A 53,178-nucleotide genomic window follows, 5' to 3' on the forward strand; every position below is an offset into this window, starting at 1 on the left:
AAATTTAACTGATCAAATGAGCTAAAGTGTGTGTAGTACTTGGGAAATTTCCTCTCTGCGAGTCGGTCCAGGTAAGCTTGCCCGCTTTACCTCTCGCAGGCCGCAGGGGCGGCGCCTCCGGGGGCGCAGGGGAGCGCTCGAGCGGAAGGCGGGGCCTCCTGGGCAGTGGCCCCGCCCCAAGGCGGGGCTATTCCGGGGCGACGAAGGGCGGGGCTCACGGGCGGGGAACTATCCTTCCGAGGCCGAAGCACGTCCGCGTGTGCCGGAGGCGCGGTGGTGGGGTCGTGGGTCCCAGCCGGGTGGCCTAGGTTACTGACCGCGCCGCCGCGGCCGCCATCTTGCCCGCGCCCGGACTCCCGCGGCGGGAGGGGCGGTGACCAAGCCGGAAGTGGCTGTGCGGTGGCCGCGCTGCCTCATCAGGTCAGTGAGCGCGGCTCGGGCCGCGCGTCTCAGCACCTCCGATGGAGGCCCGGGTAGTGGGCTCGGGAGTGCTGGCGGCCGCCGCGAGGGGCCCGGGAAAGCCCGGTTGAAAGGCCCGGGCGGGGGCGGACCCGGGGGCCATCTCGGAGCCGAGGCGCAGGGCGTCGCGTTCCGCGCTGCGGGATAACCGCGCCGGGCGGCCGGCAGGGCCTAGCTGGGAGCCTCGGAGCTGCAGGAGGCCTCGGGGCGCACTCGGACCTCGTCGGGGACGCTGGGGCCGCGCGCTGCACGGCGAGTTCTTGCGGAACCGCGTCCTCGCGTTGGACGGGCGGCTCAGCCAGGTGTCTAGAGCGTGGGAGTGGCCCTCAGATTCCTGATTTACCCGGAATAGCAAGAGCCTCGCTTTGGTTGTACTTTATTAAATACTTCCTAAAGGGCCTGTCACCCGGTTGGTTAGCTGTGTTCTGTGCTTGTATCAGTAGTGAAAATTCCGTAAGAGGATGAATAAAGCCTTTCACGTGTGCCACGAGCAGTGCTAAAATGATTTGCAGATGCCTGCATTACAGGCCCTTTGTATAACTATATTTTAAGGGAAATTTGTGTAGTGCATCTCCTTGAAGATGGTGAGGGTGAAAACTTCCTGAAACTGCTGCTGTTGTTATTTGTTACGGTAAGAAAAGTAGAAGACAACAAAAGGATGTGAGAGGGTAGTTGGATACTTTGTACACTTAGTATTGTGGATCCTCACTGTCCAGTAGCCACACAGAGTTGAGATGTGCTCTAAGTGTAAGATAAAATACCCATCGGATTTGCAGGACTTGACACCCCCCTCCCAAACAGACAAAAAAAGAATTGAATAGTTTTTTACTTTGATTGCATGTTGGAAAGGGATTTTTTTTTATATGTTGGGGAGAATAAAATATATTAATTTCATCTCTTTATACTTTTTCAGTGTGGCTACTAGAAACTTAAATCCTGTGGCTAACACTGTATTTCTGTCGGATAGTGCTGTTGCAGATGTTATGGTGAAGAATACAGGATCGGCATGGCTTTCCTGTGCTCAAAACCATTGAGGGGAAGTGAACGCTTGTAAAACTTGAAGGTGAAGATGTTAACATAAGCTGTAATTATTGCAGATTTCACCCCTTCCACTCCCACTTTTCAGTGTTTCCAACACTTGAAAACATTAACTTCAGGGTTGTGGAAGAAAATCATAGTGATACTAACAGCTGTGTGATATGAAGAACTCAGTTTGTCACAACTTTGTGACATGAAGGTAGGGTGTGTTCTATCTCTTACAGTCTTGGTGTATTAACAGACTTGTTAGTGTTTAGCCAGTGCGTTGCTGGAGGTCCCCTGACTCCAGGTTCAGTTCTCTTTGCTCTTCACCTTATTCCTAGTCATCTACGTTCATGAGCCAGGATCCATCTATACCATGTGTTGGATTGTAAAAAAAAAAAACATATTTCTTAAAAGGGTGCTTATGGATATATCTCTAGGTTGTTAATGCAACCTATGCAGTCACATATGACCCGTTGTTTAGAAGGGCTGGCACTTGGTTTAATGTTCTTTGTCACCACCTTGAAATTCTTAATAATTTTTCAGTTCGAGGGCCTTGTTATTTTCATTTTGCACTAGGCCCTGCAAATGATGTAGTTGATTTTTTTCTCATACAGTAATCTGGGATGGGAGTTGGGAGGTTTTGGACAAGAACCAAAACGCCTGGTCTTCACTTTACTCCAGTGTGAAATGAAAGGGGTTTGCCAGTCTAACTCTCAAGTTTTGTACAAAAATTACTGTAATCAGATTTTATGGATATGAAACATTTTATGGGTATAAACGTTGTACATGCATACTTACATCAGAAGAAATGCTGATGGTCCTCCCTTGAGAGTCATGCAAATCAGAGTTTTTTAAATTATAGTAACGCTTTCTATTTTGTGTGTTTCTTTTAATTTTTTTTTTTAATGTTTACTTATTTTTGAGAGAGACAGAGTGCGAGTGGGGGAGGGGCAGAGAGAGAGGGAGACACAGAATCCAAAGCAGGCTTCAGGCTCTGAGCTGTCAACATGGAGTCTGATGTGGGGCTGGAACTCATAAACTGCTAGTTCATGAACTGAGCCAAAGTTGGATGCTTAAGTAACTGAGCCACCCAGGCACCCTCTGTGTTTTTTAAGGTGGATTTTTCAGTTTGCCACCAAGTTTTCTTACAGATCATCCATGTAAAGAATATGATTATGGGATGGAAGCCCAGATTGAAAGTGTGCTTAATAGAAGCACACTTTGAAAGTCCTATTGATAAGATAGGAAGATAGGCTAGATCCCCAGATACCTCCAGTTAAGAGGTTTCCTCTGTCCGTACAGGCATGAGTGTGAACCCTTACTTGGTAGTATCTGTTCCTGCTTTCTGTTGTCTTACCTACGTCCTACTGCAGCTACGTCCTACTACATCCTAACTTCAGCTCTAGAACGCAGGCTTTATTAGACCTTTATTAGTCTGCTTGGGCTGCCGTAACAAAAGCCCCTAGACTAGATGGCTTAAACAACAGAAATTTATTTTCTTACAGTGCTCACAGGTTGGAGTCTGAAATCAGGGTGCCAGGTCTAGTTTTGGTGAGAGTTCTTTTCTTGGCTCACAGATAGCTGCCTTCTCACTGTGTCCTTCTTACTGTGTCCTCACTGTGTCTTCACATGGTAGGGAGAGAGCTCTATAGCTCTCTCTCTCTTCTTGTAAGGGCACCAGTTCTATCAGTTTAGCACTCTACCCTTATGACCTCATTTCACTCTGATCACCCCCCTTAAAGGCTCTCTCTAATACTATCATATTGGGGATTAGGGCTTCAGTATGAATTTGGGGGAGAGGGCACAATTTAGTCCATAGCAAGCAGAGAGTTTATCTGTCCCTGTTTACTACCATGTTAGCATTTAAAACAGTGTCTAGCACATACACTATGCCCAATAAATATTTATAGAATAAATGAAAGGTATTAGAATGCTCCTTTCTTAGGATCATTGTGGCTCACTGTGGGCTCTTGCCCATCATTGGAACCAGTTATGACAGTGGGCACTTTGCTCTTGCCTGGAGCCAGTCTCTACTAGGAAGAGTATAGGTAGAAACATGAGGAGATTGGTAAAACTTGGATATAACAGTGTGGGAAATGTCAGATGGAGCATTTAACAAATGCATTCATTTAACAGATAATTGTTAAGTATCTACTAAGTGCCTGGCACTGGTCTGGGTATCAGAGGTACAAATAGAAAGCAAAAGGTACTTTTCCTGCTCTTATGGAGCTTATAATTTAGTAGGAGAGACAGGGTGATTTAAAGGGAAGGAATACTATTCACTGAGAGTACATAACTAAGTAACCTGACAGACTAGGGAGGGGATAGAGGATGTTTGATGTCAACCATGATGGTTGAGAGATGCTCAAGCAGGTGTTAACTTGACCAAGAAGGGAGGAAAGAATGTTCTAACAAGAGGGAACGGCATTTGCAAGAGTGGTGATGGGGGGGTGATGAGGGGAGGGGACAAAGGGAGGTTATAATCTAGGAACTGAAAAGAAGACCGTGTCGCCAGAACACAGCAAGGAGGAAAATGGTGTGCCTTGAGGCCAAAGCAGTAGGTAGAGGCCAAAAGACTTAGGACTTTATAGGTTATATTGAAGATTTTGGAACTCTGTACTGAGAATAATTGGAAACCATTAGAGGGTTTTAAGCAGAGATTGTATAACCTGGTTAAGTTTGCATTTTAGAAAGGTCCCTGTGATATTACATAAAGATGAATTTCATAAAGGCCTGAGTATACAGATAAGTGAAAGAATTGCAGAATCAGCACCATAGGCCAGACATGTTGTATACCTTAATTTCTGTGGAAACTGTCCTTAAGCTGTGAAACTTGGCAGCCTGAGTGGAGGAGAGAAGAATAAGGGTTGATCAAGGTTAGGGGAAAACAAGCCTAAAGTGGCAAGGAAATGAAGAAATTGAGGGTCTGTCTAGTAAGAATATAATTGAAATGATTGATATTGAGCTTCAGAACCCGAAGAAAGGAAATAAGCCAGTATAAGTATTCTTAATGGATTTTCCATTTAAATTGTATGAGTCTGTTGAATTCTGGACTAATAGTTCCTGACTAAAAGTTTTACAAGATGAAAAAGTAAAGCAAGTATGTTTGAGCTGAATTTATTTAGTTTATCTATATTAGGAGTCTGTGCCAGGTTCTCTATCTGGTATAGGGGATGAATGAACGAACCATAGCTTTACCTTTTAAGAACTGACACTATAGGGGCACCTGGGTGGCTCAGTTGGTTAAGCATTGGACTCTTGGTTTCAGCTCAGGTCATGATCTCATGGTTTGTGAGTTGGAACCCCAGAGCTCTGCGCTAACAGCACGAAGCTTGCTTGGGATTCTCTGTCTCCCTCTCTCTGCTCCTCCCCCTCCAAGAATAAGTAAAAGTTAAAAACAAAACAAAACAAAACAAAACCTATTAAAAAAAAAACTGAGAACATGGTTGTGCAGATACCATTTGCCATAAAGTTACTAAATGTCTTTGTTCCTTTTTTTTTTAAATTTTTTTTAATGTTTATTCATTTTTGAAAGAGACAGAGCACAAGCAGGGGTGGGGTGGACCCAGAATCTGAAGGGGGACACAGAATCTGAAGCAGGCTCCAGGCTCTGAGCTGTCAGCACAGAGCCCGATGCGGGGCTCGAACTCATGAACCGGGAGATCATGACCTGAGCCAAAGTAAGATGCTCATCCGACTGAGCCACCCAGGCGCCCCATGTTCCTTTTTAATCCACACTATAGTCTCTAGCGAGAATTGGTTAAAAACAGACATTTACATTTTTGTTAAGTAGCTTTTGTTTTTAAAATAACATTTTAACATAGTTATTTTTAGTTTGTGCTTAAATGACTGTCATATTTATCTTTTCAAAATCCCAAGTCAATATTAATCAAAATGTATAGAATTGAAATCTGAAAGAGCCTTTAATGATCACTTAATTCAGTTTTTCTCAAATGCAGTGTGTACTGCTGGTTGTAAACAGGATGATTTTAGGTAAAACATAAGCATTTTTAAAAAATTCCAGTATAGTTAACATATTAAGCATTTTAATAGTTATACATTTCAATGTATATTAGAAAAATACATTTAGCATACCATGCCCATGATCCATGGATTTTATGATAGGTTAAAATAGATTTTCTGATTTTAAAAATAGTCAATGTAAATAAAAATATTAAATAAAAATAGATGGTATGTGAATGAAATTTGGCAACCAACTCTTTGGTTGTATAGACAAAAAAACAAAAGGACCCCCAGTCACAAAGGCCTTTCCCAGGCGTATAGCTAATATACGTCAGGGGTGGGAATAAAAGTCAGCTCTGCTCAATACATGCTGCTATTTATTCTGCCATATAGAGCTGCTTGTTATTGTTGAACCTTGAGAAGGAGACCTCTGTCTTTGTAGTGGCATTGTATTTTAAATCTTCATTGTCTATTATGCTGGCAACCTGTGGCTATTTATTAAAAATTAGTTAAAAGTAAATAAGATTTAAAAATTGTACTAGTCACATTTTTAGTGCTTGGTAGCCACATGTTGCTAGTAGCTACCCTATTGGACAGCAGTATAGCTAGAGAACATTTCTGTCACTGCGGAAAGTTCTGTTGGATAGTGTTGCTCTAAACTGTTGCTTAAGAACATGATTCATAATTCTTTAAAGTTTTACCCCCTTCAAAGGGATGATGCTTATTAATTTGCTCACCATGCTGAAGTTATATTAATTCTGAGGTTAATGACGTTAGTAGTCACAATGCAATTAAAATACTTGATCATGGGAAAAAAGGCCAAAATGTAGTTCTCAGAATCTTAGCACCTCATTTTATTGGGAGAAGTTCTTTTTCCTTATTTCTTCCTTCCTTCTTTCCTCCCCTTCCCCTTCCCTTCAAGCAGGGGAGAAGGGCAGGGGGACAGAGAGAATCCCAAGCAGGCTCCACACCCAGCACGGAGCCCAACATGGGGCTCAAGCCCACGATCCTGGGATCATGACCTGAGCCTAGATTAAGAGTCAGACACTCAACTGACTGAGTCACCCAGGCACCCTTCTTTTTCCCTCTTTAATTAATAAATATGGTCATGAATTCCTAGCAGTTGGAAGAAATATATTGAGAAACAGAGTACCTATATAGAGAATTTCCTGACTTTCCAAATAGCTTATTCATCTTAGATTTGTATTTTGTTAACATTTTAAAACTTTTTATTTTTAAACAGATTTTCAGTGAATGGACCTGACTGGACTACTTGAGCACATCACTAAACATGAGCGGTACCAAACCTGATATATTGTGGGCACCACACCAAGTTGATAGATTTGTTGTGTGTGACTCAGAACTGAGCCTATATCACGTGGAATCTACTGTGAATTCAGAACTCAAAGCTGGATCTTTACGTTTATCTGAAGACTCTGCAGCTACATTACTATCAATAAATTCAGATACACCATATATGAAATGTGTTGCCTGGTATCTCAATTATGATCCTGAATGCCTCCTAGCAGTTGGACAAGCAAATGGTCGAGTTGTACTTACAAGTCTTGGTCAGGATCATAACTCAAAATTCAAAGATTTGATAGGAAAAGAATTTGTCCCAAAACATGCCCGACAATGCAATACCCTTGCATGGAATCCATTGGATAGTAACTGGCTTGCTGCTGGGCTAGATAAACATAGAGCTGATTTTTCGGTGCTGATTTGGGATATTTGCAGCAAATATACACCTGACATAGTTCCCATGGAGAAAGTGAGACTTTCAGCAGGTGAAACTGAAACAACATTATTGGTAACAAAACCTCTTTATGAATTGGGACAGAATGATGCTTGTCTGTCTCTTTGTTGGCTTCCACGAGACCAGAAACTTCTCCTTGCTGGTATGCATCGTAACCTAGCCATATTTGATCTTCGGAATACGAGCCAAAAGATGTTTGTAAATACAAAAGCTGTTCAGGGGGTGACAGTAGACCCATACTTCCACGATCGTGTTGCTTCCTTCTATGAAGGTCAGGTTGCAATATGGGATCTAAGGAAATTTGAGAAGCCAGTTTTGACTTTGACTGAGCAGCCAAAGCCCTTAACAAAAGTAGCATGGTGTCCAACTAGGACTGGTCTGCTTGCCACTTTGACAAGGGATAGTAATATTATTAGATTATATGATATGCAGCACACACCCACTCCCATTGGAGATGAAACTGAGCCCACAATAATTGAAAGAAGTGTGCAACCTTGTGACAATTACATTGCTTCCTTTGCTTGGCATCCAACGAGTCAAAATCGAATGATAGTTGTAACTCCCAACCGAACAATGTCTGATTTCACTGTTTTTGAAAGGATATCTCTTGCCTGGAGCCCAATAACATCTTTAATGTGGGCTTGTGGCCGTCATTTGTATGAATGTGCAGAAGAAGAAAATGATAATTCTTTAGAAAAAGATATAGCAACGAAGATGCGCCTTCGGGCTTTATCCAGGTATGGACTTGATACAGAACAGGTGTGGAGAAACCATATTTTAGCTGGAAATGAAGATCCACAGCTCAAGTCACTCTGGTATACTCTGCACTATATCCTTTTCATTGTGAATTTCATGAGCTGAATCAGGTAGAAATGTTCTGAAAGTTTGCTGAAAAGTCAGCCTTTAAATTTTATTCCGAATGTTTTATATGCAAATACGAGTTACATAATGCTAAAATTACAGAGTAAAATTATTTAAAACTTGAGCTTGAAATACTGCTTTATAGATTGTAGAGAAAGAAGAAAAGTATATCTACGATAAAGTAGAACTATCACTGATGCCTATTATGAATTGGCTCCGTATCAAAATAAATTCAGCTCTGACATATTTTATTATACATCATCATTAGTATTTCCTATGCGTTTAAATACTTATGAAGCAGTATACAGAAGATATGGATCAGAAATCTCCAGGAAACAAAGGATCATTGGTTTATGCAGGAATTAAATCAATTGTAAAATCCTCTTTGGGTAAGAAAATTCAATTTTATTTTTTAAAGTTTTATAATTTTTGTACTCTATTTTCTACTTTTTCCTCATTAGTTACTTCAGAATAGTATGCATACATACTTTGTTTTTTATTTTTTGTTGGGGGGGGTTCTGATTAGATATTTTAGTTGAGTTAAATGCATAATTGTTTTTATATCCAGAATTCTTTTTGGAGGGAGTCTTGTTTCTTTGAAGTGATACTGTCTTTCTAAATCTATTCATTTATCCCATGTTATTTTTTGAAGATCCTGAGAGGTATTACATCCGATGACTTACAGGGTCATGGTGGTTGGTTTGGATTTTATCACAGTATTTTGCTTCTATAAAAACTAAATAAAAAGATGTATAGTTGAAGGAGTTCCCTTTTAATTCCGCTGTCCAAACACTTTGTCTTAGCTATCTATGGCAAGATCTAAGTAACTATGTCAGGAAGTGTGGCCTTGCCTGAAGGAGCCTTACCTGAAAGAATCCTTGATAATTAAATTAATGTATGAATTAATACAGGGTTGAAATTGATCAACTATTTAAGAATAAGATAAAGATGACAAAAGAGCCAAACTTATCTTTTCATTGAACCGTTGTTCTTACTGTTTTTATTGGAATTGAATTGTGCATTTTACTATGATACTTCCCCCGACCTAGTATTCAGTATCTAGCTTTTGATGGCAGTCAAATTTGGGCCACAAAGTCAGGCTGCTCGAAAAGTAGTTTATATTATTAGTCAAAGAGTGGCAGTTCAAATAATAAGTTCAACTTGGTCTTTAATAGGGTTTTCATAAATACTGTACAAATAATACCAAATAAAATATTATTTTTTAGTAAGAATAGGTTAAGCATTTCTGTTATATTATTAAAAAGAAGCTTAAAGGACTTTCACGTTACTTTGTTCCACATTGCTGAACATGCAATAGACTATTATCTGATCAGTTCCGTTTTGGTATTTTCTCACTAGCTTTCCACCAAAAAACTAACTTTAAATTTCTTTTTTTATTAAAAAAAATTTTTTTTAAATGTTTATTTTTTGAGAGGGAGATTGACAGAGTGTGAGCAGGGGAGGGGCAAAGAGAGAAGGAGACACAGAATCAGAAGGAGGCTGCAGGCTCTGAGCTGTCAGCACAGAGCCTGACATAGGACTTGAATCCACAAAATGTGAGATCATGACCTGAGCCCAAGTTGGACGTTCAACCGACTGAGCCACCCATGCACCCCAAAAGTAACTTTTATTATAAATAAATTTATTACCAGGTGCCCCAAAAGTAACTTTTATTATAAATAAATTTATTATTGGGGTGCTGGGGTGGCTCAGTCAGTTGGGCATCTGACTTCGGCTCAGGTCATGATCTCACAGTTAGTGGATTCGAGCCCTGCGTCAGGCTCTGTGCTGACAGCTCAGAGCCTGGAGCCTGCTTTCGATTCTGTGTCTGCTTCTCTCTCTGCCCCTCCCCACTTGTGCTCTGTCTCTCAAAAATAAATGTAAACAAATAAGTAAATTTATTATAAATAAAATGAGTCTACTTAGAAACTTCCATTTTTATTAATATAAATAAAAGGGCAGATAATACTATCATATCCCTGTAGATGAACCTGTGTACCATGGTTCATGACTTTAGAACTGCTGCTGCAAAGACTTAAACACCGAGTTTATAGAATTTTTAGTATTTTTGCCATATGGTAGGTGAGGGCACATTGCATTCTTAGTTATTCTGAGATTTATTGTTGTTGTTGTATTTTGACATATTTTAGGGAAAAAACTTACAAACTACCTCTGAGGAAAAGCAAGGGGAAAAATAGACCATCATTATATATTTCTGGTGAAGTAGAAACCGAATGTCTTGAATCAAAAATAGTCTTTACCCACATTAAAAAACTATATGGGAGAGAGTTCCTCATTGTTAGACTTTTAGCTTTTTCTTTGTTTTGGTTTTGATATTTTTGTTTTTACAGCCCCAAAGTAAAAAGTAGAGAAATAACTGTCAAAGATGGCACTCGTGGACTTCAGTTTTTTATCTGGCCGTACTCCTTTCTCTAATTGTATCCCTAATGATTCAACACATAGTAAGTCAACACACTGAACCTTCTTGCTCACAGTAATCTCATATACAAGTTTATTAGACCACACAGTGAAATTTTAACTTTGGTCACAAATAATAGATACTGAGTGCTCTATGAATTAGGCATCATGCTAACTGCTTTCCCCATGTTACTTTATGTCATTCTTAGAATTACAGTATGAGGTAAATTTGTTTATTCAGCAAATGCTTATTATTTGCTTGTTATATGCCAAGAATTGTCCTTGGAATAATAAAGGCATAACTGTCAACAAGATAAGTCTCTTCCTTTGTAGAGACTGAACGAAGTAGATATTACCCCTATTCCTGGGAAGTTTACATTCTAATTCAGAATATGGACAAGTACATAGGCAATTTAACATAAGGAAGAACAAACAGTTATGTATAGAAGAATGCTAGCCTGGCTGTTAAGGATTGGAGAGGGTTCCCTGGAGGAGGTAACAGCGAAGACAAGGTCTAGACATGGAGCAGCATATGCAGTTAACCCAGAGGAGAGGGACTGTAGCACATTTTAGTATTGCTGGAACAGAGTGTGAGAGAAAAAAAATGAGGAAAGAGTGCTGACTAGAAAGGTAAGCAGTGGGGCAGCTCAGGACTTAGAAATCATGGTAAGAATTTAGGGAGACTTACCCTGTAACAAGGGGAAGCAAGGAAAGATTTCAGAGTATTGACAAAATTAAATTTGTGTTTTAGAGCTGTTGCTATGTGTGGAATGAATTGGAAAGGATCAAACAGGAACCTCAGATAAAAGCTACAGTTATTAGGCAAGATATGAGGGTGTTCCTACCAAAGTTAGTGGCAGAGGAGTGAGAGAAATGTGGGTAAATTAGAGAGTGTGACAAAATTTAATGATTGAGTAAAGGAGACGGACGGGAAGGAAAAGTGAAAGCACACATATTTACCTTAGGAAACTAAGATAATACTGGTACTAGTTGATTAGATAGGAATAACCTAAGAGTGCATTTGAGAAGAAAAAGTTCATTTTAGAGAAAGTTGAATTTGAGATAGCTAGGTGGAGCTGTGCAGTGGGCAAGAAATTTAGGGTAGGTTGAAGAAGTAAAGTCATCCATTTTAAATAATTCTTCCAAGGAATTTGACCACATGAAGGAGGATAAAAAGGGATACAATAAAAGCAGCACAGCAGGTGAATCCAGAGTCATAGGAAGGTTTTTGTGTTGCTTTGTTTTTAACGTGGGATTGATTTAAGCAAGTTTAAATGCTAATGTGAGGAAACCCATGCAAAGAAGTGATGATGCAGAGAGAAGGGAGTGAAGAGCAAAATTCCTAGGAATATGAAGGAATAGGATCCAGAGCACAGGTGAAAGATTAGCTTTAGACAGGATGTACACTTTCTCCATACTGCCAGAGGGAAAGGGAAAGGTATGTAGGTTGTATAAGGTTGAATGACTGGAGGCTGATGAGTTTACCACGCAATGGCTCTCTTTTCTCAGTGTGGTAGGTTTGCTTGTTGAAAAGGAGCAGGAAGGTGGTAGAAGACCTGGAGAAAAGGAGCCAGGGTTGTTTTGAGAAACATGAGAGGATTGTGGGGCAATTGTTTTAATCAGAAGATAAAATAAAGGACAGTATGGTGAGAGAATTAAGGGTACTGGCAAGAGAATGATTCATTTGTTGGTTTTGGGGAGGGAAATGACTGGAGACTGGTAAGTAAAAATAAGAGGGGCCAAGAGATTGTAAGGTTGAAAAATTTAGAAGAGAGATTTCTGAAAGGCGATGAGGTTGTGGTAAGAAAGTGGCTCTTTTTTTTTTTTTTTTTTTTTTTTTCGTAACTTTCCTTTTAATGTTTATGAGAGAGAGAGAGAAAAAAAATGTGAGTCGGGGGGGGGGGGCAGAGAGAGAGGGAGACACAGAATCTGAAGCAGGTTCTGGGCTCTGAGCTGTCAGCATAGAGCCTGATGTGGAGCTTAAACTCACAAACTATGAGATCATGACCTGAGCTGAAGTCAGACACTTAACTGACTGAGCCACCCTGGCGCCCAAGAAAGTGGCTCTTTTGAAGGAGGATCATTTTGGATGTGTTCATTAAAGGAGTGGGTAAAATCTTGGAGGCGTGAACCACTGGATATGAGGAAGCAAAGAGACAGACTGATTTATTGGACAGACTGAGTGTTGAAGTCAACCAGGATGAGAAGGCATGCTCTAAGGGAATGTCTTGTAAGTCTTGTGGAGCAGTGTTCATAATGTTAATTATAATTTCTTCCTTTTAAGATGGCAGAAAATTGTGTAATAAATACTGGTCAGCCTTCTATCCAATATGATGAAAATATTTTTCATACTTAAAGGGTAAATTCTGATCTATAGAACTTGTCTATTCAGAATTATTTTAACAGACAGAATAGCTAGGACTTAATGTTTTTAACAAAATGTTCTTATAAACACTTGATACTTTTACTGCTTTGTTATACAGATGTATAAATGCAACAAATTACTATCTGCAAATAGCATAGTGTCTGATTGCTTGGTGTAGTATTTGAAACCAATTTTTTAAAAGTGTTTTTTTTTTCTTCCAAGATTTTATTTAAATTCAAGTTAGTTAACATATAGTGTAATATTGGCTTCAGGAGTACAGTTTAGTGATTCATCACTTACATATAGCACCAAGTGACCTCCTTAATGCCTATCACCCATTTAGCCCATCCCCCCCACTCATCTCCCCTCTAGCAATCCCTAATTGTTTTCTATAGTTAAGAGTCTCTTACAGTTTGCTTCCCTCTTGTTTTTTTGTTTGCATTTTTTTGAGAGCAAGAGAGAGCATACGTGTGAGCAGTGTAAGGGCAAAAGGAGAGAGAGAGAGAGAGAGAGAGAGAGAGAGAGAGAGAGAGAGAGAGAGAGAGAGAAAGAGAAAGAGAAAGAGAGAGAGAAAGAGAGAGAGAGAGAATATCTCAAGCAGGCTCCACAGCCAGCATGGACCTCAATGCAAGGTTGTATCTCATGACCCTGAGACCATGACCTGAGCCAAAATTAACAGTCAGATGCTCAACTGACTGAGCTGTCCAAGTGCCCTCTCCCTCTCTGTGTTTATCTTATTTTATTCTCCCTTCTCTTCCCCATGTTGATCTGTTTTGTTTCTTAAATTCCACATATGAGTGGAATCATACAGTATGTGTGTGTGTGTGTGTGTGTGTGTGTGTGTGTTTTCCATGTCTTCTTTACCCATTCATCAGTCGAAGGACTTTGGGTTCTTTCTATAATTTGGCTTGCTGTTGATGGTACTGCTATAAACATTGGGGTGCTTGTGCCTCTTCAGATCAGTATTTTTGTATCCTTTGGATAAATACCTACTAGTGCAATTGCTGAGTTGTAGGGTAGCTCTATCTTTAACTTTCTGAGGAACCTTCACACTGTTTTTTAGAGTGGCCGCACCAGTTTGCATTCCCACCAACAGTGTAAGGTGAATCCTTGCCAACATCTCTTGTTTCCTGGGTTTTTATTTTAGCCATTCTGACAGGTGTGAGGTGGTATCTCATTGTGGTTTTGATATGTATTTCTCTGATGGTGAGTGATGGTGAGCATCTTTTCATGTGTCTGTTAGCCATTTGTATGTCGTCTTTAGAGAAACATCTCTTCGTGTCTTCTGCCCATTTCTGGTTTTTTTCTTAAATTTTTTTTTAATGTTTATTTTTGAGAGAGAGAGAGAGAGACAGAGCATGAATGGGAGAAGGGCAGAGAGAGACGGAGACATAGAATCTGAACCAGGTTCCAGGCTCTGAGCTATTAGCACGGAGCCTGATGCGAGATCATGACCTGAGCTGAAGTCAGATGCTTACCCAACTGAGCCACCCAGGTGCCCCATCTTCTGCCTGTTTCTTAACTGTATTATTTATTTTTTGGATGTTGAGTTTGATAAGTTCTTTATAGAGTTTGGATACTAACCCTTAATCAGATATGTTAGTTCCATATATCTTCTCCCATTCCATAGGCTGCCTTTCAGTTTTGTTGAATGTTTCCTTCACTGTGCAGGTTTTTTTCTTGATGAAATTCACATAAGTCATGTTTGCTTTTGTTAACCTTGCCTCCAGAGATGTGTCTAGTAAGAAGTGCTATGGCTGAGGTCAAAGAGGTTGCTGCCTGTGTTCTTCTCTAGGATTTTGATGGTTTCCTGTCTCACATTTAGGTCTTTCATACATTTTGAGTTTATTTTTGTATATGGTGTAAGAAAGTGGTCCAGGTTCATTCTTCTGCGTGTTGCTGTCTAGTTTTCCCAACACCATTTCTTGAAGAGACTGTCTTTTCTCGATTGGGTATTCTTTCTACTTTGTTGAAGATGAATTGACTATATAGTTGTGGGTCCATTTCTGAGTGCTCTATTTTCTCCCATTGACCTTTGTGTCTGTTTTTGTGCCAGTACCATACTGTCTTGATGATTACAGCTTTGTAATATAGCTTGAAGTCTGGAATTGTGAGGCGTCTCGCTTTGCTTTTCTTTTTCTACATTACTTTGGCTATTTGGGGTCTTTTCTGGTTCCATACAAATTTTAGAATTGTTTGTTCTAGCTCTGTGAAGAATGCTGGCATTGTTTTGATAGGGATTGCATTGAATGTATAGATTGCTTTGGGTAGTATAAACATGTTAACAATATGTATGTATTTTATGTATAATTTATTGTCAAATTGTCTAATATACAGTGTGTAAAGTGTGCTCTTGGTTTTTGGGGTAGATTCCCATGGTTCATACAACACCCAGTGCTCATCCCAACAAGTGTCCTCCTCAATGCCCATCACCTATTTTCCCCTCTCCCCCACTCCCCTACGCCCCCACTCCCCTACTCCCCCATCAACTCTCAGATTGTTCTCTGTGTTTAAGAGTCTCTTATGGTTTGCCTCCCTTCCTATCTGTTTGTGACTATTTTTTTCCCCTTCCCTTCCCCCATGGTCTTCTGTTAAGTTTCTCAAGATCCACATATGAGTGAAAACATATGATAACTGTCTTTCTCTGACTTATTTCACTCAACATAACACCTTCCAGCTCTATCCACATTGCTGAAAGTGGCATGATTTCATTCTTTCTCGTTGCCAAGTAATAAACCACATCTTCTTTATCCATTCATCAGTTGATGGACATTAGGCTCTTTCTGTAATTTGACTGTTGTTGAAAGCACTGCTATAAACATTGGGGTACTTGTGCCCCTATCAGTGTGCACTCCTGTATCCTTTGGATAAATTCCTAGTATTGCTATTGCTGAGTTGTAGGGTAGTTCTGTTTTTAATTTTTGAGGAACCTCACACTGTTTTCCAGAGCGACTGCACTAGTTCTCATTCCCACCAACAGTGCAAGAGGGTTCCCATTTCTCCACATCCTCACCAACATCTGTTGTTTCCTGAGTTGTTAATTTTAGCCACTCTGACAGGTATGAGGTGGTTGTCAGTGTGGTTTTGATTTGTATTTCCCTGATGATGAGTGATATTGAGCATCTTTTCATGTGTCTGTTGGCCATCTGGATGTCTTTGGAAAAATGTCTGTTCATGTCTTCTGCCTATTTCTTCACTGGATTGTTTGTTTTTTGGGTGTTAAGTTCTTTATAGATTTTGGATACTAACCATTTATCCGATATGTCATTTGCAAATATCTGTTCTTCTAACCCATGAGCGTGTTTTTCTATTTCTTTGTATCATCTTCAATTTTTAAAAATATTGTTCTATAGTTTTTGGAGTACACATTTTTTACCTCTTTGATTAGGTTTGTTCCTAGGTATCTTGTGGGTTTTAGTGCAATTATAAATGGGATTGATTCCTTGATTTCTCTTTCTGCTGCTTTATTATTGGTGTATAGAAAGGCAACTGATTTCTGTATGTTGATTTTATATCCTGCGACTTTGCTGAATTCATGGATCAGTTCTAGGAATTTTTTGGTGAAGTCTTTTGAGTTTTCTACATAGAGTATCAGGTTGTCTGTGAAGAGTGAAAGTTTGACTTCTTTCTTGCCAATTTGGATGCCTTTTATTTCTTGTTGCCTGATTGCTGAAGCTAGGACTTTCAGTACCAGTGGTGAGAGCAGACATCCCTGTTGTGTTCCTGACCTGAGGGGAAAAGCTCTCAGTTTTCCTCCATTGAGGATAATATTAGTTATGGGTCTTTCGTTTATGTCCTTTACGATGTTGAGGTATGTTCCTTCTATCCTTACTTTCTTGAGGGTTTTTAACAAAAAAGGATGTGCTTTTTCTGCATCTGTTGAGGGAATCATATGGTTCTTATCCTTTCTTTTATTAATGTGGTATATCATGTTGATTGGTTTGTGGTTATTGAACCAGCCCTGCAGCACAGGAATAAATCCCACTTGATCATAGAAAATAATTCTTTTAATGTACTGTTGGATTTTATTTGCTAGTATCTTGTTGGAAATTTTTGCATCCGTGTTCATCATGGGTATTGGTCTGTAATTCTCGTTTTTAGTGGGGTCTTTGTATGGTTTTTGAATTGAGGTAATGTTGGCTTCATAGAATCAGTTTGGAAGTTTTCCTTCCTTTTTGTTTTTTTTTTGAATAGGCCGAAAAGAATAGGTATTAACTCTTCTTTAAATGTTTGGTAGAATTCCCCTGGAAAGCCATCTAGCCCTGGACCCTGGATTCAGTTTCTTTACTGGTTATGGGTTTGTTCAAATTTTCTATTTCTTCCTGTTTCAATTTTGGTAGTTTATATGTTTCTAGGAATTTATCCGTTTCTTCCATATTGCCCACTTTGTTGGCATATAATTTTTCATAATATTCTCTTATAATTGTTTGTATTTTTGCAGTGTTGTTTGTGATACCTCTTCTTTCATTTGTGATTATATTTATTTGGGTCCTTTTTTTAATTAAAAAAATTTTTTAATGTTTTTATTTATTTTTGAGAGAGAGACAGAGACAGAGTGTGAGCTGGGGAGGGGCAGAGGGAGAAGGAGACACAGAATCTGAAGCAGGCTCCAGGCTCTGAGCTGCCAGCACAGAGCCCGATGCAAGGCTCGAACTTGTGAACCACAAGATCATGACCTGGGCCGAAGTCAGACACTCAACCAACTGAGCCACCCAGGTGCTCTCTTTTTGATAAGTCTGGGTAGAGGGTTATTAGTTTTGTTAATTCTTCCAAAGATCCAGCTCCTAGTTTCATTGATCTATTTTGTTTTTTTTGTTGTTGTTGTTGTTTCTGTATCATGTGTTTTTGCTCTAATCTTTATTATTTCCCTCCTGCTGGTTCTGGGCTTTATTTGCTGTTCTTTTTCCAACTTCTTTAGGTGTAAGGTTAGGTTTGTATTTGAGACCTCCTTCTTGAGGAAGGGCTGTATTGTATTCCCTCTTATGTCACCTTTGCTGCCTCCCAAAGGTTTTGGACTATTGTGTTTTTATTTTCATTGGCTTCCGTGTATTTTTTAATTTCTTCTTTAATTTCCTGCTTAATCCATTCATTCTCTAGTAGGATGTTCTTTAACCTTCATATATTTGTGGTCTTTTCAAATTTCTTCTTGTGGTTGACTTTAAGTTTCATAGTGTTGTGGTCTGAAAATACGCACGGTATGATCTCAGTCTTTTTGTACTGGTTGAGGCCTGATTTATGACCCAGTATGTGATCAATTCTGGAGAACGTTCCATGTGCATTTTGCTGCTTTAGGGTGAAATGCTCCGAACGTATCTGTTAAGCCCATCTGGTCTAGTGTGTCATTCAAAGCCATTGTTTCCTTGTTGATTTTCTGCTTAGATAATCTCTCATTTTGGTAAGAGGAGTATAAAAGTCTCCTACTATTATTGTATTATTATCAATGAGTTTCTTTATGTTTGTTATTAAATGATTTGTATATTTGGCTGTTTCCAGTTTGGGGACATAAATATTTAAAATTTTTAGATCTTCTTGTTGGATAGGCGCCGTTATTATGATATAGTTCTCTTTTTCATCTTTTATTATATAGTCTTTGGTTTAAAATATAGTTTGTCTGATTTTTGTATGGCTACTCCAGCTTACTTTTGATGTCCATTAGCATGATAGATGGTTCTTCACCCCCTCACTTTCAGTCTGGAGGTGTCTTTGGGTCTAAAATGAATCTCTTGTAAGCAGCATATAAATGGGTCTTTTATATGTATGTGTGTATGTGTGTGTGTATACATACATACATACACATTTTGGTACCCTATGTCTTTTGATTGGAGCATTTAGTCCATTTACATTCAGAAGTAATTATTTATAGATATGAATTTAGTGCCATTTGTATTACCTGTAAAGTCACTGTTCCTGTATATTGTTCCTTTATCTTTGTTGTTTTTGGTCTCTCTTTCCCGCTCAAAGGGTCCTCTTTAAAAGTTCTTGCATAGCTGGTTTAGTGTTCACAAACTCTTTTAGTTGTTGCTTGTTTTGGAAACTATTTCTCCTTTCTGACTGACACCCTTGCTGTATATTCTCAGTTGATGGGGTGGCTGAGTGGCTCATTTGGTTAAGCATCTGATTCTTGATTGGTTGAGATCCTGATCTCATGGTTGTGAGATTGAGCCCCATGTTAGGCTCAGTGCTGACAGCATGGAGCCTGCTTGGGATTGTCTCTCTCCATCTCTCTCTCTCTCTCTCTCTCTCTCTCTCTCTCTCTCTGAAAATAAATAAACATTTCTGGAAAATGTGAAGTTAAAAAAAAAAAAATTCTTGGCTGCATTTTTTTCCTGACTAGCATGTTGAACATATGCCACTCTGTTCTGGCCTGCCAAGTTTCTGTGGACAGGTCTCCTGGCACTCTTATGTGTCTACCCTTGTAGGTTAAGGACCTTTTGTCCCTAGTTGCTTTCAGAATTCTCTCTTTTTTTGCAAATTTCACTATGATATGTCTTGGTATTGACCTGTTTTTTTGTTTTGTGTGTGTGTGTGTGTGTGTGTGTGTGTGTGTGTTTGACAGGAATTCAGCATGCCTCTTGGACTTGAAGAGTTTTCCTTCCCCAGATTAGGGAATTTCTCAGCTGTATTTATTCAAATAAATGTTCTGTCTTTTTTCCTACTCTTCTTCTGGGACTCCTATGATATGATATTATTGCACTTTATAGAATTGTTGCATTCCCTAGGTCTGTATTCGTGATCTAATAGTTTTCTTTCCTCCTTTTCAGCTTCATTATTTTCCATAGTTTTATCTTCTATATCACCTATTTGGTCCTCTGTTTCTTCCATCCTCATGATTACATCCAGTCAGTTTTGCATCTCAGTTATAGCATTTTTTATTTCAGCCTGAGTAGTTTTTAGGTCTTTGATTTTTGTAGCAAGTGTTTCTCTGGTGTCTTCTATGCTTTTTTCAAGCTCAGCTAGTATTCTTATGACTCTTGTTCTAAATTCTTGTTCAGATAAATTACTTATATCTGTTTTGAGCAAATCCTGGCTGTGGTTTCTTCTTGATTTTTGTTTGGGGGACAATTCTTCCATCTTGTCATTTTGTCTAGGTTCCTGTCTTTTGCATGTTATGAAAGCTTGTTATATTTCCTGGTCCTGAGAGTAATGGGTATATCAAGAAGGGGTCATACACTGTCCAGGGCCTGGCATTTCAGGAAGTGTTTCAGGTATATGCTGTATGTATGCACTGTGCTGTTGTGATATAGCTGCTTTTTCCCCCTGGTCAGTCCTTGGCAGAGTTCTTCCTTGCTTGTAGTGGGGAGTATTTGACCTTTAATTGGGTGTGCTTTGATCTATTAAAATAAGCCTACTGAAAAAAAAAAAGGCCTGATCAAAAAAAAGAGAAAAGAAATAAAACAAACAAAAAACTATAAGCCTGATTTCAAAGGAATAGAAAACAAAAAAGAAGAAAAAGAAAGAGAAGCCTGATCCAAAAAACAAGAAAAGGAAACAAAAAACGAAAAGCAAACAAATGAACAAAAAACTAAGCCTGATTTAAAAAAAAAAAAAAAAAAAAGTCGGGTCCTGTTTCCACCAGAATTGAAGCTGATGCTTTGGAGCACTCTATGATCAGTGGACTTGTGCACTTGGGGGTGGGGGAGGGGGGAGCTGTGTTGGTCCTTGGGGAAGAGGCCCACTGCACTGGCTCACAATCAGACCTGCCCTTCTAAAGATGTCCCTGCAGGGTGTAGGGGGGTGGGGTTTGGTGTAAACAGCTTCTGCCTTGACTGGGGGAGCTGTGTTATTTGCTGAAGTCAGACCCTGTTGATGGGTGGGGGAAGATGGCGCCACCCTGCTCTCTCCTCTATTCCTGGGTAGGAGAGCTGGCGCCCACCTCTGTTCTGGTAGTCCTCACAGACAAGCGAACAATTTCTCCTCCTGTGTCCCAGGCTTCTGTCAGATCCGTGCCCTCAACCCTTCTGTTCCCTGGGCCATAGACATGCTGGGCACCATAGCTTTCCAGTGTTATCGTTTGTTTGTTTTAATATTTCCCATTTATTTTTATATATTTTTTAAGTTTATTTATTTCTTTTGAGAGAGAAGAGAGAGGGAGAAGAGAGAGAGAGAGAGAGAGAATGTAAGTGAGGAGGGGCCGAGAGAGAGAGAGGGGAGAGAGAGAATCCCAAGCCAGCTCTGCACTGGCAGGCTGGAGCCCAGTGCAAGGCTCAAACCCACAAACCACAAGAGTATGACCTGGGCCAAAATCAAGAGTCAAACACTTAACCAACTGAGCAACCCAGGTGTCCCTTCAGTGTTTTCATCTTTGGTACAGGACTGAGATTCAAAACTCTGAATCTTAAAGGGCTCACCACAATGTGGACCTGCTCCCCTCTGAAGGAGAGGCTCGCCGTGCTGTGCCTTCTGTCCCAGTAAAGCAATTGCAGGGCCGTACAAGTGCCTGGAGTTTATGATGATGCACAGTGAAAAGCTGTGACCACTTTACCCACCACAGTGCACACCTCTGTCTCCTATTGAACATTCAAAGGCGCCAGCCTCAGCTTTTGTCCTTGGAGAAGCAATATGTCCTTGTCCAAATGCACTCCAGGAAAGGAACATTCTCTCCTAGTGCGACCCAGGGGATCCCCACATCGCACTGTCTATTCCGGGGCCTCCCCTCCGTCTCCCTAGGAGCACCACCACCCTCTTGGATCTACTGCAGCAAATGGCACAGACTGTCAAAAACCCAGAATTTCAGCTCCACTGTTTGCAAAAAGTTGGGATAGTCAGTTCCTCAAGATTCCCCCATCAGTGGTTTTGGGGGAGTGCTTTTCTTGTGCGAACCCAACACACTTCTTTCTCTCCCCTTCTCTTTCTCCTCTTCGCGAAAAAGGCTCCCACCCCTGTGCAGCACCATGGCTTTCCTGTCCCCCAGTTTGCCTCCCTGCACCAAGTACCTGCCACGTTCTATCAGATTATGCAGATTGTTCTCTTAATCCCCAGATCGATTTCCTGGGTGTTCATATGATTTGATGTTGATCTGTGTTTAAGGGACGAGATCCCCAAGCCTAGGGTCCCCTTACTACTTACTCCACCATCTTAATTCCTCCCTCACAAACTAAAAATGTTTTTTAATATTTAAGTGAACTTGTTTCTCTTGCGCCTGTCAATAAAACATCGATTCTATTTATATATATAGGTTAGTCTTAAATTTAAGGGATATAGTTTTGTTCTTTTAGTATTGAAAGACATGTGTAAATACATTTTAATTCTTTTTCAGAGATAAATTAAAATCATAAATTTTAAAATTTATATGTGTTAAAAAATGACTATATACTTAAAAATGCACAATAATATCACACTGCTTATTTGATAACCCTAATTACCAGTTGCATAGTTATCAAGCCATAAGAAGGCCAAAAGATCAGGCAAAACACATGACGCGGTATCCATGCACTTGACTTACAGGACATATTTCCACTTTGTAGTACTGAACTCTTTGGAGTTGTACGTATTCATCTTTATTCCATGGCACAATTTCTGTAAAATAAAAACTCTAAGAAACTCAAATATTATTAAACTGTGAGAATTTGTTTGAAAAATAAATTGCTGCTTTTTGTTCACCTGTTTAAAATAATCCTTTTTTGGGGGGTGCCTGGGTGGCTCAGTTCATTAAGCGTCTGACTTCGGCTCAAGGCATGATCTCACAGTTTGTGAGTTCAAGCCCACATTAGGCTCTGTGCTAACAGCTCAGAGCCTAGAGCCTGCCTGCCTCAAATTCTGAGTCTCCCTCTCTGTCTCTCTGCCTTTCCCCTGCTCACACTGTGTCTGTCTGTCTGTCTCTCTTTCTCTTTGTCAAAAATAAATAAACATTAAACAATTTTTAAATAGTCTTTTTTATGTTTGTTTATTTTTGAGAGAGAGAAGAGAGAGTGTGAGTTGGGGAGGGGCAGAGAGAGTGATGGAGACACAGAATCTGAAATAGGCACCTGGCTCTGAGCTGTCAGCACAAAGCCTGACTGGGCTCAAGCTTGGGAATGGTGAGATCATGACCTGAGGCAAAGTCAGATACTTAACCAACTCATGTGGTTGGTTACCCATGTGCCCCTAAAATAGTTTTTATTTATTTATTTTTTTAGAAAAAGTTTATTTTTATTTATTTTGAGAGAGACATAGCAAGCAAGGGAGGGGCAGAGAGAGAGGTAGACAAAATCCCAAGTAGGTTCTGCACTGTCTATGCAGAGCCTGATGCAGGGCTCGAACTCAGGAACCGTGAGATCATGACCTGAGCCGAAGTCAAGAGTTGGGTGCGTAACCGACTGAGCCACCCAGGTGCCCCTGAAATAGTCATTTTTACCTTTTAATATCCTCAGCATTCAATCCAAAATTTATAGGAGAGATACACAAATAAATACCAAATGGTACATCTACAGCTTATTCTTAAAATTTAATAGCTACATTTTATCTAAATGTAAATTTGTTATTCAGAAAAATGTTGTGTTTAGCTTTTTTTAAGTTTTTATTTATTTATTTTGAGAGAGAGCATGGGAAGAGCAGAGGCAGAGGGAGGGAGAGAGAGAATCCCCAAGCAGGCTCCGCACCCATCAGTGCAGAGTCTGACGTGTAGCTCAAATTCATGAACTGAGAGATCATGTCCCAAGCCAAACTCAAGAGTCGGATGCCTAAGTGACTGACCCACCCAGGTGTCCCTGTTGTATTTAATTTTTAACGTGTTTTAACCTTATTATTCAGAATTTTATAACAGTTCTTAAAAGTTCACTTTCATAAGCTAAAAGTGATTTTGTCATGACTAACTTTCTTCATGGTTGCAAATAGAGCAGCATTCTTCCTCTTTTCAATGGGCAGGTGGTTCTCTTAAGGGAAGAAAACTTTTCAGAAGTTTCCTCCTGACCCCTTGACTTAACGGCAACAGTTTTCAGCAGTAAGGTTAAAAATAAATAATTTCACGTGTAGATATTTAACTGTTTTTTTTAATTTCCAGATTTTACAAATAACTCATCTTGAAACTTTTTTATAAAGCAATGATATATAGCTTAAAATATGTCCTACCATGAATAATATTATGAGCTTTTGCCACGGCCTAATATCATATAATGAAGGAAGTTATTTAAAAGTGTGAATCAGGTTTGGAGAGTTTAGACTTTTGCTGTTATACTAATTTTACTCTTTACTCATGTATTTAGACATTCACTATATACTAATTTTACTCTACCCATGTATTTAGATTAAATGGACTTTAAGAAATAATGCTTTGCATTATTTATATATGTATTTGATTTGCAAATGGCAATTGATTCAGTTTTTAATATTTTCCCAATTTTGCTTGTGTTCATTTCTTTAATTCTTTTCTCAGAAGAGTATAAAGTCAACTTTGGACAGTATATTAGTTTTTATATTATGCAAATATCATCATTTCCATGGTCTAAAGTCTTGGCATGGCTTCACTGGGTCCTCTGCTCTTGGTTTCACAAGGCTAAAATGAAGATGTTAGCCAGGCTTTGGTCGTTTCTGGAGGTTGGAGTATTGTTCCAAGCTCATATGGTTATTGACAGAATTGTTTCCTTGAACTTGTAGGGCAGAATTGTCCTTGCTGGCTGTTGCCAGGGGCTGTCCTCAGCTCCTAGAGGCTACCCACGCTTCCTTAGCACACAGCCTTCTCACAACAAAGCAGCTTTTACTTCTAGTATAGCTGGAGAACCTCTCTCATTTTCTCTGGACTCTTTTGAAGGTATTAACGTGGTTAAGTCAGGCCCACACATGATAATTTCCCTTTCATTGACTCAGAGTCAACTAAGTAATGACCTTTTATTACATCTGCAAAATGCTTTCACTTGTACTATATTGTGTAATTGAGAAGCACGTCACAGATTTCACCTGTACACAAGGGGAGGGGATTATACAAGGGTATACTAGGGGGCAAGTATCATGGAGCCCAATTTACAATTCTGCCTACCACAGACAAATGGAATTATTTCTTAAAACCTATTGATCTAGTTATTTACAAAGGTATAATTATGTATTATGTGTAAGTATAAAAGTTATAATAAAAGATGTTTATAATGTTAAACATTCTTGCTGCCTAACTCATAACTGAGTTTATTCTGAAAATCCTTTTTGTTAAAATAACAGATAATTCTATAATGACAATTTTGATGGTACAACTTTCTAGAACATTTAAGGATTTGATATGCAATAGGAGTCAGGTTTTATTTCTATTTGTTTCACCTTTATTTAGTGCCATTAGGATCATCTGCCTTGATTACAATCTAATACTTGAAGATTTAGATTCCTTCTGAAAAGAGAATGAGAATATATAAAATCTTTTGATTTAGTGAAGGGGAAGAAACCTTCAAATAATTCCCATTCTGTTTTAGCTTTAGTATTTACTTCAAACTTTCAGAGTACTTTGGTATTTACAATCTCATTTTTTCATATATATGTATATAATTTTTTAATGTTTATTTTTGAGAGAGAGAGAGAGTCAGAGCATGAGTGGGGAAGAGACAGAGAGAGAGGGAGACACAGAATCTGAAACAGGCTCCAGGCTCTGAGCGGTCAGCACAGAGTCCAACGTGGGGCTCGAACCCACGAACCATGAAAATATGACCTGAGCCGAAGTCAGACACCTAACAACTGAGCCACCCAGGTGCCCCTGTATGTGTGTGTATATATATATATATATATATATATATATATATATATATATATATACCTGAGTGTGTGTGTGTGTATATATATATATATATATATATATACACACACACACACACACACACACACATACATACATACATACATACATACAAAGAGAGAAACTCGGAGAGGGAGTGTCAGTCTATTGGATTCTAAGCACTGGAGATAATCTTTCAAGTAGAAACAAGACACCTGCCCTTTTGAAGCATATATTCTAGTAGGAAAAGAGATAAGACTGAAAACTAATAAAATATGGGAGCTTACATTAGGTCTAAGGGAAATCGAAGAAACAGTGTTACATTAGATAATAGCAGGTGACACTCTTAGATTAGGTGGTCAGGGAAGCTTCTCTGAAGCAGCAGCTCACTCCATCAAGCATTAATTGTTCTTCCAGTAGCTCTTTTGGTATCTCAAGGAACTGTTGTAGGTAACAACATGTAATGTATGTTTTGTTTGTGGCATATTTTACATTTATGCTGTCATGAATTTGTGGTTAAGAAGTCAAATATCCAGGGGCACCTGGGTGGCTCATTTGTTAAGGGTTCCACTCTTGATTTCGGCTCAGGTCATGATTTCATGGTTCATGAGTTTGAGCCCTGTCAGGTTCTGCACTGACAGCACTGGAGCCTGCTTGGGATTCTCTCTCTCCCTCTCTTTCTGCTCCTTTCTGCGTTTGTGCTCTCTCTCTCTTTCTCTCAAAATAAGTTTAAAAAATACACTTAAAAAAGTCAAATATCCAGAGTGTAATATTGAAATATTTCTGTGTAAAATGGACTTACTTCCTAAATATATTTCAAAATATAGTAATAAAGCAACTAATATAAAAATACTTATCTTTTTTAGGAATGGTGGAAAGTAGCAGACATAATTGGAGCGGTTTGGATAAGCAAACTGATACTCAGAATTTAAATGAAGAGAGAATTTTAGCTCTACAGCTTTGCGGGTGGATAAAGAAAGGAACGGATGTAGATGTGGGGCCATTTTTGAACTCCCTTGTACAAGAAGGGGAATGGGAGAGAGCTGCTGCTGTGGCATTGTTCAACTTGGATATTCGACGAGCAATCCAAATCCTGAATGAAGGAGCATCTTCAGAAAAAGGTATTAGGTTATATTCTAAGATGACTGCAGTTCATAGAATCCTTTAAAGTAAAGATGCTTATAACTTTAAAATATTTAATCAGTATTTTTAGATAATTTTTTTGAAAGAGTAATGAGCACAGAACTGTATCTATGAAAGTAGATATCCCATCTCTTGTGTTTATGCTTTGGTTTATGTCTAAAAAAGAAAATGTGTCTTAAGTACCATTTTAATGATGTTACAGTAAATGCTCAAATGTCCCTTTTAATGTTTTTTTTTTTTCTTTTAAAGATGGTTCACATACATTTTTAAAAATGTATTGGAGATTGGGCTACTTCAGTTTGCAGGCATTCTTATGGCAAACATTTGTATTTTATACATCATCTTTGGGATGGTTATTGGTTGACTTTTAGGAAACTAAGTGACACTTTAGTTAGACTAATACAGATTCTTATAAAAATCATACTTTGATCTGCAAAAATGCTTCTACTGGAGTCTGGTGATTTAAACATAGTTTTATAGTAATAGTATAAATTGTATACTATTTATACTATACTATACTATACTATACTATACTATACTATACTATACTATACTATAAATATACTATTTATACTATACTATAGTATAAATAGTATAAATAGTATAGTAAAAAATAGTAATATTTTTTAAAAGGAAGAAACAGTGAAATGTAAAGTTTTTACTCTGACATTTTGCAAGAGAATACGTGGGCAAATAAATTTCAGTCTAGACATGCAGTTTTTTCCTTATCAGGAATATTTTAGTTGAAAGTAACTAAGATTATATATAGCTTTTGATTTTTAAAAAAAAAATTTTTTTTTCAATGTTTATTTATTTTTGGGACAGAGAGAGACAGAGCATGAACGGGGGAGGGGCAGAGAGAGAGGGAGACACAGAATCGGAAACAGGCTCCAGGCTCCGAGCCATCAGCCCAGAGCCCGACGCGGGGCTCGAACCCACGGACTGCGATATCGTGACCTGGCTGAAGTCGGACGCTTAACCAACTGCGCCACCCAGGCGCCCCTAGCTTTTGATTTTTAATACACCTAGCAAATTATTTCTGAATATTCAGAATGTGTAATTCTTATTTGATGGTCCATTTTGAAAACATTACATTTCTATTGTACCACAGAGAAAAACATGCAAATAATTGTAATGTATTTGCTTGCAGTAAAAAAAAAGTTTGAAAAACTAATGTTTTGCCCAGATTGGCCTCTTTTCCTTCACTTTTGCTCCAGTGTAAGTCTTCCCCATTTGGGAGAGCAATAGAAGATAATGTGGAGATGAAAAAAAGAATCGATATTTAAGCCATTTGTAATTATAATTTTCGTATAACCTGAGAGCTTGATGCCTCCCTATCATGTGTGCCTGGAGAATTTGGTGTTAGATTTAAACACCCATACTTTCAGTAGGGAAAGTATATTTCCTGTGATTTTAATAACTTGGTTAAGGACTAAAGAAAAGATTTTCTGAGTCAAATACTCCTTTCCACTTGGAAATAAATTGTTTTAAGCAGGATTCACAAAGATATTCTTTGGTTGTGAGGGTGGTTGTTTTAATCTCAAAAGACTTTAAATCTAATTTAATAGAGTAGGCAGAGGAAGCAAGCACAAAGTAACTTGGGGAAAGTGTTCATAGGAATGAAGAACAAGGCTATTTAAGAACATAAAGTGGGAAATGCTGTTTTATTTGGAAAAGAAAGAAAATGATCAGTCTCAAGGAACAGAATAAGAAAATTGCTATAATAAATGTAGAAAATATTCAAAAGTTAAAGGTGAATTTAGTTTTCTTTTCTGAAGCTGAACTTAGATGGCCAAGCAGTCATAGGGCTAACTGCCAGTTTAGCAGCTTATCCATGGCTGTATGAACTGCTAAAAACTGCAATTTAGAAGACTATTGATAACAAATGCTTTGTTGCAAATGTGTCTAAATACAATGTTACTCTGTTAATTTTGATAGTTAATTTTGCCCTAGAAAAATTAAAAGTATAATACTATAATAAGAATGCTAAAATAATGGCTTTCAGAACATATACTTAAGTATGTGCATTCTGTATTTAGGAATAGGAAAACAAAATTATTTTGAAAATTGTAGTCCTGAGGTACAGTAATGTTTATTATCAGTGTTCTGAAATATCTGTATGTAAGTGAACATGATAAGGCTGGCAATGATTCTGGTAGTATGGCTTCACTTCTCTTCATTTAGACCCTACACAATAACACGGTATAGGAACCTGCCTGGAATGAGAACTTGAAAATTTAATGATGTGTTTGTCCTGCACAGGGTTAGTAATATTGGCAACAGTTTTATAAGAATAGAAATTTTTGCTCGTGGTCCTTGCCAAATTTTCCAGTCTGGACCAAAACCCCTATTCTAGTGGGCTTATTTTTCTGTAGGTAAATGTTGTCTTCCAGTCTATTGGTTTATGGTTTAAGAACTGGAAGAGGAGATATTAAGCTTTTGATTACTTTGATTAGCTGACTGTTTTTAACATGCAGGCGATCTGAATCTCAATGTGGTAGCAATGGCTTTATCGGGTTACACAGATGAGAAAAACTCCCTTTGGAGAGAAATGTGCAGCACTCTACGACTACAGTTAAATAACCCATATCTCTGTGTCATGTTTGCATTTCTGACAAGTGAAACAGGATCTTATGATGGAGTGTTGGTAAGCTAATTTCTGTTTGACAAGGTTCCTTTTAAAATAAAAGTTTTTATCTAGCCTTGTTAAAATGTTCAAACGTCTGTTGCATGAAATATTGTTATATTTTGATGTATTTTGTATTAGTTAAAATAAGGTATCTTAAATACCTTTGGGCGGCTCTTGAATGTCATTCTACAGTTAAATACCTCATAACAAACTTGATTTTTTAAATAGTTTTAACAATATAATTTGCAGATATAGAGGGAATAGTATTTTATTCTTTAGCTTAAGAACAGCTCTAGAATTATACAACTATATAAATATAAATTTCATATTGAAGTGCATTTTTTAAAGTTTATTTATTTTGAGAGAGAGAGAGAGGGAGAAAATCTCAAGCAGGCTCTGCACTGTCAGCACGGAGCCCGGCACGGGCTCAAACCCATGAACCATGAGATTATGACCTGAGCTGAAGTCAAGAGTTGGATGCTTAATGGACTGAACCGCCCAGGCACCCAAAAATGCAAATTTTTAAAAGTGTGGGTTTTTGTTTTTAGTTAAGTAAACAAACACATGATCAATTATGATTAGAATAACCATGTAACTTATCTGAGTTAGTGTTTGCATTCTCAGACATACAGACAGTTTGGAAGATCTATGATCACATTACTTATACTGAACTGTTTCATTTTTTCATTATTTGGTCTTCTCTATCACTTTTTTCTCCTGCTTTACCCACATATGTATCTAACCATATCACCAAATAAGTTCTTTACACAAAGTGGGGACAGAAGAGTGAAATGAGATGTACTTATCAGTTTCAGTTATAGTGTTTTAAGCTTCACATTAGTACTATAACTTTTTTTTGCATTGTTGGATACTTTTCTACCACTGAGAAGAGCTTTCTAACATGGAACTTATTTCTGTGTTTGCTATTATAGCACTTCATATAAAAGACACATTGCTTGGATGATTGATTAAAGGGTCAGGCCCTAAGAATTTAAAAAAACATGTATTTTATTGAGGTATCTTAATGAAAAATTTAATAAATGTTGTTAATGTCCACTTTGGCAATTCCTTAGTTTATGGATTTTGTCCATTAACTCCTAATAAAAGAACTATTGAACTTTTCTAACCACTTCAAATTAATATCCAAGAGTGTTTTTTTTTTATTTGTTTTTACTGTAATTACTCTTTTTTGTTAAACAGAAGACTTTAAAATGTTGTATTTTGGAGAAATAATACTTTCAGGAAGTAGTAAAGTATGGTAAAGATAAGAAGAAGAAGTGGATTGTTCAATTTTATGTTTATTTTTGAGAGTGATAGAGACAGAGCATGAGTCGGGGAGGGGCAGAGAGAAAGGGAGACACAGAATCGGAAGCAGGCTCCCAGCTCTGAGCTGTCAGCACAGAGCCCGATGTAGGGCTCAAACTCACCAACTGTGACATCGTGACCTGAGCCAAAGTTAGATGCTTAACTGACGGAGCCATCCAGGTACCCCAGATTGTTCATATTTTAAATTGATAGAGAAGTATTGTTTAAATACTCAATTTCTGTATTTTAAATTAAGTGATCTATTACAAATACCCTTATTTTCTTATATCTAAATTTGGGTTATTAAGTAAGATATATCTTGCCTTAAGTAGAAACTTCATATTTCCAAACTCTTTTGAGAGTGTGCCTAATTATTCTTTATGTATTAATAATTATAATTAATGTGTCCTTTGTTAAAAATTGTTAAGTTGCAGTAATCTAATGAAAAGTGCTGAATTGGGAAATCGAACATAAAGTCCTTGCTCCAGCACAGTTACTTCAGCCAGTCAGTTTACTTTTGGGGTTTTCATTTTCTGAGCTGTAAAATGGGACAGATAATATTTATAATTCTTTTCCAATCAAAATTATACACATGCGCTGAATCTAAAGAGTTAAATCTAGTTTGCATGAGACATGTTCCATCTTAAATGCAGCACTGTATTTTATACTTGGAAGTGCACGTTAGGATAGGTATCAGTTGAAATGGTCTTATGTTTAAAGCAGGAAAACTCTCTCTCATAGGATGAAATCAATGGAAGTCACTTTTAAACTTTTATATTTAGCACAAAGTTAATTACCTTCCTACATTTATAGAAATTCAAAATAGTATTTTACAATATTGACAAGTCTACAAAAATTTAAGTATCACAGTACCCCTGAAATTTTTGCCACAAACCACCAATATAGCAGTATTTTACTATGGCCAAAAAAAAGTGTATCTATTTATTTATAAGGGTATGTTTAAAAGTTTCTACTTTGTATTTAGAAACATGTATTGATAGTCTTTTTAAATTCTGTATTGGTATATTCACTGGTAATTCACAGATTTCCTAGACTTGTTGATTAACTTAGCATCCCAGAAAAGATTTCCTCAGTTTCCCCCAGATGTATTTCTATAATGGAAGGATTACATGGCATCTTAAATTTGATAAACCATATTTTATTGCTTGCATTTTATGTTGGAATTATGTAAAACTGAACTGGAATATTTTTAACCTGAATTGGTCAGTATTTTAGACATAATTTTTTACTTTGCAAGAATAATAACCTTAGCATGGAGTTTCCTGAGGGCTACATGAAGAAAGACATCTTAGGGGCACCTGGGTGGCTCATTCAGATAAGTGTCTGACTCTTGACCTCAGCTCAGGTTATCATCTTATGGTTCGTGGGTTCGAACCCCGTGTCGGGCTTTGCGCTGATAGTGCAGAACTTGCTTGAGATTCTCTCTCTCCTCTCTCTCTGTTCACCCCCTCTGTCTTTCAAAATAAATAAATAAATAAACTTAAAAAAAAAAGGCATCTTAGGCAGTCAGTGGCTCTCCCAGTATATACTCAATAACTTACTAATACATTTGAAAATTAAATTGCATATTAGATATGTAAAATAGTCTGCAAAAATATAAAACTCATAGCACCTACAAGTAACTCCTTGCTCTTTCCTTTTCAGTATGAAAACAAAGTTGCTGTACGTGACAGAGTGGCATTTGCTTGTAAATTCCTTAGCGATAGTCAGGTAAAAACTGATACAATTCTATGTTTGAAGTTATTAATATTTACTCTTACTGCATTAGGAAATTAATCTTTTTGTATAGATATGTATATGTGACATTTATATATGAATTATTCTAAAAAAATAAACTAATAATTCTTTGTTGGGTCAAGATATTGTAAACCTGTGTATCATAACCAAAATTGCTTGTGTAAGAATGCTGACTTAATATTTTAGTTTATTTCTGCTTTTGGCCTATGGATAAAGATGTTAAACTCACCCCTTAGGGATGTCATAAGAGAATTCCTTCATTTCCTAATACAGTAAACAAGTATTAAATGCATATGCTATGTGTATAGTGAGAGAGAAATGCACAGAAACAATGAGTAACATAATGTGCTAAGTGCTACAATAATGAGAAAGTCCTGAGGGAAAACGGAGGAATCTTGGCTACAGGTTGGGGTGGGATGAGGCCAGGGAACACCTTACCAAGAGATGTTAATTTTGATAATCTTAAAGTTCCCTTTCAACTCCAATTCTGTTACAGCAAGAACTTGGCAGAATAATGAGGACAGTTCTCTTTAAGTTTAAAATAGTAAACTCTGTAGTTCTTTTGTAGAATAATTATTAAAACAATAAATGTCTTGCTGTTTTGAAAAAGTGTTTTAAATGATCATGGATTCTGCATTGTAGTTTATGATAGATGCAGACTTCTTAGAGATCATATCTAGATTTTTGCAAGGGCTTTGGTTTTAAAATGTTTTCCATAAATATAGCACTATTTTAAAAGTACAAGTTTTGAAGGTACAAAGTATATAGTGAAACATATTAATTCAGAAAAATCACTTTGAATTTTCCAGTTAAATAGGTATATTGAAAAGTTGACCAACGAAATGAAAGAGGCTGGAAATTTGGAAGGAATACTGCTTACAGGCCTTACTAAAGATGGAGTGGACTTAATGGAGAGTTATGTCGATAGAACTGGAGATGTCCAAACAGCGAGTTACTGCATGTTACAGGTTAGTGCAGTGTGGTGGCAGCTTAAAGAAAAATAGTGCTTAACCACCTTCCTCCGTCATCGAATGGTTATGCCTTTTGCTTGCTTAGGATCTTTAGGAGGCATTTCACTTTAGCCCAATCTCTTGATCTATAGAGGACTTCTTCGTGTCCCTCACCCTCCTGCTTTGGGTTATCCAGTTATTCCTTTCATTTTGGGAAGTTTCAGTGTTGAATTTATATAAAGTTCAAATGGGGCAGAGAAACCTCTCTCCAGTTTCTCCAGTTGACAGAATTATACCTTTTGTGAAAGAGATGGTCTTTCCCTGATCTGAACTGTAGTCTCCCTTGAAGTCCTGAAGGCAAGTTATATCACAACTCTCTTAACTCGTCATTTTCGCTCTTTGTTATCAATGGGCATGATTTGGAGTAACAAGTTCATCACTTTACTTTCAGTTTTTACTGTTAGTAGTTTACTGTTAGCTGTTAAAAACAGATTTCTGGCAAAGGTTTCCTTCTGCTTTACTTTTGATAGACATACCATGAAAATTTAGAGCATTTCCCTGAGATTTCCTATAGCTCTCCAACTCTTCTTACACTTTCATGGTGTCCTTTTTCCTGTCCCCATCCCTTCATACAATATGATAGCATGCTGTGTACTGGGCAAACGTAGTAGAATGCTCCCTTCCCCACCCCTACCATCTCAGGAACAAATACAGATACTGGCCCACAAACCACACTATAATATACTTACCAACATATCAGGCCACTGTCCATGGAAGACAAGGTGTCTTTCTGTAACATAATGCATAATTTTGTCTGACTGAAATGAGATTACATCTGTTAAATTACACTGGAGAAGTATGACTACCAAGTACAAATGAGTTGATAGCTTCTTAACAAGATTTATAAAATATAGTTAATATGCAGACAGTGTATAATAAAAGACAGTGGATCTTGCTTTTAGAAAATCCATTCTGATGTTTCCCCCATTTGTATTTATATGATCAAGGTTAAGTCTACCATCATGCTGTTTGTTCTCTATCTTATTTTTCCTTCTTCCTTTTGTTTTTCTGTCCCTTTCCTCCCTTCTTTTGATCTAATTGGAACATTTCGTTGTTTCACTTCACCCACTGGGTTTGTAACTATTAACCTGTCGTTATCTTTTTTATTTATTTATTTATTTTGAAGTAGTTGTTCTTGGTCTAACAAAAATGCATCCCTACCTCATCAGTTAACATTTTTACCCCCTCATACTTCACATTTCACACCTAACACATCATGTTTCCTACTTTTTCTCTTTTATCTCACACCTGACATTTCCACTTTTTATCTTCATACTTCACACTTTTCAGATGTTACAACAGTGTAATTCCATTTACACATCTCCTTCCTTTGTCCTATTATTTTACTTCTATATACCTTATAAACTTCAACTAACAGTGTTATTGTATTTGTTTTGAACAGTCACTTGTCTTTTATGTAAATTATGTGAAAAATGAAAACATGGACTTTTACATTTATTTATTTATTTATTTATTTATCATTCCTGGGACTGTTTACTTCCTCCAATAGACACAATTTTCACGTTGTATTATTTCTCTTTGGTCTTTCTCTCTAGCATTTCTTGTAGTACAGTTTCATGGATGACAGATCCTCTCAGCTTAATTTTAACTGAAAATGTCTATTTCACTCTTGCTTTGGTTCAGCACTTTAAAGGTGTTGTTTCATAGTTTTCTGGCCTCCATTGTTTATGAAGAAAAGTCAACCATTATTATTAATGTCTCCCCTGTGTAATGTTTCATTTTTCCTTGGGCTGCTTTTGGTTTTCAGCAGTTTACCCTTGATGTTTAGTTGTAGTTCTTTTTGTCCTGCTTGTGGTTTACTGATCTGCAAGTCAGTGTTTCTCATTCAATTGTGAAGTTCTTCAAATTGTTTAAATGCTGTGATTTGTTCATTGACTCTTAACGTCACCTGAGGAGAAGATTTTCAGCTCTTGTACTGTTTAGTTCTAGAGTCTTAATTTTTATATAGTTTACATTTTTCACTCAGATCCCTATCTGTACGCTGATTAAAACATTTTTCCTGGGGCATCTGAGTGGCTCCATCAGTTAAGTGCCTGGCTCTTTATTTTGACTCAGGTTATGATCTCACAGTTCTGAGATTGAGCCCTGCATTGGGCTCTGTGTTGAGTGAGGAGTCTGGTTGGGATTCTCTATCTCCTCTCTCTCTCTGCCCTTCCCCCACTCACGCACACTCATGTGCTCTCTCCTTCTCTCTCAAAATAAATAAACATTTAAAAAAAAAAACAAGAAAACACACAAAAAACAAAAACTCTACTTTTCCTTTAAGTCTTTGAACATATATTTAATGGTTGCATTTATGATTTTTCCTGCTAACTCTCTTAATGTGGGGTATTTTAGATTTGGTTTTTGTTGACTGCCTTTTTCCTTGCCTTTGAACTATACTTACCTGTTTATGTCTGGTGATTTTTCATTTGAATACTGGATGTTGTGTATAGTACATTATAGAGATCTGGGTTCTTTTACCTTTTCCTGAAGAATGTTGGTTAATGCTTTTGGAAGTTCAGTTACTAGCTGCTCACTTTGGTCTTAGATTTTCTTACTATGGATTTTTGGAAAGCCCGGGGTATTTCTCAAGCCTTTCCAGTCATAATCTCTGAACTGTTTACATTGCACATTTTGTTGGAGATTAAATTTAGATTTTTTGGGGCAGATCTAGAGAAGACTTATCAAATATGAATTGACCAAATTGGGGAAGCATGGGATATGAAGATTTATTTTTCTGTGAATTTTCTTTTTAAACTAGGGATTATACTCTACTTTAGCACTTAGTTTTGGCTAGTTGGTCATTATTAGGACTAGAGGAGATGTTTACTTTTTTAAGAAATGAAATTGTCAGCCAAGAGTTTTTCACATATTTTTTGCTGAATTTAACCCTGAATTTAATTGAAATTAATACCTAATTAATAGGTGAAAGGGTGAAAGATAAGCTTCTTCTGTTTTGATAGAATGTTAAAAGATAGATTATCTATTAGCTGTTACAGGTTTCTTCCCTTTTTCCATTAGTAAGATGCTAAGTTCTCTCTAACATTTTACTTTTCTATCTGGCTCCCTAAAACTGGGAAACCTGGGCTTCATTACTGATGCCCGTGGCGTCATTGGAGGCTGAGACTTTCTCTACTTTCTTCATCATGTGAACTTAAGGAAGATATCCTGGACAGGGCTAAAAGCATTCTGTGCAAACCCAAAATAAGCACAGGTGAAATATGAAATGTCACAGCTGCCAGGGAGAATACAGCTTTAGGAAGAGCCTTACTGGCAAGAAATTGAAGTTCGTAATGAGAAGAAATCTAAGTTTAAGGTAAAGAAACTGTTGCTTTTCACTGTGGCCTAGGGGCAAAAGAATGAAGAACATTTTTGGTTTGGGTTTTTTTTTGTGTGTGGGTTTTTTTTTTTTTATTATTTTGAAGGTAGTAAATGTATGTTTTGATTGAGGGCAAGAGAGAGAATAGACAGGTTTAACTTTCAGGTAAATAGGTATACAAAAAATAGCATCTGCATTCACAGTACACTGCTAGATCCAAAGGACAAGGCTCAGTATTATTTTATATGTGATGGAGCTATTTTGGTATGCTTTTAGATTAAACAGTAAACAGATTTTGTGAAGGCAGAGGTTTTAATTTTGGGGACAGAGTATTCACATCACTTTGTACTGTATTCAAGTAGGAAAGTGAATTGTTTCCTCTTGGATCCTTCAACTTAAGTAAGAGATACAGAATTATACTTTCCTGGCCAGGTATAATGATAATATATATAGTACATATTTATGTCATTAGTAGAGGCCAGCTTAAAGTAAATTAAAGAAGCTTCCGCCAATTATTTTGTCCGTATCCTCATTAGGAATCAGCTTTTGGCAAAAAGGGAGCCTATGTCATCTGTGCGACTCATACTCACATGTTACCGCAATTTTCTGACTTAGCCAGGAAGTTTTTAAACAATTGTGTTAATTCATGTTTTCATTTTAGGGTTCTCCTTTAGATGTTCTTAAAGATGAAAGAGTCCAGTACTGGATTGAGAATTATAGAAATTTATTAGATGCCTGGAGGTTTTGGCACAAACGAGCTGAGTTTGATATTCACAGGAGTAAGTTGGATCCCAGTTCCAAACCTTTAGCACAGGTAAGTACAGTATTTTGGAGAGAATCAAATTGTAACATGTACTTAATAACCCAGCCCAAAATAGAAGTGTTTACGGCATGTTATATTGGGTAAATTTAGAGTTCAATTTAATAAATTATTATTAGCTCATCCTTTTGCTTATATTAAGTTCCTATTGATATATGTGTAATAAGGCAGGATTTCCTTTTTTCTCTAACAGTATATACATATGTCTAATTAGACATGGACATTTTTTTCTTTTAGCATTAGTTTAAAAATCCTTAGCTCAGTTATCACATAAAGCATATTCCATGAGATCACTGTATCTAAATTCAGACATTAGATATCAGGTATATCCTCAATGTGAGCACTGGATGGTGCTATTTTCTTATTTTAGAAAGTTGAGAAATTAGTGATTATATTAAAACAACCAAAGTGTTGTAAAATAACATTGCATGGTAATATTTGTTACTAATCTGTGTCAGTGTTTAAGAGCTTAGGAATTTAACGTAATGGCAAAATGAACACTTTCTGTTGCTATTATTCTAAAATTCTAACTATTTGACATTTTAGGATCCTTAACTCCTTTTGTCTTAGGAAATGAGTGGTTTCTTTATAAGAAAATTTTGTTCAGGAGATCAAATCATTGAACTGTGGATCAGAAGTTAAAATGGGTTATTTTGTAATGTTCAAAGTGAATTCTAAAGTCTTTGTTATTTCTAAAATGTTATTATCTAATATTTCTAGGTTTTTCTACAGATACTAGTAGTATTAGGAGAAATATAACTAAACAGAGGTAACAGAAGAAGTATTCATATAACATAACTGCTAAGTGGAAATCTCAAATGGGAGCTGGTTAAACTTAGCAGATAACAAATTATTTTATAATATAAAATAAAGTTTAACAGTTATTTAAGAGTAATTTGTTAGGATCAAACTTTGAATTTATTTTATTTGTAAAATTTGCATGATATTTATCCCTCCTTTCGTTTTGTATAGGTGTTTGTGAGTTGCAATTTCTGTGGCAAGTCGATCTCCTACAGCTGTTCAACTGTGCCTCATCAGGGCAGAGGTTTTAGTCAGTACGGTGTCAGCGGTTCACCAACAAAATCTAAAGTCACAAGCTGCCCTGGCTGTCGAAAACCCCTTCCTCGATGTGCGCTTTGCCTCATTAATATGGGAACACCTGTTTCTAGCTGTCCTGGTATGACATAATTCTATAATTTTCTGAGCTGAAATTGTTCCTACGTAATTGATTTAATGTTGTAAATAGAAGACATACTAGATTGAGTTTATATTATTTCTAGGAGAAAGCCACTTTGCTGGCTTAAAGGTTTTGTATTTCCTGTAATTTATAAAGTCTATACATTAAAAGTAAAATCTGTATTCATGATATCACAAGTAATCTCACAAATGCTGGCCAATTTAAAGTTCATGAAAAGGGCTTAACTATTAAGTAGCCCTATAATTATACTATTTTTTTATCACTTTTCTAAGAGGAGTTCCCTCAAATTTTATGTTTAAAAGTCAGTCTGCCCTCATCTAGTAATAAGTACCTTGTATGCATAAAGAGCTTTTGATAGTCCCAAAGCACTTTTACATTCTATCTTACATAATCTTCAAAATCTACCTGTGAAATACATAGAGGAAGTGTTAGTCTAGAAGTCAGATCCCTTTACTTCCAGGTTTTGGTGCTGCTTCTGCTAGATTTGTCAGTTACCTAGTAAAAACATGTGTGGGGTTTTTTTTTTGTTTTTTTTTTTAAATTTTTTTTTTCAACATTTATTTATTTTTGGGACAGAGAGAGACAGAGCATGAACGGGGGAGGGGCAGAGAGAGAGGGAGACACAGAATCGGAAACAGGCTCCAGGCTCTGAGCCATCAGCCCAGAGCCCAACGCGGGGCTCGAACCCACGGACCGCGAGATCGTGACCTGGCTGAAGTCGGACGCTTAACCGACTGCGCCACCCAGGCGCCCGTAAAAACATGTGTTTTTTAATGGTTAGAAGTATTAGGATTATTGTTTACTGCTTATAGTAAACATATAGAAAAACTTTTTGAGAACAGTAGATAATTGAATATAATGTATCCAATGACTGGAAATATTCAAGCTGTTTATGTAACTTGAAAATTATACTATGGCAAAAACTTTAATTAAAAACATTTGAGTATTTAGCACGCTGGTATAATAAAGAACTGGATATGGTGACAGAATGCCTGTTTTATTCTCCCTCTGTGACAGTCTGACATTCAGTTACTCTAGCCCTCTTTCATGTAAGGTGTTAGACGGAGATCCTTTCTAGTTAAGAAATTTTATAATTCAGCTGTGCAATTGGTTCATGTAAATAGTTCATTTGTTACATTAACATTTGTGAAAGAGATGTGCTGGTATCATTGGCTGAGTAATTATTTTTCAAGTTTGATACCTTTTTTTTAAGCAAATAAAGGCAATACATAATATTTTCAAATTTACATATTAGTTTTGATTGAAATTTCAAATTTTGATTTTCATTTTATACATTGCATGCTGACCATTTTTATGGTTCTGATATGGTAAATATAAAATAGTTTGGACTAAAAATCTACAGTGAAAGAACAAGGAGGGAAAATATTGCATAAAGAAGTTCTATATGAACTGGGATACATAAAAATAGTTAAATTTAGGGGTGCCTGCGTGGCTCAGCCGGTGAAGTATCCGACTTGGGCTCAGGTCATGATCTCCTGGTCCGTGAGTTCAAGCCCCATGTCGGGTTCTGTGCTGACAGCTCAGAGCCTGGAGCCTGCTTCGGATTCTGTGTTCCCTCTCTGCCCCTCCCCACTCTGCCCCTCACGCTCTCTCTGCCCCTCACGCTCTGTCTCTCTCTGTCTCTCAAAAAATGAATAACATTAAAAAAAAATTTTTTTTTAAGTAAATTTAATACATCTTTCACAACATAGCTTCAGGAAGCCATAATGGCCTATTATTTTTTGCTAGATATTTGCTTTTCAATCTTTTTAATTTTTGAAATAGGTAAGAAAAGATAAAATCAATTTTCTAAAATTTGAAGGAAGCTCAAAACATTTCACCCTGTTATAGAGATTGTTAATTTAATGAATATTCTACCCTCGGGTTTATAAAATCTTAACATTTTTCCGTATTTGCGTCAGAAATTTTTTTTTTTTTGTATTTTGCTCCAGTAATATTTTTTTTTATATAATATATATTTGAACAGTTGAAGGCTGTATATGCTGAGTTGAATCAAAGATCCTTGTGGGGCTTATAGTGTACAATGAGCATGGATAAAATAAGAAATGATATGTTTACGAAAAGAAATACTGGTCCAGAATCCCTTATCTATCATTCCAGAATCTCTAAAAAGATCTGAAAATCCAAGTTTTGTAAATGAATTTACAGTAATCTCATATGGTAAACAAACCTGTTCAGAACTGGCAGAAGGCTGTTAAGGTCTTTGATTACAGGATGCTGCCTCTGACTTTCCTGGAGTTGTTACATAGTATTTGCTCACTATTTTCCAAAAATCCCAAGCATTCTGTATTCTGAAACACATTAGGATTTCTGAGTTAGATAAGGAATATTGTATAAAGAAAGTGTTATACTTCTGTTTGAAGGACATCTGGAAATTTTCAGAAAGAAGATGCCGTTTAAGGTGGTCGTTTAAAAAAGTTTGGGAGATTTAAATATGGGAAGATCTTAGAGAGGCCTTCCAGGTTGGAGACGAAGTGTAAAAAGCATAAACAAGGGTAAAGAGATTAGTGATTGTTAGTACAGAGAGTGTATGGGAACTAGCAGTTGCATCTGTATGACAAGAGCCTCAGAAGTAGATTAATAGGAAATAGTGTGGGGAACTTAGGGAAACCTGGTCTTTAAGTGATTGTTGTGCTAATTACAAAATACAATTGACCTTTGAACAACATGGGGGCAGGGGGTTAGTGGAACCAACCTCCAGACAGTCAAAAATCCAGGTATAACTTATGACTCCCCCAAAATTGAACAATTGGTAGCTTACTATTGACTGGAAACCTCACAGATAAGCTAAACCATTGATTAACATACAGTGTATGCTTTGTGTATTATATACTGTATAGCATATAATACTAGGGAAAATAAAATGTTAAGAAAATCATAAGGAAGAGAAAATATATTTACCATCCCGTAAAAAATCCACATGTAGGCAGATCCATATAGTTCAATCTCATGTTTTCCAAGGGTCAGCTATAATAAGCATATTCTTTTTTAGTATGTAAAATCAGAAGACTCTGAGTTCCAAAATAAGACAGGACCTAATAGAAATAAAATGCTAACTCAAGGTAGTTTAAAGATTGAGGTGTACACATCCCTCTGTTGCTTTGCCTACAGTTAGAGATACCATCCATCCATCATGCTTTGTGATCCAAGTGGCCAGGATTTCCATAAGCTTATTTAACGGAGGGTTGCATATCTTTACACTCAGTTGTGCTTTAAAGATTGGACTCTGTTGAAACTCAATAGAGTTTATAATTATAAACACAATTATTTATAAATGTTTATAATTTTATATTTATAACTGTAATGTTTAATTGTAAACATATTTAGCAGTATGAATTGTAACCGTTATTTAGTCAACAAATGTCTAATTAGCACTTATTCTTCTAAGTGCTGGGAATAGTACAGTGAACAAAACAGAAAAATCCCTGCCTTTATAGATGTTAATGTACAGATGTGATACCTTTTTTAAAATTAGGTTACATACTAGTTTCTCTCTTACTCTTCTTTTAGTAGTAGCAGTAGTAGTAGTAGTTAGTGACTATGTGAAACTCTAGTTTCCCTTGACTATTCTGTAACACTTATCTTTGTAATTCACTATGAATATTATAAAAGTTACGACTATTTGATCTTTTTTTAAGTATAGTTGACACACAACATTACTTAAGTTTCAGGTAGGTGTACAGTTTAGTGATGTGACAAGTTTATATGTTATACTATGTTCACCACAAGTGTATCTACCTGTTACATCACTATTACAGTATCACTGACTGTATTCCTACGTTCTTCCTTTTATTCTTGTAACTTAATCATTTCATTACTGGGAGCCTATATCTCCCTCCCCCCTTCCCATTTTGCCCAACCCTTTCCATCCCTCCCTCTGGCAACCATCAGGTTTATTCTCTGTATTTATATGTCTGATTCTGCCTTTTTTTCTAATTTTTTAAAAATTTATTTATTTTGAGAGAGTGAGAGCAGGAGAGGAACACACACACACACACACACACACACACACACACACACAGAGAGAGAGAGAGAGAGAGAGAGAGAGAGAGAATTGAGAATCCCTAGCAGGCTATACACGGTCAGCACAGAGCCTACATGGGGCTTGAACTCATGAAACTTGTGAGATCATGACCTGAGCTGAAATCCAGAGTCAGACACTTAACTGGTCCACCCAGGTGCCCTGATTCTGCTTTTTGTTTGTTTATTCATGTTTTTTAGATTCCATTTACAAGTGGAGTTGTATGATATTTGTCTTTCTCAGTCTGACTTGTTTCACTTAGCCTGATACCCTCTAGGTCTATCCATGTTGTCTCAAGTGGCACAATTTCATCCTTTTTTATGGTTTTGTAATATTCCATTGTATATGTACACCACACTTTGCTTATCCATTTGTCTATTGATGGACACTTAGGTTGCTTCCATGTCTTGGCTATTGTAAATAATCCTGCAATAAACATAGGAGTGCATGTATCTTTTTGAGTTAGTGTTTTCATTTTCTCTGGTAATAATTCCCAATACTGGAATTACTGGAATTACTGGATTTTTAATTTCTTGAGGAACCTCCATATTGCTTTGCACAGTGGCTGTTTCATTTGCATTCCCACCAACAGTGCATGAGGGTTCCCTTTTCTCTACATCCTCACCAGCACGTGTTATTTTTATATTTTTGTTGCTAGCCATTTTGAGAAGGGTCAGATTTCATTGTGGTTTTAACTTATATTTCCCTGATCTTTCCATGTGTCTGTGAGCCACCTCTATGTCTTCTTTGGAAAAACAACTGTTCAGGTTCTCTGCCTATTTTTTTAATAGGACTGTTTGTTTTCTGGCTCAGTTATAGAAGTTTCTTTTGTATTTTGGTTATTAACCCTTTATCAGATACATCATTTGCTAAAGCTATTTGATCTTTCAAAAGCCTTTTCACATGGTATTGAGGTAGATCTTAATATTTTCAGCTTCATCAAAGGAACATAAGGAATAAACTGTTCTGGATTCAGTCTGCTTTCTGCATCTTAGAAGTTACAAAAATAAAGTGAAAATCACTAATGAGCTATTACACAATATAAAATGGTTATCTTTAAAAGGTCTATATTAAAAAAAATAAAGGTCTGTGTTTTCTTTCTTTTTGTCTTCCTCTCCCCTTTCATTGTTAATCATTTTTATGAAGCTTTTAGGAAGAATTTCAGTGTATTTACATCTTAAATTCTTCAACCACCTGTACATCCTTTCACCTTTATATCATTAGCAAAAACAGATGGATATTTTAAAAAACTATTTGTAAGACTATCCCTTTGGTCATTAAAGTGTTACTAGCACAGCATCATATGTTAATAGCACAATTGCTCGATTAAACTTAATATTTTTACTTAATCATTTTTCCTATTGCCTCTAATCATATACAATCTTAAAATATTTTAATTTGATCTGTTTTAGAACAACAACAATAAAAATATTAAGGTGGCCAGGATTAATAGAATGAACATTTTTTGAGTACTAAAAGTTATGTAAATATGTGTGTGACGATATACATGTATAAACATGCATGTGTAATAAAACATTTTTCTTAAACTTTTTTGTGAACTGTAACAAAAATCGAACATCCCCGAGACCTCTAGCCTGCTTAAGATAACATTGTCTATACCAGTGCCTTTGGTCATTATTCCCTGCCTAGTCCTACCTCTTTCCTCTTCCCCAGAAGTAACTACTGCCATAAACTGTGTGTTACTTGGTTTCTTGCTTATCTGTATGTTCTATCACATGTTTGGTTTTGTCTGTATTTTAAATTCCATATGAATGAATCTTCAGGAATATATCCTTTGACTTACCTTTTTTTGCTCAACACTTTTTTTGGGGGGGGGGGTTCTTTCTTTTTTTTTTTTTAGTTTTAATTGTGCTAATGAATATAGCTGTAGTTTATTCACATTTCATTAATATTTGATATTCCATTCATGACTCTTAACACAGTTTTTCCATTCTATTATTGATGGATGCTTTGGTTGTTTCTAGATTTTTACTATTACAAACAATACTGTTAGGAACATTACTGCATATGACTCCTTTGTGCATGTACATAAGTTTCTCTATGTACCTAGAAATAGAATTGCTAATTAGTACTGTTTGCTAATGTTTTCCTTTGGATTTTTATGTCTGTTCAGGAGAGAGATTGTCCTATAATCTTCCTTTCATACATTATCTTGGTCTGCTGCTTTTAGCAAAGTTATACCAGCATCAGGAAGTACATTGAGAAATTTTCTCTCTTTTCCTGTTCTTTGGAAGAGTTTGTATAGATGAAAATTACCTGTTCCTTCAGGGTTTAGTAGAACTCACTTGTAAACTGGGCTTGGTATTTTCTCTGTGGGAAGATTTTAAACTGATTGCTTTTCTGAGGTTAATTCAGATTGCTTCTTAGTGGGTTTGGTAATTTATATTTTTCCTTTTTTTTGGACTATTAAAAATGTAAGGAAACTTTCGTTATTCAGTAGTTTTTCAGTCTAAACTGGGTCGTAGCATTAAAATAGCTATTTCAATATGATGTATGATTTGTATTTTAACATAGTTTTAGAAATAACTTTCAAGTTAAAGCTTTAAATAAAATTTTGTGATAATAGTTAATGAAGATGATTTTCTTTAACCCATAGGAGGATCCAAATCAGATGAAAAAGTAGACTTGAGCAAGGATAAAAAATTAGCTCAATTTAACAACTGGTTCACATGGTGTCACAATTGCAGGCATGGTGGACATGCTGGCCATATGCTTAGTTGGTTCAGGTAATCAGCACATTTCTTCTTTAATAGGCTTGGAGTTAGAGGTGATAGCGCAGATGGCCTTTTAAATAGTTCAGGTTTATGTAGCCGAAGGATAAATTTCTTTTTTGCTGTCATTGGAGTTAACAAAGGTGGTGTCAACATTTCTATCATTAGATATCCTATGTAATTTTAAACTATAAGATTAATACTTATATAAGAAATAGTTTAAATATTATGTATGGGTTAAATGTGTGAATTTACAGTTTTTACAGCTAACCTAATGTCCAATCTTAGTGTGTAATTGAAATTAGAAATTAAATGACAGAGTATATATCAAACTACCGCATCAGTTATCTTCTCAATAAACTTGTTATATAGTAAGTATGCATTCGATGCACTGGAGACTCAAGCCATGTTTAACTTCTGCTTTGAATAGTGCCAGTGGCCTTTTGTCCTCATTGCTGTAACTTTTATACCCAGTTTGTCGCATTGGCTTTAATTACAACTCTGAGCACATCCCTGTCAACTTCATAACTATAAGTAAGGTGTCTGTTGTATATTTAAAATGTAAAGCTATTCACTTTTTAGTAACTTTCTTCCCAGTTCAGCTTGTCAGTCATTTTTTGTTTAATTCTTTGGGTTTTAATTCCTGTATTTTTTCATATACCATTCTACATACAGATAGGTATATAGATAAGTGTATGTATGTATATGCTTAATTTAGATTTTTAATTTTTATTTGGCCTATTTTTTTTTAGGGACCATGCAGAGTGTCCCGTTTCTGCATGCACATGTAAATGTATGCAGTTGGATACAACAGGAAATCTGGTACCTGCAGAGACTGTCCAGCCATAACATGTTACCATCTAAAGAGAAACCTTCGAGTGTGGAGCTTTCTAATCGATGTCCTTCATAGCTCAAAAACGTACCTCAGAACAAGTCACTCGTGACTTTCCTGTAATGGGAAAATAAATCATTCTATCAAATCAGCAATTTGATGTTTGAGTGATTTTGATGTGCTTCACAGAGACAAACGCTGCTCAAGTGAACAGAGTGTGGGCATGAATTCTGTTCAGTAGGTTGAAAAAGTTCATTGTGGAAGAGTTTTATAGGGTTTGTCAAAATTATGAACACTTTGCAAGCAGAGTTTTTGGAATAACCAAGAACAGACTTTGAACCTGTATCTTCTATGCTGAGATTGGATCTGTATATCTTTTAAAATAGAATAAAGTGACCAATTTTTACCTGTAGAACTGGAGAGCCCTTACTCCACACTGGAGAATAAATTTCATCAAGGTATGGTTGGTATATATGTTTTAAAGAGTCCATTCCCTCGTACACTTTCATTTCAAGATAAGAAATCTTCTGGCTCAGATCATTATTGTCTTCCTAAGAAAAGCCAGAATTGAAAATGCATCTTACAACTTTTTCTCATCTGAAGAGAAAAATATGTACCATTTCAGGGGAACATGTTCTGAAATTTTCAGTTTTTCAGCCTTTTGTTTTCCAGTGTTCTCATTTGTCTTCAAAGATCCTCTCCATGTTAATTCATCATCTTATGCCCATGATCTGCAAACATTTTGCTGAACACAAAGTCTATGCAAGATTATTATATGTGACCAACCATTCAGCTTCACCTACTTCAGTATGTCCTACTGTCAAATCCCTCCTATTTTGGAATACCCGGTTTTTTCTAAGGTTGTGGAAAACAGAGTCACTTTGGAGATGATTATACTTTAAATGTAAGTTTCTAAAAGTATATTTGGGCAAATTCAGGAGCTTTATTTAAAAATTTTATTCTTTCCCTTTTCATAGCTAGATAGTTGGGAGAGAAATAGCAAAGGGTTTGTAGCATGCTTCTCTGTTATCTGACTTACGCAGAGTATTGAACTGAATTTCGTAGTTGAAGTTGTATTCATAGATAAAATAAGCATAAATCTTAATTATTATATAGATTTTGGAGAAAAATATCTTAAGCTAAAGAATTTTCAGAGCTTTCATGCAAGCAGTTTTACTTGGTAGAATTAATATATTTATTTTGAGGTGTGACCTAAATACTGAACAAAAGTGGATTCAATTTATTTTTTACTTTGAGATCTGATACAAAAGACCCTTTTTAGGGAAAATATTGTATATCTATTGCATATCTACTGTAAACATCTCACCTAGATGACAGTCTTCTTTTAAATTGAAAGAATATATATATATATTTTTTTCAAAGATTTCTATAAAGGGGACTTTTTCCAGTCTTCTTTTAAGTAAATCTTCCTGACTTTATTTTACTTAAATATAACCTTTATCTTTACCTTTAAAATTGCTTCAGTTGAAGTGTTCCTTTCAAATTTACTATGCCAAATCAGCTTTAAGTAATGTCAAACTATCGTAATACGTTTTCATTTCTCCTTAACTAAAGTTAAGATAGAATTACTGAATTTATATTTATAATAGGGTTATACCTAAAATATTTATAATTTTGGGAAGTACAGTATAATAAAACAAAATCTAGTATATAAATCTGCTTGTAATCATATAGGACGACATTTTTAAGATTCCTTATGCCTGTGTCAGTCTCCTGATATTTTCTCTGAAGCCCAAATATTCATATGTCTATTATATTTGTTTTGCATTTCAATGTATGTGGACCATGAAAATAGATACAAATTATTTTTCCATTTTTATTCTTAGTCACTGGTGTTTGGGATTATAAACTCAAGGTATTTTACCTAAACATGCTCAATAGAAGTGTTTAATAAAAATGTTTTTATTACTTTTTAAAAAATTGAATAAATTTGGGTTGAAGTCAGCATGTCTGATCTAGAATTTATCTTTGACTCCTTTACACATAATCCAGTAAAATAATATTCATACTTATTTTGATGGCAAACTTGATAACTAATCTTGGAAGTAACATTTCTTTAGGCTCTTTTTCAGTTTAGTATGCTTTCCAGGATGGTTATTCTGTAAAATGGTATATTTTAAAGGTACCTTTCCATTGTCAGTGGTAGGTATTAGAGTTAAAAGAAAAACGATTCTGAATGCAATTATATGGCCAAATTTAATTTCACCTATTCATTTGACTGCAAATATTAAAAAGGATGGGCTTTGAAACTTAGATTATAATCCTAGCCCCAGTATAGTGGCCAAATGACTTACCCTTTGTGAGCCTCAATTTCCTCCTATGTTAAAAAGTAAAGAAATACTTCATAGGGTGATTAGGAGTGTTAAGTGATGAAATAAACATGAAGTACTGTATCCCTGTCACATACTAAGTGCTCTGTTAAAGGTAGTGATTAATACTTATTGTTATTTTCATCTTTATTGGTTACTTGTCTTACTTTTTAATTGAATATGGTATAATTTAAATGAGGTATAATTTTACTCTTAAGTAAAAATTTCCCAAGAGCTTATTTTCTGAAATCTGGATAAATTATGACTTTTTTTTTGAGGTAGGACTTACCTACTTTTGTTTATACTGTATTTAGAATAATACTTTTTGCTTTTTGAGGAGATGAAATCCTTCAAACTACCATCTAGGAGTTTGATGTAATACAGGAGTGAACCCAAGGATTGAAATTAAGTTTTCGGTACCTCTGGACACACCTGACTGGTAATTCTTGAAAACTTGAGGTTTTTGTATTCATATTCAACTCTTAAATCCCGGTCTTTATTTGTCTAGGAGAACATATTTCTGTGTAATCCTTCCTTTTCTGCTGTTTCATTACACTTAATACTCATTTCAGTTAAAATGTTGGGGTGGGTAGTATTAATAAAACAGAAGTATACTGTGAGGTTTTTTTCTCCCTTGGGATAGATGTAATTAAAACAAGTTGGGGGAACTAATTAGTTGTATATGTCAGACATCTGTTCAGAGGCATCACAGAGGTAGGAGAGACGTGTTAGGTGTTAGTTCAGCATCCTCACTGTGTCCTTGAGATCCACATGGCCATGGCAGAGATGGGGCTACCCAGACATCTGATCTCCTCCTATCTGCTACTCTGACTCCTTCCATGACATCGTCTGCCTGTTTTCCCTCTTGCCTGAAAATTTTATAGGTTATTTGGCTGATATACAAAGCAGCATTTTACAAAAATACTTCTGTAAACTGTTAATTTTTCCTGAGTATGGAGACCGAAGGAAGGCTTCCCAAATATTTTTAAAGCTAATGTAATCCAGAGATCAAATAACATGGATTGCCAAAACAAAGAACTGATTTCACTTAGGAATATAACATGATAAATTCATAGTAAGTAAAGTGAACATCAAGTCCAACAGTGTATTAATAAGAATAATAGATACTGTTGGTACTTATTATGTGCCGTGTTCCATGCACGTTACCCTATTTGATCCACACAGTAGCCCTTTAAGGCAGGTGTACTATTACTGTTCCCATACTGTACATGAGGCAGTTGAGGTATAAGGACACGATGTCACTGTGGTAGGTTACACAGCTAGTAAATAGCAGAGCCACGATTGAGGTAGCAGCAATCTGACTTCCTAGTCCTTTTAATTATTATTTTATACTTCTATGTACTACTTTATGAACTGAACAAGAAAGGTTTTATTTAATATTAGTACATCAAAACACACCAAAAAATGTCAATAGCTCATTCAGTGCAAAAGGCATTTGATAAAATTCAAAAATTTATTTCCAATTTGTTTTTTAGATTTAGTTATTATCATGCAAAGGAACTGTTTTTCCTCCCTTGTTTCCCTTCTATTTTGCTGTCTCAAACAGCTGGCCTCATGCCTAGTGGAGAACTACTGAAATCCTTCCCATAAAACAAGGATCCTAATGTTACCACCAGTTTTGTACATAGCAGCACAGAAGAGGAAAGCACAGGAGGCACATCTTGTTTCTTTTCCAAGTCCTTAAAGTTTGGTGTGGCAAAAATGCCATAAATAGTTAAAAGGCAAGCAAACTGGTAAACTACAACATGCATGACAAATACCCTTAATTCATAAGGAGCATTCTCAAATTCATAAAAGACCCAACCAATAGATAATCTTGATCAAGAACTTGTATAGGCAAAATAAAATGGCCAGTAAATATACATAAATGTTGAATGAGAAACTAATACTAATTAAAACAATAGGATACTGCTCACCTGCCTGCATAGATTAAAAAGAATAATATGCATTTTCATGGATGTGGAAAAGGAATATTCTCCGATAACAGTTTGTGAGAGTATATATCAGTACAAGTGTTCTTGAGGACATTAGAGCAATATGAATCAAAAGCCTTAAGGTTCACACCCTTCAACATAGATATAGCGAATATATGGGAATATTTCTGAGTGATAGATAAGGGCACAAAGATGTATGTTTCTAGGAAGTGGTTCATAACAGTATTGTTTATAATAAAAAAAACAAAATAATAAAATTAAGAGTGAAGAAATTGTTATGTCCAGGGAATACTAACAAATTATTCAAATAGTATAGATACTGTTATTGACAAAGGAAGATTCATGAGGTATTAGCAAAGAGAAAGGCAAGTTACAGTATGTATAACATATAAGTATATTTGCATGGAACATGAATATTTACAAAAATTTTAACATTGGTCATTAAGAGTGGGATTTTAAGTGTCATTTTTTCTTCTTGCTTATCTGTCCTCTAGTTTTTCTATAATAATGATAAATGTACAAATAAATGAATGTGCATATCACACACTTTTATAAAAGTTACCCATGATATGGTATCTTACTATGATAATGAACAATCAAATATGGGGAATCATTCTGAGAATTATTCTGAGAATAACACCTTGCTGCAAGGTGTTAGGAAAATTAGTATTGAAAGCATTTTTTTAGATTTCATAATTTATGGTAATATATAGGAATAACATGAAGATGTGGATTTTTCTCTTAATCTTATCTCTCATCATATTTGGAAATAGTGCATTTTGCCCTCCATTTAGCACATTGGGAAATAGATCCACAAAATAATTCTGATTTCCCTGAGATTAGTGGTACGTAGTTAGTGACTTTCAGTATTTTCTCTTCTAGATCTTTCTCATGAGATTTCCTGACTCCTCTGTTTTGGCTGTAGGCCTATGGCAGGAAACCAGTCCTTTATGCCTTTTGTGTGCCTCCGTGTACCAGACACTGTTAAAGGTTATGATTTCAAAGGGTTGATGGGCACCATGGGTTGCCTTGGAGGAGCTGTGTGTCTAATGGGAAATGGTAGACATAAGCATAATTTTCTACAGACTCAAATCTATTCAGGTTAATATTGTTGCTGTGAAGTATCATTTTAGCATCTTATCTCTTACTACAGGCCAAAAAAAAAAAGGTCAATTTATTTTGTTTTCTAATTTGGACTTTCAAAAATGGTTTTCTAATTAGAAATAATTTAATGAAGTAGAGTTGGTCTATCCCATTTTTCAAAAATGTAGTTTTCGTACTGATCTATTAACAGTCCAGTGTTTTGAAGTGCTTTGCTAAAAACAACCTTAGGATTAAAGTTATAGACAAGAATAAAACAAGGATCCTGTTGTTGTGCTGATTCTGCACATAGCTGTGCAGAAGAGGAAAGTGGAAGGAACCACCCAGGTCCTGAAGTTTGGTGATGTATGTAAGTTATGTAATGTCAGAAGTCACAGCAACAATAGTAATTCAGTATATGTGGACTTTCATCATTCAATTTATGAAAAGCATGTTGCCTTAACATAATTTCATAACTGGAAATTCAGATGTAGGAATCTAATTAGGTGGGCTCTTAAAATATAAAGTCATAAAGATAAGGTAGTCTGGAGCATTTGAAGAAATTAATGTCTCAGAAACTTGAAATAGGCACTTGTGTAAGAATTCATGCAAACTCTCATAGTCTTACATTTTTTTATTTAGAGAATAGCTAAATTATTAGCTATTATTTACATAGCTCCATTTATATATGCAAACATATGTGTGGGGGCTGGTGGTGTGCACGGGTGTATTTGCAAGAAAGTCAAGTTTGAAATAGCAAATGTCAGAAATCAGGCTTAATTAGATTTATATCACATTGCAGCCACATATTTTGCTGATGATGGTTTAAGAAGTTGCACTATTAAACGTGGTGAAACTATCTTTTTAGTAGCAAGTAATTTGGTAACTATTTCATAGTAAACATTTGAATGGTGCAAAGTTCTTGTATTACATATAATTAGTTATGTCAAAAAATTATTTTCTTGGGATGCTTGGGTGGCTCAGTCGGTTAAGCGTCCAATTTCAGCTTAGGTCGTGATCTCACAGTTCGTGAGTTCAAACCTCGTGTCGGGGTCTGTGCTGATAGCTCAGAGCCTGGACCCTGCTTCGGATTCTCTGTCTCCCTCCCTCTCTGCCCCTCCTCTGCTCGTGCTCTGTCTCTCTCTCTTAAAAAATAAATAAACATTAAAAAAACTATTTTCTTTATCAAGGTGGAAATTTGTATTCTGTATTAAGCAGGCATACTTAATATTTGTTAGTTGAACAATGGGTATGTATCTTTATGATAAATAAAATGTTCCCAAAATAGATGAAGATGTATAATTAATGGAGCAAAACATTCAGCAGCTTGATGTGAGAGAAGTATCTCTTGCAAAAGTAATACATTTTCTCATCTTAAATCTTATCTTTCCCTTCCATTCTTCAAAAATGAATGTAAGATCAGTTGTGACTCTTAGAACAAATTGCCATTTTTTAAGATATATAGATTTCTGAAATACATGAAATTCCTGTTGGAAAAGTGAGTATGACT

The 53,178-nt window shown here is 36.4% G+C and overlaps 1 protein-coding gene across 7 annotated transcripts; it reads left to right on the forward strand.

Annotated features, from left to right (window-relative positions):
* The first annotated feature begins 280 nt into the window (after positions 1 to 280).
* Positions 281 to 48,268, forward strand: MIOS (meiosis regulator for oocyte development). 7 transcript variants are annotated; one of them, XM_045052411.1, is made up of 12 exons: positions 282 to 420; positions 1,427 to 1,522; positions 6,689 to 8,030; positions 8,353 to 8,451; positions 26,379 to 26,633; positions 29,133 to 29,302; positions 32,255 to 32,320; positions 33,157 to 33,315; positions 37,341 to 37,493; positions 38,472 to 38,676; positions 45,357 to 45,486; positions 46,224 to 48,268. In XM_045052411.1, the coding sequence occupies exons 3-12, from the start codon at positions 6,737 to 6,739 to the stop codon at positions 46,318 to 46,320; spliced, it is 2,628 nt and encodes an 875-aa protein (XP_044908346.1). In that variant the 5' UTR covers positions 282 to 420; positions 1,427 to 1,522; positions 6,689 to 6,736; the 3' UTR covers positions 46,321 to 48,268. The 7 variants fall into 7 exon arrangements, 6 of the variants coding, with proteins under 6 accessions (XP_023106143.1, XP_044908346.1, XP_023106144.1 ...); XM_023250376.2 differs by lacking the exon at positions 282 to 420 and adding an exon at positions 623 to 761; XM_023250375.2 differs by lacking the exon at positions 1,427 to 1,522 and having other exon boundaries at positions 281 to 420.
* Positions 48,269 to 53,178: the final 4,910 nt, after the last annotated feature.

Source organism: Felis catus, chromosome A2 (assembly GCF_018350175.1).
Source record: "Felis catus isolate Fca126 chromosome A2, F.catus_Fca126_mat1.0, whole genome shotgun sequence".
Classification (NCBI taxonomy): domain Eukaryota; kingdom Metazoa; phylum Chordata; class Mammalia; order Carnivora; family Felidae; genus Felis; species Felis catus.

What these genes read in the sequence shown, in the direction of transcription:
- MIOS (XM_023250375.2), top strand. Translation starts at nt 6,737, where the DNA reads ATGAGCGGTACCAAACCTGATATATTGTGGGCACCACACCAAGTTGAT. An exon ending in AATTCCTTAGCGATAGTCAG is followed by an intron (nt 32,321 to 33,156) that starts GTAAAAACTGAT and finishes TGAATTTTCCAG; the next exon opens with TTAAATAGGTATATTGAAAA. An exon ending in ACCTGTTTCTAGCTGTCCTG is followed by an intron (nt 38,677 to 45,356) that starts GTATGACATAAT and finishes TTTAACCCATAG; the next exon opens with GAGGATCCAAATCAGATGAA.